Source organism: Rhyacophila brunnea, unplaced genomic scaffold (genome assembly GCF_057557595.1).
Source record: "Rhyacophila brunnea isolate RB1 unplaced genomic scaffold, BYU_Rbru_1.0 scaffold_13, whole genome shotgun sequence".
Taxonomy (NCBI): domain Eukaryota; kingdom Metazoa; phylum Arthropoda; class Insecta; order Trichoptera; family Rhyacophilidae; genus Rhyacophila; species Rhyacophila brunnea.
In genome coordinates this window covers 12692719-12764807 of record NW_028232785.1, presented here as the reverse complement: position 1 = coordinate 12764807, position 72089 = coordinate 12692719, and the positions used below count along the sequence as shown (strand labels likewise).

Sequence of the window (72089 nt, the reverse complement as noted above, 5' to 3'; positions counted from 1 at the left end):
TGAAGTGCCCGTGAAAATGCACAGACGGCTAACATGGAGACCTTATGTGTTATGACACGATAACGGTTCCGTTAGTATGTTACTTACAATGGTGCGATCAAAACGCACTTTACTTAATTTATGGATGTTTATGCCTATGGGACAACACACACAAAAACTTAAGTAAATAAACATGTAAGTAAAATTAATTCAGACTTTGAGACATCAAGAAGATTCTCTCAGTAGGTGGAATAATATCCTAGCAACATTTGATGTGCGCTTGGAAATATTATTAAGGACTACTTGCACTGAAACGACGTGCAAATTTGCATTTGTTAGTGGTTAGTAGTGATGTACCTAGTGACACTACTAGATTTTCATGCTTCCTGCATGTGAAATCTGTGTTACGCTAGAAATGAGGAATAGACAAGTCTTTTTGAAACAATGAAGACCAAATCGATGCTTGTTTATGTAAGGTCTCACCAGTTGTGCTGCTGGCTGTCTGCTTTTAGCACACTTGACTGGCTCGAGAAGACGAGTGGACAAAGTCAGCGACAAGTTAACGGGAATGTGTAATCATTAATTGCACATCCTGAACATTGTGTTTCGCGACGAGTGTAAACTTGAATGAGAAGTATTGGACTTGGGACTCGCATTGTCAATTACCATAAATGTTAAATCGATCCATGGTGAATTGACCCGAGTTACGTAAGTAAGAAGAAAGATATTGAATTGCGCACTGTGACTTTGGTGATGTTCGCGCACACCGTAGGCAGGCACAAAGTGACGCAAGTCGAAACCACAAGTTGTATATATGCGACTGGTCCTCTGCAGCAAACAGAGAGCAGTAATACACCCCTTCAACACATTACGTCCCTTGGAATGTGATGGTGACCATGGAGCAAAAGATGAAGAATGAAAACTGCGTTTAGTGAGATTTCCGTTTTCATCGAAATCTCACACAATTCCGCACCCTCACTTGAGCGAAAATTTGCTCACCTATCGAATTCCTTCCAACACAAACAACCACTACTTTGATTCTCCCTGTGAACGCAATGGTCAATGTAGTTGGACCAAGGTTTCACTGTACTTAACTTAACGACAAAGTCTTATGTTGGAAGACTTATGTCAAATTATACTAGACTTATGTATATGACAAGGCACAATATGAAGTAATATATCTAACGATGATGTTGGACGAGACAATTATTAACTAATATTTGGCGATGTCCTTTATATGAAATCGACCTAACGGCTTACCATTCAGATCACCTAATTCATAAACCAACGGAGAGATCTTAGTTAAAACTATATTTTCCACGTACCGTTGCGCGAGCTTGGTACTGAAATAATTTGCCGCATCTGAGATTCTAAAGTTCTTACGCCAGACCCTCTGGCCTATGACAAGTTCAGCATCTTTCCTTCGGAGATTATACCTTTTAGCGTTCGATTGAAAATTTTCCAAAAGCTGAGCTTGGACGATTTCAAAGACGAACGGCAAGTTCTGTATGCGATCAGCATACTGCGCACAGTCTGCTGCCGCGGGGAGAACTGAGTCTTTGGCCTTGAGATAGTCTTTTGGAAGATGAAAACGACCATCCAAGATTATCTCTCGACCATGCATGAGGAAAAAGGGGGAGTACTTGGTTGCTAAGTTTACAGATGCGTTTATCGCAGTCTGCACGCTTTGAAGATATTGCGACCAGAGTCTCTGATCCTTTCCTACTAGGATTGCCAGTGAGGTACCCACTGTCTGGTTATATCTCTCAACTGTGTTGCTTTGCGGAGAGTACACCGCATTAAGGAACAATTTGGGGATAGAATACTTCTTAATGAACGCCTTGAATTCTTTAGATATGAATTGACGACCATTGTCCGTTAGAATACTGTTGGGTACTCCATGTTTAAGAAAGATCTCCTGTTCAATGAATTTTATGATAGGTGTTGCTGTAGCTTTTCTAAGTGGGTGTAACCACACATATTTAGAAAAGACGTCGACAACTGAGAGAATATGCATGTATCCCTCCTTCGATTTTGGTAGAGGCCCTATCAAGTCAATCGACAATGATTGCATCGGGCGGTCGACTTCCTTCGGATTCGACATAAGTCCCGCCGGTGCATTAGTTGTGTGTTTATATGCTTTGCATATAGCACAACCCTTAATGAATAACTTCACATCTCTGTAAATCCCTGGCCAATAGAACAGTGAGGAAATGCGCTTGAAAGTTTTGAATGTGCCAAAATGCACAGAAGTGTTTCCACTATGAAACTCTGAGATCAGTTTTGTTCTATCCGCGCCCTTGACGCACTCTTTCCAATTAGAGTCATCAAGGGGCAGATCTCCTGCCTTGGACCTGAGTAATTTATCTCCCTCAAATTTGAATCTCGGGAATTTTTCTGGGTGAGACTTCACGTGATTGACTAAGTTCTCGAACCAAAGGTCCGGTGGGTCTGCAGTGTTGCTAGCACTAACAGATGAAATCACGACTGGATTTCTTGATAATACATCAGGGACGGTGTTAAGCCTTCCTGGACGATGTTTTATTGAGAAGTCATATTGTGAAAGTCTCGCTGCCCAGCGAGCGAGCCTACCCTGTGGGCTTTCAAGCGTCGTTAACCATTTTAAGCTGGCGTGATCAGTGATTACCGTAAACTTATTTCCCTCTAGGTATCTCCTAAAATGAAATATACTGTCCAAAATAGCCAGCAGCTCGAGCTCAGTGGTCGTGTAGTTGCGTTGAGGCTTTGTTAAGGTGCGAGAGTAAAATGCAATCGGGTGCTCGCCATCAGAAAATTCCTGCGTGAGGACCGATCCTAGCCCTAGGTTAGAAGCATCACAATGTAAAGTGAACGGACGAGCGAAATCAGGACATGCCAAGACTGGGGCTGAGGTCAGTGCGAGTTTGAGTGCCTCAAACGACGCCTGAGCCTCATCTGACCAAGTGAACGCGGAAGCTCCCTTGCGCACACTTGTCAAGCCTGTCAAAGGACTCGCTACCTTGGCAAAGTTGTCTATAAACCTCCTATAATATGAACACAGTCCTAAAAACGATTTCACGTCCCGAGAATTCTTGGGAACGGGAAAGTTCCTGACGCTGTCAAGTTTCACTGGATCACAGTGTAATCCCTACTCATTTACTACATAACCTAGGTATTTTAGTTCTTTTCTGCAAAATTCTGATTTAGAGAAATTTATAGTCATGCCTGATTGTTTAAACTTTTCAAAAACGCGATCTAGTAACTTCATGTGGCTATCAAAGTCTTCAGATACCACTATCACGTCGTCAATATAACAGAAAACCTTGGCCTCGAATTCCGGGCCGAACAAACTGTCAGACAATCTTTGTAACTCCGCGCTCAAGTTTTAGGTACCAAAAGGCACCTTGAGAAGCTCAAACAAACCTCCGCGTGGAACCACAAAATTTTTGACGTCGTTAACGTTTGACCATACCATTTCGAGAAAGTAACATAAAACTAGCCAAGTCTTATATACTAAATGGAAAATGATGCGGATGTCTACATCCACACCATAAATTAATTGCTAGCTGTGTACTAGCTATCACATATCTTTTTACGGAATATGAGTATTATTTGTTGCTATACTAAAACGTAAATGCACCAAGCCACAACGAACAACCACCGACCTATACACTGATCGAAACTGAGTAAACAAACTGGCACACAATTTACAGAGAAATACGACAATGAATATCCTAAAATAATCTCACTTTAAAATTATTTTAATTATACTAAGACGTAAGTACAATTGGATCACTATATTCTTAACGGAATGTTCCGGAATGATTTTGCATTATAACAAAACACGGTACGGCACTGTGAAGTTTTGTGAAAAAGAAAAAAAACTTCACACAACTTACAGAGAAATACAATAATAATTATCCTGAAATAATTTCATTGTAAAATTATTCTAATCCTACCTATGACTAAACATAGCATGACGTAACTACAATGACATCACACAATTCTTAACCGAATATTCTGGAATGACGCGCACTACAAATATTGAAACACTCGAAATTAATTACGGCACGGCGCAAAGGAAAAAATCCTACGCGAGTCGGTGTGACTTCTGCCCTTTTCTGGCAAGAGGTGAGCGCTCGTGAATTTTGTAACAAAAAGTTGTTACGAAATTACGATCTCCACTGAAATTGTTATTTGGATCGAACCAAAAAATAAATTTTACCATTAATCTGAGGACGCACAAGATATGCTATGTGACCAAATGGAAACAATAGTCTGACTATCTTGTAAGTTTTCATTCAAGCTAATCTTTTTATAGACGAGAATTCATTTAAGTAATTGCAGGAAGACTTAGCTTTGATTGAGAACGTCGAACATCGTCGTGAACTGGAAGGCCACGTGACTTCTACGTCTTATCCAACATCCTTCAGAAGCGACTTCACGTTCCTCCAACGTGAAAAATCCTAGAGTGCCTCCTGGGTGTATGGCAGGGAATGAAAATAAAAACGTCCTCTCCGTCGTCTTTCACCATTAGTCTCAAGTTTCCTGACTTGATTATGATGATTGATATCCACGAACATGTGCTTTTCAATAAATTCTATAACAGTATATTGGAAGGCACAACATGTTAATTATACACAGCGCGTTAAATGATTAACGCAAAAGTTATAAGTGTGCATGGATTGCACAGATAAACGTGGATGTAATTCGGATGTTGGATTCTAACCAACCATCCTTGCGCGTAGAAAGCGGAAATGCTCCCTCAAAAACTTCACACTCGTTCACAAAATCACGTGTCGTCACTTATTTGATCGTGTCAAATAAATAAAAATTAATTTCCACAATGCAGAAACATTTTCAAAACCACACTAATGTTACTATTATCAATACTAAAACTGAGTAAAGTTAACTAAGTTACTATGGCAGAGCGCAAGTAATGTGCGTCCTGCTATTGTGAATCTTCAACTAGAAGTCCCCGCATCTTTTTCAAGAATGCGCGCAGTCGCTCACTTCTGGTATACCCAACCACAAATGTTCCGTAATTATAGAACATTCCAGAATCGCTCGGCTAACTAGACAAAATGCACTACGGAAGAAATACATACAAATATAACATATAATATGATTGAATGCTGGTGACAAAAACTCTCGCAAGGCACAGGAAACATGAAACCAACTTCACCGTCCAAATCGCGTTGGAGGCGCAAATGTAACGTACAAACAAAAGACTGAAAGTTCTTTTGTTTATTATTACTTACATAATGTAGGAAAGATTTGTCACATGAATGTAACATAATGAGTAATTTGAGCTTTACCTACATCAGACTTATACTTCTGAAGCCGCTCGTTCCGACCTCGCTCTCTCGTCCACCTAACTTTGCCACCTTCTGGTGTAGAACATGAGAATTTCTTATCAAAAGGAGTGGATCCGACCGCTATTTGGAGCAGCTAAACCCACGCCGGGAAGCAACTCCCTTGGCGTGGATTCCCAGACTCACCAGGAGTCTGGAGTTAGGCTTGCACGTTTCCTTCAACCTTTGAGGTACCCCCGTCCAACAGGGTTGGACGCCAGCTAGCTTTTCTTTGGGAGGGAAACAGCTGCGAAAGACCATGTGTTTACTGGGACTCTAGGTTGATAAGTGAAAGAGGTTTCAAAGTATATCGCTGAAATGCGGTTACATTTAATGAGAGATTATTTCAGCGAAGGTTTACAAAAGATTATATATAAAAGAAGTGGGACGGAGGTTCTCACAGGAGCGTCTCCGTCACCAGCAAATGGCACTAACCTAGACACAATTTATAATTACATATTTACATGCATCGAGCCCTCCTCAACGTCCTTCCATTTCCAAGTCCAAGGGGTGTATTCCCGGGTGAAGATGACACTAGCACTTTACCCTTCGACACGGGTATGGAAATATGCCATCCATTGTTGAAGCGTGTGCTCCTAACACGACCGCGTTGCGCGGCACGAGCGCGTCCGCCCCGTAGAACGTTTCGAACCAGAAGAAGGAAGTTGCCTCCCACGCACTCGTGTTCTCCCCCCGCCGCTACGTCCCCCCCACCTTGTCTGCTCCGGCCGTTGATTATTTGCAGCCAGCATGAGTTTGGTGTTGCCAGTTAAGAAAGTATATTTATGGTTTCTTTAGGTGACAAGTTCATCGCGTTACAAGAATCAGGCTAAAGAGGCCTTTATCCAGCAGTGGATGGGTTCAGGTCGTTGATGATAAGGACGACAGAAATAGGTATAATATCACAAATTCGTTAAACCGATCGGAGTAGAATCAGGTTGCGGAACCCTTCATCCAGCAGTGGATTGATCCTGGTTGACGATGATGGTGATGATGACGATATGAATATGTAAATAAGTAGGTACGCTTTGGCTATCAAAATTAATAGCAGCGTAAACGGAATGAATGTTGAAACGTACCTTACAGGCGGTTATAGCGACGCAGAAAAAGGCATACCCATCCAAAAAGGCTATGCAAGGTATGTGCCAAAAATAAAAGAGGGGTCAGACACGGTACATGTGTAAAGAGTGTGATGCTCCTCTTCACAAAAGCATCTGCTGGCAGAAATATCACACTATTCGTAATTATTTTTGATTGTTCCTGAAAGTTTTATTTAAATATTCCCATAAATAAGCCAATAAACCAAGATTACATTACCTGTTACCCCCACGGTGAAGCTATGGGACCTAGAATACGCCGATGACGCTGTCCTATTCGACAACTCAATCGAGGGCATTCAAGAGACAATCGACAGGTTGCATAATAACTCCTCTCGCGTTGGTTTGAAAATCAACGCGAAGAAAACCAATGTCTTGTGTAATAGCACCTGTCCTGATCCAGATTTCCCTCTGATTAGCGACGGACAAAACATCGAGAGCGTCGACAGCTTCACGTACCTGGGGGTACACATCACGGGAGATGGCATTTTGCAGAAAGAGCTCGCTATCCGAATGGGAATGGCTGGAGCAACATTCAACTCGATGCGGAATGTCTGGGACTCACGATTGTACTCGGTCAAAACCAAATGCCGCCTATTCGACGCTTGCATTCTGACGGTGCTGCTTTACGGTAGCGAATCATGGCACCTTACGAAGGCTCAGAGCAACCGTATACTGAGCTTCGAAAACAGATGTTTGCGACGAATACTGGGTGTGCGGTGGTATGACTGAATGCCGGCGCTCCATTGGCATGCAAGTCAGACGATTTACAGTCTTCGGACTTTTTTTTCGCGTGGAGCACCCCAGGTCTGCGGACTTTTTAATCCGCAGACCAGGCTCGTTGGATTTCAAACATGTTTGATATTTTACTCGCCGAGCCGCTGAAATTCGTACGTTCACCACGCTTTACCGTCACATTATTTATATCTATGCCGACGGACGACAGCGCCATATATTAGTCTATGAGCGCCATCATTATTTTACTGTCATTCAAAGTGTTCGGACATCGAAAACAACAATGGTAGATCTACGAGTGCATTCGAAAAGTTTCTAGGAAGATTTTATTAGTTGTTTTAAAGACAACCCGTCGTTGTGGAAGACGACAAGAATCGTGATGCCAAGTCCTTGGCGTATGCGGAACTTTTGGAAATATTAATCAAGGTGGAGCCGCAGGCAACGGTCAACGATGTCAAAAAGAAAATACAGACATTGAGGTCGGGTTACAGAAAGGAGAGAAATAAAGTAAGGACATCATATCGAAGCGGAGCCGGCACAGACGCAGTATATCTACCCAAACTGTGGTACTATAAAAATTTGGAGTTCTTGAACGACCAAATGGAAGGTACGTGGGAATGCTTTAAAGCTATTTATTATTCACGTGCAGATTATGAAATTGTCGTAGCTCTGAAAGTGACATCGCATTAGATTAGCTACTATTAAGCAATTAAAACATACAGCTATGAATCATTTCTAGTCACAATAAAATTACTTATTCTTTGCTGAGGTAGGTAATAAATAATAATAATATATAGGTACGAGGGAATGCTTTAAAGCTATTTATTATACACGTGCAGACTATGACATTGTCGTAGCTCTGAAAGTGACATCGCATTAGATTAGCTACTATTAAGCAATTAAAACATACAGCTATGAATCATTTCTAGTCACAATAAAATTATTTATTCTTTGCTGAGGTAGGTAAGAAATAATAATATATAGGTACGATCATGGCGGTGGAAGCGCGGCTTATTGAGTCGTGGTCGGGTCCCAGGTTCAAATCCTGGGTCTGACAAGTACACATTGAATTTCAATTTGTGTATGAGTCAGAGTATGGACCTAATATGTTGAGCAAGTGGCTGACATCCATTTCTCGTAAAAACAAAATCTGTCAATACAAACCTCCACTCCGTGGAGGTCCATATTATGATCGGACATGGTCGAAAGAAGAAGAAAAGAAATGATCATGTAATCAAAAATCGCTCGAGTTAGGTTCCTTCAGAGACAATCAATAAATCGTCAATCATCAATCAAAATTAATGGTACAGTTTGGTTATGAGGAATACAGCGGAAAACACATTTTGAAAATACCTGATATACTGGATTACACCAATTATACCAATATAAATAATCATATCAATATTAACCGTATGAAGGAATGGGTACTTAGGGGAGAGATAATAAAAAACAAGTTTGAGTATTATGTTGTATTTTAACAATTTACATTTTGTTTTACAGAATCGAGCTCAATATCCAGCATGGCGGACGATTTGGAAAACATGTCTCCTGATGAGAGTTACTCCAACTCGTTAAACAACGAAGATTGTATTGAGGTAAAACATTTTAACTAAACTGTTACATTGGTTTAATTTATCTATTGCTTATCATACTTTCTTGCCATGTGACAGCCCCGGTAGTATTAAAATATTTTTCAAAATCTCCTCGCGCTTTCTTAGCATTGGCAGTCGAGTTCCGATTAGTCGTTGCTTCCAAAGGCGCTAAGGTGTCCTGTAACCTCAGTCCGAGCTCTATTAAACCTGTCTCAGGATTTTCCCTATCAAGGTCATGAGAAGGAGTATAAGAATGTGTTGATTTGCGACGAAGAAAGTTGTGCAGCACACAGCAAGCTAATACAACTGTATTGATATTTTCAATTTTCATGTTTATTGGAGCTTGAAAAATGCGGAATCTAGCAGCTAAAATGCCAAAAACATTTTCTATAATTCGCCTGGGTCTGCATGTCCGATAATTATATATTCTTTTACTGTGATTTAATTGCCTTTGTGAATACGGCTTTATGAAATCGTTACGTAATGCAAAGGCTTCATCGCCAATATAAACAAATGGCAGTGCATCAGAATTAGCAGTAGGTTTTTTTGGTGCAGGTATTTTTAATCTGCCTTCGTCTAAACGTTTGAAAAAATCAGATTTTCTCAGTACGCCTCCATCAGAAATACGTCCATTTGTTCCAACATCAACATAAATAAATTCATAATTAGCATTTGCAATCGCCATCAAAACAATGCTGTGGAAATGTTTGTAATTATAAAAGTGGGAGCCGGCGCCTGCAGGTGGCACGATTGCAATGTGTTTCCCATCAACTGCGCCCAGGCAATTTGGAAATTGCCATTTACTATTAAATTCTTCTGCAATCGTCTCCATTTCTTCGTGCGTATCAGGGAACTGCAACAAAAAATAATCAACATTTTATTTACAGATAGAATATTCGCCTTCAACATCCACGTTGTCGACTACTCCAAGGTCGAATCTCAATAGAGCACCAGAACCCCCATCGTTCAAACGAAAAAAATCGATTGATAGCGCCAACAAAGTGTTAGAATTAATCACCGACAAACTAAGCAAGACTGAAGATGAATTTGATGTTTTTGGCAAAATGATGGCCATGAAACTACGATCGATGTCACAGGGACAAAGATTGCTGGCCGAGAAGCTGATGCATGAAGTTGCCTTTATGGGACAAAGTGACAAAATAACGCCAGCAACTACTGTTCATACTCAACCAGTTTATCGTATATTAAGCAAAAATGTACAAAAGCCGGTATAATAAATTAATGTTTTTTGTATGAATAAATATCTTGTAAAAATATTTGTTTTTTTGTTTGTTTTTATGCCTATAAACCTTAGTTTAAGCGATACAACAAATGGTAAGTATTTGAGCTATGTTAGCAAACCTATATTATTATGTGGCCTCATTTAGAAATCAAATTCCATGCTTGCTTTTCGAAGAATATGACTAGTATTACAATACATTCAACAGGAATAATTAAGCAGCTTGCTTACAGCCTATATGGAGAGTCCTGGCTAGGTACAGCATTCTAATGGTCTATTGAATATTTAGCATGTCAACGATGGCCTTATTTGTGACTATATATATACCTATCTCAAATGCATCTTGTCTGCCATTCTTATGATGTTGCCGTCTATGATTTATATAGGTAAAACAATCCACTAAACGTTCACTTTATAAGACCAACCAATGTCTACTTGTTAATGATATATTTGTAAATTTGCCCAACTTTATTAGATGACATATAATATAATACACACCTTGAAATATTCTCCTTTCAAAACGTCAATGATGACTTGGCAAGTTTCGGGAATTATCTTGCCCAGAGTTTGTCTTCCAATCGCAGTTCTATAATGCAAGTCAGTGAATGTTCCGCCGGCAGCCAAAAATCGCAGGGTTGCACATAATCTATCATGAGGAGAAATAGCTTCCCTCATCATAGTATTTTTTTTTTTAATAAATGGGGAGACCAAATTATACAGTTCTGTGTATACATCCTCCGACATTCGCAAATAATTGCGGAAATCGCTCGGTTGCAAACGCAATTCTCGTATTAAATTTGTGTGGGATAATGTCGTTCGTTTCCTTATCCAATGTTTCACCCAGTATTTGTGTACCCTTTGCTTCGTTATTACATTATCTGCCACCCAATAACCCAAAAAACATAAAACGTCGGTATCATTTAACGCCATCACGATTTAACTGTCAGATATACGTATATTATCTATGCTGTCAAAGTCGACTGTTTTACTCGTCAAATTAATTATATACTCGTTTCGTTGAACGTCTGTTGGCCAGTGGCAGAACGTAGAAAAATCTGAAGACTTATTGTCGTCGGACTTTTGGCTCGCCAATGGAGCGCTGGCATTAGGAGCAACGAGGAGATAAGAGAACGCACCAAGGAGCCTCTCATCATGCTGAAAGTGAAGAGGCGACGTTGGACCTGGCTCGGCCACGTGCTGAGGATGCCAGAAGAGAACTTCAACCTGGCTTGCCTGTTCTTCAAGCCGACCGGATTTCGGCGTCCTGGAAGGCCGCTAAATACAATCTACAGAGTATATACGGCGGAGCTACGGGATGCTGGTTTGACCTGGAACGAAGCAAGAAGACTGGCGAGCGACAGGGATTCTTGGAGGCGCCGCGTGGTGTCCATATGCTCCAGTTAAGGGGCGGATATGGCAAAAGAAGAAAAAGAAGAAGACATTCATTTACTAGGAAAAACCAATTTCACTCAAATTTGTCCGGGAATAGGGGTAAAACTTATAAAAACCTGCCGGGTTGGAAGTGTTAAAAACCATTTTTTCTGCCAGGTCATCAACGCCATGTCCAGCATCATAAGCGCTTCCTCATGTATAGTATTTCATCATCAAGGCGGAGTTAGACGAAAGTTGCCTTGCCTTTGAGTAGCACCAAAGATGCGTCTTGTATATGTACATGCAGATCGAGAGGAAGATATGGCGCCCGTACTGCGCACTGTGCTGCTTACTAAAAGGGATCCACAGATTTTTTATTACGAGAAATGGATGTTAGCCACATGCTCAAGCTATGAGATCCATACTCCGGTCACACACATTAAAAAATAACATATGAATTTGCCAGGCTTGGTCCCCACGACATTATAAACCGACGCGGTAACCGCTCGGTCATCGTAGAACAGTGTTTCCCCAAGTGTGGTACGCGTGCCCCCTGGGGTACCTACGGGAAGAGTTTGGTGCGGGCATGCGCTGCACCACGCTTTGGCTGTGACTGGTACAACAAGCACTAATACGACATCCGTGTTAGAAGGTTTATCGCATGCGGAAGAAGAGCAATTGTTGGAATTAGCTTCAGACGGATTCTTGAAAAATAAATATAAGGAGTGTACTTTAACATCATTCTGATTGCAAATGCAACACGTGTATCTAGTTTTAACAGAGAAAATCCTGAATTACATCTTGCCTTTTCAAACTTCATATCTATGTAAAGTTGCCTTTTCAGCATTTGTGGACATAAATTCAAAAAAAGGAACTGGCTTTTGGAAGTGGAACCGCATCTCAGATTAAACTAATTAACCAGGGAATCAAATCATGTACATCTGTCTCAACATAAACAATTTTATCCTTCTCATTGATTATCATGGATGTTGTTTAAAACATAACTTTTATTTATATTTTATTATGATTGAATTTATTTGTTGTTTGTTATTATTTAGTTTATGTTGGTACTAAAAAAGCAAAAAATAATTACATTTTGATTGTTATAATAGTAAGTATATGAATTTTTTTGATGAGGGGTACTCAGCGTTGCGAAAATTATTTAAGGAGTACACAGATATCGAAAGTTTGGGAAACACTGAGACTGGACGATTATAAAAAGAATATAATATGAAGCGCCTAGTTTCGAAAGCCTCCAAAACGGTTTTTGATTTTTTTTAGTATGTATTTAGATGGATATTTTTGTTACCTATATGGTGGCCAATGATTGAACTTTAAGTACGCCAGAAACCGTAAATTTAATATGTATGATCAAAAATTAGGGTGCATTTCAAAACCCGCTAAAATGGTTGGATGTGCTTTTCAAATACCTCTAAAATGGATAGCCAAAATACTCTTTAGAATGTAACGAATTAAAAAATAAATACATTAAGTTCACAGATTTAATAAATATGATTTTTTTTCATTTTTCTCAGAACTATCTAAAATCGTTTTAGGGGCTTTTAAAACTAGGCGCTTCTAATACGTATATACCACATCCAACGTCATTAGACGTATTGTTTGGTTTCTTATGGATATTTTTTCAGTCAATGTCTGGAGGTAGAACGCAAGACTTACCACCGCAAATCCAGACGAACAGCCAAAAACAATAATAACGTACAACAATATTAATACAGGTCCCGTGGTTGAAGGACAAGACCGCTGTGATTGGGGATGACCAGGAGGTGTAGATGGAGAGTCGTCAGGAGACATGAGAAGTCGAGATTTGATGGTTGTCCAGATGGATGGAGGAGCGAGTTTTATTTACAGCGTAAGCAGTCGGTACAAGAGTATGTTACAAGAGCGTTATGTTACAATACTTATGATAATGTTCCGAGGTCCGATCTCTGTAGAATGAGGTGCTGGGCGGAGGGATTCAGAGACTAATATACTAACAGACCGGGGACTTAAATTCGAGTGACATGTCCGACATGATGTACCTACTTGCAATCAAAATAATAGGTTGAACAGAATATTTAGGAAATACTTATTGTAATTGAGTCAGCTACTATATGGAGTTTGCGTCATCGGATATAGCTATGTGGAAAAATGGATATCGCGGAAACAATCAGCAGTAAGCTATTTACTGAGTTTACAATAATTTGACACTACGGGAAATGGATATTATTAGAGAATGTGTAATTCCGGTAATATATTTAATATCGCCAAGTTGTTTATCACCATAAAGTGAATAGTTCATGTCATGTCAAAGCGTCGTTGATGTAAAAAAAACTTACGAGTGGGTCTAAAGAAAATAGTTCTATAAAAAATATTTTTTTATTTCGTCATTAATATGTTACATTGTTTTGTGTTTGTTATATATATTACACTACGTCATCTTTCATTTACTCTGGATCAGAACAAGTTATATGTTACTTCGGATTACACGATCACAAAATATAACTAATCTAATGGATTAAGTTTTTTACTATTCTATTTGAGTCGTTTTTTGAGATCCGGGTTTCGCCTTTCGGCATCTTCAGGCACTATGTACACTCACCAAAAGGCAAATACACACTGACAACGAATACAATTAGCTCTAACGTATATAAATCTATGAAATAAAGTAAGTAAAAACTTTATCACCTACCTATTAAGTTGAGGATCACAATAAAAAATATGTAACAAACAAATCATGAATATAAATTCTAATGGATTCAAGCTCTGTACTATTCCATTTAAATCGTTTTTTGCGACCCGGGTTTCGCCTTTCGGCATTTGTGACCTCTGACTAGATAGGTAGATAATGGAGTTTTATCTACTTTATTGTATTGATTTACTATATAAGGTAGAGTTAAGAGTATTCTTTGTCAGTGTGTGTTTACGTTTGGTGAGTGTACACGACGCCTGAAGATGCCGAAAAGCGAGACCCGGGTAGCAAAAAACGACTTAAATGGAATAATACAGAGCTTGAATCCATTAGAATTTAAATTCAAATTCCATCAAGTACCTTCGGTCGATAGTATTAATATTAAATTATGAATAGTTGAAGTGTTTGTAAAAAACCCCTACATTATCAATAATAATACACTCGATAAACATACCTATATAAATCGTCAAAACCTAATAATAGATCATTAGTAATTATAAACAATAAAAAGAATACACTAAAGAGGTGTAAAATCATCCATTCTGGAACAATGGTAACGTAACCATTGTCCCCATCCATTTGCCTTTTGGTGAGTGTACACAGTGCCTGAAGATGTCGAAAGGCGAAACCCGGGTCGCAACAAACGACTCAAATGGATTAGTTCAAAACTTAAATCCGTTAGAATTTAAATTCAATTTCCATTAAGTACCTTCGGTCGATAGTATTAAAACTCTTGTTATGTTCTTCATTAAACATGGAGTTACAGTTGTGATATATTACGTTCATACATTTTAATAGCTTTTCTCTTGAATGAGATTGTGATAGTGTAAACTCATGATACAGTACACTCTCAGTAATCCGCCGAATCAAGCTTTATAATTCGCCAGTATTCGATTGTCAAATTCAGTAGTCCACCGCGTACATGTAGGTATACAACGCAGATGAGACGGGTTTACTTTGGAAACTTCTCCTTCGTAAAATATACGTTCATCGCGCTGAAAGTAATCTACCAGGGAGGAAAGGGCCCAAGTACCGCATCACAATTATTATGCCGTTCTCCAATCCAACCGAAACACAAACTGAAGCTTTTGGTCATAGGGAAAGCAACGAATCCTAAGCCATTCAAGAATATCTGCCTCACTGCACAACTGGTTGTGTCAAGTGATTTACTGTTTAATATTTAGTTAATAAACTCAGTCTATAAATATGTATAATTTAGTAAATACTTGATTTTGATTATAAATTTTTCAAAAAAACTATTTTCACGAAATACCTGTTTTAATTTTTACCGTATTTTGTATGTATCGTCACTGTTCTGGCACAAGACACTAATTCGAAAAAATGACATATTGAGTTAGTTATACCAACATGTTTTTTATTTCAAACTTTACCGTCTGGAAACCTTCTTAATAAATAAACAGTCTTTATTTTAAAGTCATCCTTCTTACGATTACTTAATAAACTCACATGATAGACCATTTCAAACATTTTAACAACTTCAAAGTCAAATTACTCAAAACTAGTATTCTCCAGTTAGTGTGTTCTGCCAGAACAGAGACGGTATGCACTATAATCCGCCGCTATCACTAATTGCACACTTGTCTGGTTTTTGGGGTGGCGGATTACTAAAAGAGTACTGTAACATGTCACAAAAGAGAAATTCTACACACATTTAAATCGTTTTTCAACAGAATGAGACTAGATGTGAGATATGAGTAATTGATTAAATACATTTTAATGGTTTTTGCTCGGAATGAGTCAGTTTGTGTACTTTCAGCCTACTGGAAGTTATACATGAGTAATTACACTGATCACATGTAAATGGCCTTTCACCAGAATGTTTCATTTTGTGTAATTTCATCTGACTAGATGTTTTACAAGAATATTTACATTGGCCACATTTAAATGGCTTTTCTCCGGTATGTTTTAATTTATGTAATTTCATGTAACTAGTTTTTTTACATGTGTACTTGCATATCTCACACTTGAATGGTTTATCGTCAGAATGAATGAGTTTATGAGATTTCAACTCACGGGATGTAAAGCATGAATAATTACATTCACTACATTTAAGTGGCTTTTCACCGGAATGAGTGATTTTATGTCTTTTCATGTATAAAGAATTTATACATGAGTAATTGCATTCTTCACAAGTAAATAACTTTCCACCATGAGTCAATTTGTGTGTCTTTAGGTTACGGGATAATATACAAGAGTAATTACACATATCACATTTAAATGGCTTTTCACCAGAATGCGTCATTTTGTGTGATTTCATCTGACAACGTGTTCTACTGGAATAATCACATTCATTACATTTAAACGGCTTTTCTGCAGAATGAGTCTTTTTATGTCTATTTATGTTACTAGATGTTATACATGAGTAACTACATTCGTCACATTTAAAAGGCATTTCACCAGCGTGGGTCATTTTGTGTACTTTCATCTGAACAGGTGTTTTACAAGAATAATCGCATTGCTCACATTTAAATGGCTTTTCTCCAGAATGAGTCATTTTATGTCTCTTTATGTTACTAGATCGTATACACGAATAATCACATTCATCGCATTTATATGGCTTTTCACCAGAATGAGTCATTTTATGAAATTTCATTTCACGAAATATTACACATGCGTAATCACATTGATCACATTTAAATGGTTTTTCTCCAGAATGAGACAGTTCGTGCAATTTCATGTTATGAGATTTTATACACGAGTAATTACATTTATCACATTTAAATGGCTTTTCACCAGAATGGGTCATTTTGTGTAATCTCATGCGACTAGACGTTTTACAGGAGTGATTACATTCACTACATTTAAACGGGTTTTCACCAGAATGAATCATTTTGTCCAATTTCATGTCACGAAATGTTAAACATGAGTAATCGCACTGATCACATTTAAATGGTTTTTCTCCTGAATGAGACAGTTTGTGTAATTTTAAGTCTTCAGATCTTCTGCAGGAGTAATTACACTCATCACATTTAAATGGCTTTTCACTAAAATGAGTTGTCAAATGTCTTTTCATGCGAGTAGATGTTATACAAGAGTAATTACACTTATCGCATTGAATTGTATTTTTAGTAAAATAAGATTTTATTCTACTAGGTGTTGGACATGAGTTAGAATTTTTGCTTTCAAATGACTTGTCACCATCAGACAAAATGCTTTTAGTGCATTCTGCAGCCATGTTAGTGGTCGCGTTGGTTGATTTTGTATGCAACGCTTTGTGAACGTCGAGTAAGTCCAATGATGCAAAAGAATTGAAGCAAATACTGCACGCAAACTTACTTTTATGAAATATTTTTTTTTCCAAGTCTATTACAGCTTCTAATTCTGGGTAACATTTAGAAACATTTCGTTCAATACTACCGAATATTTCTGGAAAGCTTTTGTTATGTTCCTCGGGTTCCTTTTTAATGTCTTCTGCATTAGTGTGTATGTCGTCGTCAGTTTCCTCTACTTCTGACATACACTGAGTCGATTTGAGATTTCCTGCGTTGGGTACTATGGTGGTAGCAGCGATAACCTAAAAAACAAACATAATAAACAGCAATTTTCTATGAGCAATATAAATGTAAGCAAATCAGAAGCCAATTAGATAAAATATACATTATAGCGCGCGGCCTCCGAATACTTTCTCGCTCGCACATCGGACGTCACCTACACTCAGCGCGGGCGTCCCCCACCGAAGCGCACCGGTGTTATCAGCTGGACAGCGAGGAAGGGGCCGCCTAGTTCGCTATATAAAGCGATGCTTGGCCTTGAACTATCAGTTAGCATTGTGCTGGACAGCTTAGCATAGTAGTCTTCCTTGCTCTGACAACGGTATACACGGTTAGCCGTGACCCTATCAGAGTACAGTGAGCCAGGCACAAGCTCAGGTTTCGCCATAGTTCTACTTTCAAAATTACATCGAACCTATTTTACATTTATAAAGGAAATCCACGAAAGTACCCTTTATAACATTTAATATGCATACACAACAGAAATTGTGCCACAAAAAAGCTTTTGACAGAGACATTAAATTTAATAACAAGAAACATAAAAACGCAATCAAATTGCTAACTACATTTATTACTTTACCATTAAAATGTCCGTAAAAAACATACGAGGGGGGTTTTGATAGTTTCATGGGAAACTGATACAGACTACTGTAAGGGCAGGGCTCGAAATGGACCGGAGCGCTGTTCCTGTCCGTGAAATCGGTAAAATTATCGCTCCGTCTCGTGGAATAAATAATTTGACCGTCTGAGTAGGCCATATAATAGAAAATCTAACACACTTTTTAATGAAAAAACACATAGACTTTGATAACTTTACTATGTAAAAATCTTCAGAAAACTGTCGAGCGCTCCGGTTCGTAAATTTTTCCATTTCGAGCGCTGTGTAGGGGACGGCAAAAGCTTGAACAAAACCTTGTATCGACTGGCAATAGGGGAAGACCTGTTTTGAAGAGCTGGGATCATCTCTGAATAGTGTGATAGAATTTTACAATGGTCTCTATAATGACTGACAGAAATTGCAACGAAGTCAGATCCTCAGAGGAAGGAAAATGACTAAGCCTGCCTCCTGAGATAACTACTTCTAGAGCGTAAGAGTAGATGTAGAGCATTCGATAACATATATGAAAAGTGGGAAAGCTCCAGGAGAAGATGGACTAACAATAGATCTTCTCACTGAGGTGCTTGTAGGAGTGTTCACAGCCTGTCTTCACGGAGAGAATATCCCAGAGGCTTGGAAAATTTACCTATCAACCCTAAAAATTTGAAAAATTACCGGCCGGTCAGTCTGTTGCCAATTTTGTACAAAGCCTTCGCAAAAATATACTCCAACCGCCTAGAACTTGTGTTAGATAAGTACCAACCGTGAGAGCAAGACGGATTCAGAAAAAGCTGCACCACAGGAACGACAACAAGAATATAGACTACCACGCTACCTGGGTTTCATTGATTATGAAAAGGAATTTGAATCTATCCAAATCCTCAATAATTATAGACGCTGTGTACAACCAAGGAATCTCTAGGCGCTAAATAAACATCCTGAATGACCGAAAGAATGATGTAAAAGAAATCATAAAGCTTCACAAGCCTTCTTTCGTGTTTCCTATTCACAAGGGTGTCCGACAAGGTGACACGATCTCACCAAAAACTATTCACTGCTACTCTGAATGATCTATTCAGGCAACTTGGAGGAATCGCCATTAACGGCGAATACCTGTCACCTTTTCTGCGCTTTCAGACGACATTGTTGTCTTTGGAAACTATTCGTTCAGAAAAGGTTGTAGGAGATTATAAAAGCAAGCCGCAAAGTATGTTTAAAGAGATATGTCTTGAATGAAATACTAATGATAAACTGCTTTGCTGAACGAAAGGGAATTTGCATCAATGGAACTCAAATCGAGCAGGTTAAAAACTTGGTCTATCTCTGGAAAAAAATATAATTTGACAGCGAACACATATAACTAACCATGTCCAGAAAATTGTACGTATGCAGTTCGCTGTATCACACTTTACCGCAAAATTTTCTATCAGAAATATATGGTCGTATATTAAAGACCGTTCAACCTCTTTTTACTGAGATAAAATTCATGCCTAAATAAAATACGTAATAAAAACTACCGAAATACAAGAGAAAGACAATAGATAATAGGTATATAATTAATAATAGGTATATAAAAAAAATCATGAATTCACTAATGAAAACCTAATCTAACCTAACCCAACAAATAATTCAGTATATCAGCTATTTTCACAAAAGTTTGCTGCTGGATTCCGACAAGAACCATGATTTATGTAGACATGAATTTTATGCCAGTACTATAAGATCCAAAGAGGATCCTATATATTTACAATAGAACATTTCACGGTAAAGAGTGATACGGCGAACTGCATTTCAATATTATCTAACAGACGACATTCATAACTCAATTTCACAAATTTTGCAAGCCTACAATGTGTATCAGTTTTGTAGGACACTCACACATTCAAAACTCCGCTTCAAAATGTAGTGTATTGGGATATAACATATTTGAATTATATTTATAAATCTGTTCTGGGTTCCAGACCTACAAAAGCATCAAATTCTTTTCAACATCCTTGGAGTATCAGTAGGTATACTTAAACATCAATTTTATACAATATGTACATATTTATACCTATATTAAACAGTAGGTACTTAGTTAGTACTTACAGTCCCACGATGGCCACGCAGCTTAAGCGTCGACCTATAGCGTCGTGGGTCCTAGATTCAAATCCTAGATCTGGCAAGTACATATATTGTGTTTCAATTGGTGTATGAATCAGCGTATGGACCTAATCGTTTGAGCAAGTGGCTGACATACAAATCTCCACTCTGTGGAAGCCTATAATGATCTCATTAGATCATACATGGTCAAAAATAACTTAGTTCAAATAAATGTATTACCTGTTTTACTGGTAGATATTCCGAATAGGAGCAGCTTGGTTGATGATCTTCATAATTGAATGGAGTCATTGTGTCTTCAATAAACTCTTTCTTGATGTCCACTCGCTGAAATTCGGGTTCCGATTTTATTTTTACCATGTCTATTGCTTGTAGGTTCTAAAAAAACAATATATATTATATAATCAAACGTATTTTAAGGAAATGTCTTATAAACAGTAGAAAGTTGTATTTTAATAACAATGTCCCTGCTTTTTCGTACAAGGTGGTTGTTAGTAATTTTGAACGATCACAAACACCCAGACTTTTGAATAAGTAACATAAATATTGTGTCCGCAGTGGGATCAAAACCCAGAGCTCCCGGATGGAAGGCCAGAACCTTACGCACTGCACCATGAGAGCCGTCTATTTTGGTATATTATACAGCTGCAATAATTCTGACCAAATGGTTGATAACTGATAAATTTCGGCTCATGTCGACTGCTTTAAAGGCATTATTAGTGTTCCTAGAAGTCCTTTTTACCGGGACAAGTCCTCTTTTTTATATCAATGTCCGTGTCCAGTATCTTTTTTCATTTTTATCGAATAATGCGTAATATGTCCTCTTTTTACGCTATGCACATTTTATACTAATCGATTAACAATATAATTTTAGTTTGTTATGTTAATAAATAAGATTAAGTATGTATGAGAATACATGATTGTAAAAGAAAATTATTATGTTTCGGGGTAAATTATCGAGATTTAGCAGTATAGAAATACTTAGAATTGATAAAATTACATGTATGTATTGTAAAATCACCGGGATTGAACCCGGAGACCCCGTACGCCATTTTGAAATATTTCCTTTTTTATCAGAGTCAAATATGGGAACTTTAGGCATAAACTATAGAGGAAGATACATAGTACCTAACATATCTGTACTTAAAATACTAAAATATTCATGTAATTACCTGTTTTACAGGCATATACTCCGTATACGAGCAACTTGGTTGATCATCATCGTATTTGATGTCATCACGCTGAAATTCGGTCTCTGATTTTACACTTGCCAAGTTTATTATTTGAAGGTTCTATAATATAATACAATATCATTTTACAAAATCAATCATATTTAAGTGAATATCATAATATAAACCTCAAAGTAATAATATAAAAAGAGTGGGTATTGTTCGGCAAAATGAAGCCGTGTTTCTTGCGTATAATTTCATTATAATCTTCAATTTTATTATTATTAACCTAACTATAAAACGTTATACCATCATGTTACAAAATACCAAATTTAAACACAACATAGCTAACTATATTTTATACTAAATTAATTAAAAACAATAATTACTCATAATCAATATTTACCGGCGACGTGTACAAGTAATATTTAATTCAGCCGTAGAAATTCTATCTTACTCTACCGCATATTGCGGAGATATAAGCATGCCGAATTCTTTTTCACTCGCATTTATGGTTAGTTTTTGCTCACGCCTTGATATATAAACAGTTGAAAATTGTATTTTGGTATATTCATTGCGGAAATATTCTTTCCCAGCAGCAATAATGTTGACTAAATGGTTGAAAACTGACAAACATCGGTTCTTGTTGACTGCCTTATAGGTATTGATTACCTATAGACTAGAGCAGGGTTTCCCAAACTTTTTCTGCAATGGAACACTTCGCAAACCCGAAAATTTTAACGAAACACTTAGTTTATGTCGTAGGTTATTTATTAGCGCAGCTAACCATTCTGCCAATTTTGGCAACTGTCGTTAAACTGACAAGACTTGTCAGCCGGTCAGTTAAAAACAATATACCCCATCTTTTTCATGCGCACGGTGTGAGAAAAGATCGTCCTACGTCAGTACCTAGATCATGGCCCGCACATCCCGAAGCGGGCCCTCTACTTATCGCTATGGTTAAAGGAAAGGGAATGTGAAGATCTACAGTTGCATATTCCAAATGGTGTTCGAGGTAAAATTAAGGGTATTTTTAGCGATTTTTTGTATTTTTAATACACCGACTTTTATGTTGATATGCACAATTATGAAAATGTCAAATATCGACAATAATCAAAAATTGTAAGCATGGCAAAACCACGTATTATTAAATGTTAGTATGCTCGAAGTGAAACAGCGCCGCAGGCGACATTTTGTTACTATTAGTGCATGTTTGTGATGTGTGTTTATCTCACTTGAGTGGTCGATCTCTCACGCCGCCCTCCCCGTAAGCCCAGGTCCCCACGCCAGAGCCCTGTCAGCCCTCCCCCCCTTGTGGGAGCCATGACCTATCTAGATACTTGACGTCATAAACATCAGTCGAGATTGATCATCACACGCCTTTCAACATGAAGTAGATTCTTTAATTATTTTGGTTTTACTTATTTTACTTCTACGTAGTAGAAGATCTTTAAATGTGTTGCAGTGTATAAACCTTTCCAAATGGTCGCGGAACGCCTTTTCAGGTTCGCCGGAACACTGGTGTTCCGCAACATAATTTGAGAAACCCTGGACTAGAGGAATATATATATTATCATATCAGTACCTACTTGCAATACTAAAATGTTCAAACAAGTAACTTGTATAAGACGTTTAATATACGCGTGTTTTTGAAACGTTTACAATATGCCAGTTTAATGACAGCATGTCCGCAAAGAACGCCAATTAATAGTATTAATAGACATAAGCGCGACCCACATTGAGGTGCATGTTACGGTGCTTGTCGCCTACTGTCACGGGCTGCCGCTACGGGGTAAAAAGTATGTAATGTCGATGTTCTTGGTGCTTAAAATATTATCAGACTGATGCTCCCATCCCTTAGCATATTTTGAACCTTTAAAAGAACATTGTCAATTGGCAAAATCTGCCGTAATCACTAAAACAACAATGAGGGCACTTCACGTTTAACTGTAGGTACTGCATCGGCACCTGCATGACGTTTTGAATGTTTTTATCATATTTCACATGACTACACTTTTCGAATGTCATGTCAAAATCACGTTGTTTTGTTTTTAGCGGTTGGAACTATGTATTTTCTATGAGAATGTTGTCTATTATCTATGGTCTGCAAGTTGGGTTCTATTAAAAATATTATTTATGGATGTCATGTCAAACATAATTTTAACGTACGCACACGTAGAAACTGAATTAATTGAAATTTGCATGAATAATTAATAATAATTCGAATTACTAATACATTATAGTAGGCACTCGCCACTCTTCATCGGTGTCATTCTTCATTGAATTTACGGAGACCATCTCCGTTCAAAATATTCTGCAAAACGACGAAACCAGACTAAATTTTCGCCGCAACGGCGTGACAGTAGGCGACATGCACCGTGATACGCACCTCAATGTGGGTTGCGCGATAATGCGTGGTTACTCTTGCATTTAGTCACTGTTCTGGCAGAAGACACTAATTCGAAAAGATGACATTGAGTTAGTTATACCAAAATGTTCCTTATTTCAAACTTTACCGTCTGGAAACCTTCTTAATAAATAAACAGTCTTTAATTTAAAATCATCCTTTTTACGATTACTTAATAAACTCACATGATAGACCATTTCAAACATTTAAACAACTTCAAAGTCAAATTACTCATAACTAGTATTCTCCAATTAGTGTGTTCTGCCAGAACAGAGACGATTTTATTGTTATAGACGCGACAATACATACTACTACCTTTAAATCCATGCACATGTAAACGGGATATATAGCTTAAAAAAACTAACCTCAAAAGCGCAACTAGAATCGTCGATAATCTCTTGCTTTATATACGTATTGGTCTCCTCGTCATTTCGATGGTAAAGGGGCACCTGCCATTCTGAATCAGATTCGTATTCATCCGGTTCCCGTTTCACATCCATTTTTACGAATTGAAAGCGTTCGTCCGTCAAAGATTATCGTAGAGATGCAAAAACGTGTAGACGTGCAATTGACAATCATAGACAATATACGTAAAACAGTGCTGCCATCTTTTTAACACCGGTTTGTAAAAAAAACTGTAATTCGAATTTTTATTCTCTTGTAATTATCTTTTTTGTTATCACAAAAAGGAAACGGGGAAATTTGAGAAATTCAATTCATATTATTGTATTTCGATCAAAAATAATTACCGGCGAATCTGAGAAAATCTGTTTTGTTTCAACGACTTATTTTTTACCTCATAAACAACTTGTTTTTCTTGGCAAGCCAAATGTTCCTCTGATATGAAATAAAATTATTGTACTTCACACTAAATAATTTTACGGTAAGGAAATATCGAAATTATGGTAGTTTTGGTGTAATATTTGCACGGTCAGAAATAAAAGTATTTTTCAATCATTCCTGTACTCGTCACTGGCACGTAGGTACGGTCATGCGCAATATGATACCCGCCCCGCATACATATTATTAATATCGTCACTATTCTGGCAGAATAGAAGACACTAATTCGAAAAAATTACATATTGATTAGTTAGAATTATACTAAAATGTTCCTTATTTCAAACTTTACCGTCTGGAAACCTTCTTAATAAATAAACAGTCTTTATTTTAAAGTCATCCTTTTTACGATTACTCGATAAACTCACATGATAGATCTTTTCAAACATTTTAACAACTTCAAAGTCAAATTAGGTACTCAAAACTAGTATTCTCCAGTCAGTGTGTTCTGCCAGAACTGAGACGATATGTGTCGTTGAGTTTCAAAACCCGCTATAACACTTTTTCATTATGTTGAGAAAATCAATAAAAACTTTTTGAACTAAAAAGGTTTTTGAATGTTTCAGTAGTGTTATAGCGGTATTTGATAGACACATTGATTTTGTTTCATAAATGACAGTTAATCGTAGTGGCTTTTGAATGAGGCGATAAAATTTTCATGTAGAGATTTTAATAACGAATCCAACGATATAATATATATCCTAAGTATTTCAAAAAAGTGCTATAACGGGTTTTGAAATTTAGCGACACAAGGTAAATTATTATGTACCTTTCTCAATTATTAGATTTATTCATTATACCTTTATTCGACCTTGTTTAGGAAAAAAGGCGTAACCTCACAGAACAAATTTTACAGTAGGGTCAAAAAACGTTTCTTGAATAATTTTAGATTAATATTTTTTTTAAATAGGCACAGACATTGGGTGCATTATGATTGATGATTTGGTGTAATATATTTTCGATCTAATAATAATTAAAGAAGTTATTACAGAAAAATCATTAAAACTGAGGGTAAATTTTTTATTCCTTAAATTAAAACTTAATTAATCCCAATCAAAACATGAATTTAGATAATAATTCGGCATTTGCGGCTTACTTCCTTTTTACAAAACGTGTTTTTAGTTGTAAGTATACATTGTTAATATCTAATAAAAGCACTTTTCGAAAAATCGAGGGTTAAGTACGCCTTTTTTTCTAAACAAAGTTGAATATTATCGATATCTTACTTTTAAAATATGTATTTATCTAAATACCATAAGAATAATATAAGTACCGTTTTCCCGATCATACTAAAAGTCGTACGTATACATAAGTACTTAAGGGCGATCATTTTTAACTTAACTAGAGATCCCTGTACTTCATAATTTTCCGGGAATATAGGAAAACGTTCCGCTCTTCTATGATTGGTCCGAAGGTTTTGCCTTTTATTTATCTAGTGGAAGAACAATTCTATTTTGTCTTTTATTCGTGGAAAGGGATAGAAATGATCCCATTGGTCGCCGCTTGGGCGCGAGAAAGTCATGTACATTATTTTCCACATTTTCCTAGACTACTTTAGAATCTTGTAATATTTATTTCATACGAATGGTGACCATAGCCGCTACCTGCCTTTAGTATTTTTCTATTAGGAATCTTGGATAATGATGCTCGGACGGAGTCTTTCATTATGGGTTTTGAGTAGAAAGAAACTGTCTATATACACCCTTGCCCAAAATAAATAAAACACACCTTGAAACTTAATTCTCCGAACGGACTTAAAAATAATATTGTTTTATTAAAACACAAAAACATTGGGAATGTTTATATAGCGCTGAGAATAGTTATTATTATGTTATTACAATGAATGTTACATTTTTTTTGACCAGGTCATATTATCGTGTGCATACAATATTATCGTGTACGGAAAATTATACGTACCATTGCAGTTCATCGTATCACACTTCACCGTGAAAATATGTTGTATGTGAAATACCTATATTATGGTACTATATTAAAGACCGTCCAACCTCTTTGGGTCGAATAGAAATGAGATAAAATTCATGCCTAAATAAAACACGAAACCAGCAGCAAACAAGTTTTGAAAACAGCCAATATACTGGATTACCTATTAATTGTTAGGGTCGGTTAGGTTAGGTTTTCATTCTTGAAGGGACATTATTGTCTGCAATGCTCCACGAACGTGTTTTTTTTTCATCTCTTTCCTATAAGAACGCTCACGGCGAACTGCGCTACGGCGAAAATGTTATAGGTACGTACAATTTACATGTACCTAATCAATATTATAGGCCCCACACAGAGTGGAGGTTTGTATTAACAGATTTTTTTACTAGAAATATATATTAACGACCAGTGACGTCCCTAGACAAAATTCCGCCCCTAGGCAGTGCCAAAATGTAGCCCCATTTTTTATACATTGTTTTTTTATCATCCTTTCCTGACTCCAATATCTTACTTTTAATCATAAATACACTATTAATTAATAGTCTATTAACACTCAACCATTAAAATAAAAAAATAAAACAAATCTAATTTAAATGCCATCTCTGCTTCAATAGACGATATTACGAGTCCACAGTATCACTTGGTTATCTGTATAAAAAGGAAAATGTGAAATTTAGAATGCTAATTATAATATGTAACTAGCAGTAGCGCACCCAGAGGGGGGGGGCAAGGGGTCCTGGCAACCCCCAAACATGAAAATTATCAGAATGATTTTAAACATTGAAATTGAAAGCCAATAAATTATACCTTGGGCTTAGACAAATAACACGGCAAAAAAATATTTGTAATTCTCCAGCACCCTTTTTAGAAGAATTGGGGCGATGGGGGCGAATTGGGTGAGCGGCGGGTGCTCATGGTCTGGGATAGGAGGAGACTGAGAAATTTTCTTTTTCAAAAATTAAAATCTATCTTGAACACCATGTGAAATCTCAGAGGAAAATCCGTCAACCGGTCCTACTCAAGAGCCGGAGTAAAATCGCACACAGTAAATTCGTTCAAACCTACACTACAGATCTGTACCTACCCACAGATGAAATGCAAAGGAGCCCCATAATATAAGTATACCCAGGGTCAAAGTCAAGATTCCTTACAGGTCCTAACGGAGAATTTGAGAAAATCCTAGACCATTTTAATTTTCGTACGTCTTCCTACAAAAATACTTACAGATGAATTCAAGAAATTCCATTCTAAGCCAGTCAAGGTCTTTTTTTTACCTCTTTAAGCAACTTTACCCCTCTATCTTTTGCACAAGCATATTTCTTGAACAAAGTGGTCCCACTGTCCAGCTGCCAAAATCAGATCCCTGATAGCTCATTTGAAATAGGATTTTAAAATTCGTATTGTAGGAATATTTTTTTGTCTTGAATGAAACTGAAATCAATTCCATCATACATTTGGAAAAATATTCATAGCATTCTTTTATTATACTTACCATGTTTCTTATGTACACTGAAAAGGAATGGTTAATGTGAAATAATGCCGGTGTATCATAAAATATTTATTTTAAAATTGATTAATTTACACATTTTATTACATGTCCAAAACATATTTTATTTAATCGTGTTTCAAATAAGGTGAATTGTGTGATATTTGCGAAATGGCTTTTTATAAACATAACCTCAAACTGACGAATATAGCATTTATAATTTTACGTGAATTTCAAAGTCTCCGCCTACAATAATATTTATTGCTGACAAATGGTTATGACAATGACTGAAATTACGGTAAGTACCTACCAATCTTTAACTTATTTAAATAATTTCAGAATATTTATTTGACAATCAAATCTGCGCAATGTAATAGATTTATGAATAGCATTAAGATAAAATAATATTATTAGTAACATAGTACAAACTTGATAATAATATGTGTTCTGTTTATTATAATATTCATAACGTACTTGCAGTCGCAGTTAGCGTATATAGAGTTTAGTTAAGAATTGTAGTTTTGAACTGACAGTTATTTAGTTATACGGTTTGCATGAGTAATTGCATGTCTCACATTTAAATGGCTGTACCAGAATGGGTCATTTTATGCACTTTCATGTTACTAGACGTGATACATGAGTAATTGCATGTCTCACATTTAAATGGCTTTTCACCAGAATGTGACATTTTGTGCATTTTCATGCTACCAGACGTTATACATGAGTAATTGCAAGTCTCACATTTGAATGGCTTTTCATCGGAATGAGTCAATTTGTGCAATCTCATGTTATTAGACTGTATGCATGAGTAATTGCATGTCTCACATTTAAAGGGCTTTTCACCAGAATGAGTCATTTTGTGTGTTTTCATGGTACCAGACTGTCTACATGAGTAATCGCATGTCTCACATTTAAATGGCTTTTCACCAGAATGAGTCATGTTGTGTGTTTTCATGTCATTAGACCGTTTGCATGAGTAATTGCATGTCTCGCAATTAAATGGCTTTTCACCAGAATGAGTCATTTTATGTATTTTCATGGTACCAGACTGTATACACGAGTAATTGCATGTCTTACATTTAATTGGCTTTGCACTAGAATGAGTCAATTTGTGCAATTTCATGTTATTAGACTGTATGCATGAGTAATTGCATATCTCACATTTTAATGGCTTTTCACCAGAATGAGTCATTTTGTGTGTTTTCATGGAACCAGACTGTATACATGAGTAGTTGCATATCTCACATTTAAATGGCTTTTCGCCAGAATGAGACATTTTGTGTCTTTTCATGTCATTATACCGTTTGCATGAATAAATGCATGTCTCACATTCAAATGGCTTTGCAACAGAATGAGCTATTTTATGCAATTTCATGTTATTAGCCGTTGTACATGAGTAATTGCATTTATCACATTCAAATGGCTTTTCACCAGAATGCGTCATTTTGTGTAATTTCATCTCAGTAGACCGTTTGCACGAGTAATTGCATATCTCACATTTAATTGGATTTGCACCAGAATGAGTCATTTTGTGCAATTTCATGTTATTAGACTGTATGCATGAGTAATTGCAAGTCTCACATTTAAACGGGTAATTACGAGAATGAGTCATTTTGTGTGTTTTCATGGCACTAGACTGTATGCATGAGTAATTACATGTCTCACATTTGAATGGCTTTGCACCAGAATGAGTCATTTTGTGTGTCTTCATGGCTCCAGACTGTATGCAAGAGTAATTGCATGTTTCACATTTAAATGGCTTTGCACCAGAATGAGTTATTTTATGCAATTTCATAGTACTAAACTTTATACATGAGTAATTGCATGTCTCACATTCAAATGGCTTTTCACCAGAATGAGTCATTTTGTGACATTTCATGTCATTGGACCGTTTGCACGAGTAATCGCATATCTCACAATTAAATAGCTTTTCACCAATGTGAGTCATTTTGTGTGTTTTCATGGTACCAGATTGTTGGCATGCGTTCACTAATAATTCAGGGTCTGCCGCATTCGAAGGAATAATATCACGTTTAGCAGTGCTACAAATAACGTTAACATTTTTAAAGCTCTCAATATATTTTCTGAGTTCTTTTTTAATGTCATGTTCGGCTATCTGAAGGTCTGCGTAAGAAGGTTTTATATCATCAGTTATCTCGTTTGACATTTTAACACTCCCAATGTTGGCCGGTACGGAGCTTCCACCGATAAACTGAAAATACATTTAAAAGTATTAATAAATTATGACATTTTTAAAGGATGGGAAATAATCGTACATTATTCACAGTCAAAATTCACATTTAGAAAATAGTTTTCACGTAAGCCAAATCGAGTGCTTAAAGTCAGACAACGTTATCTACAAAAAAGTGTTTTTTTTTTTTTTTTGAGATAACGTTATTTTACATTTATGGCTACATGATAGTCAAACAACGTTATGCCAATCTTTTCTAATTTCTTATTAAATCGTCAGTAAATTTTAACGCTTACTACATAAGTAACCCTTGTTTTCATATTTTTTTATAACTATCCCTATAAATTTTAACATCATCATAAGCAAGATAAATGTACAATACACAATAAATTATAAAATATTAACATTAGGTTTTAAATAAACATTTCCCTTGTTGAGTTACAAGAATCTAAAATAACGATTTTTGGCTCTCCTGTAAAGTTGCACTTTTGTAGATAGTGTTGTTTGACACTAAGACCTCGAAATGATACCAAACAAAAGTAACGTATCACATTTTAAAAATATAAGTAAACTTAGTTTTGACAACTAGTCTCATTCTAGTGAAATTAATCTTTACTCGTGGCTATGGTCACGTCATTACGCGAGACGTCATTATTTTTCCAGAGCTGTCAAATAAATTACGATATTACCGTAGATATTCTCGAATACGAATCGATGACATATTTATGAAGACGTACAAAATACCATTTTGTACTCTCTTCCCTGTTTTCTCTTTTATGATATAAAAATCAACGCGTGGGTCATTTAAAAAGCCTGCGTGGGTCAGTGTCTGACACACGGGTCATAGATTTGCCACCCCTGGTCTATACTCTATAGCATAGGGTCTATACCAAGGATGGCAAATAGGATTTGATCGGCGTGCCAAAATAAGCCGATTTTTTTTTAATTCGTGGCAATCAATCAATTTTAATATTGTTAGATCGAAAAGATATTACAACAAATCATCATGCACCCAATGTATGTGCCTATTTTTAAAAAAATATTAAACCAAAATAATTCAAAAAAACGTTTTTTGCCCCTCTTGTAAATTTGTTCTGTGAAGGTTACGCCCTTTTTCCTAAACACGGTTGACATGAATGAAAGAAAATATAATTCTAAAAAAAATATAAATTCCCGATGCTTTTTGTCGGTCTGCCGAATGGTTCGGTTCGAACGGGTTCGCTCAAATGAATATTGACACTAGAAACACTCTTCTAACGCCATTACAATAAAGGTGATATTGCTATAAATTCCCGATGCGTGATATCGCATAATGGAAATTGCGTGACGTCTACCTATACATGTGCGAATGTCGCTATGTGCGAATTTACTTGCTAGCTACTGTATTGAGTGCGTTGTCTATTAACAATGTCATTGTTTCATATGCAACCGATTGTAGAGAAGATAGAGTCAATATTGACAGAATTCTTCTGTATAATGTCCTTATCCCTTAATTGATTATTTGAATTGAGGTTTGATTATATTTCCGTTACCTATGAAAATATGCTTAAAACAATCTGAGATCTATTCGGGATCGGAAACCAAAAATGCTTTCAAATCTGTCAAAATGTCACCAACCAGCGATAAAAGATGTCAATATATTATTGTCTAAAACGAGTATTTTACAATAATTCGAGTGCTTAAAGTCAGACAACGTTATCTACAAAAAAGTGTTTTTTTTTTTTTTTTGAGATAACGATATTTTACATTTACGGCTACATGATAGTCAAACAACGTTATGTCAATCTTTTCTAATTTCTTATTAAATCGTCGGTAAAGTTTAACGCTAACTACATAAGTTACCCTTGTTTTCATATTTTTTTAAAACTATCCCTATAAATTTTAACGTCATCATAAGCAAGATAAATGTACAATACAAAATTATAAAATATTAACATTAGGTTTTAAATAAACATTTCCCTTGTTAAGTTACAAGATTCTAAAATAACGTTTTTTGGCTCTCCTGTAAAGTTGCACTTTTGTAGATAGTGTTGTTTGACACTAAACCCTCGAATAATTAATACTAGCAAACCAGCACAGTCCAGTTACAGACAGCCACGAATGAAATGAGAATGGATAGAGTTTATTGCCTTTAATTTATTTGGTAATTGTGCCGCAGAGGTGGCCATGAGCATTCCACATTCCTGTTATTCATCAGCTGTCAAAGTCAGACTAGTCCTTCACCGGTGGTAATATTGATTTCCAAGAAATATGTAGCATTGATCTATGCATTACATTTTTAGAAGGTGTATTATTTATTATTGAACTCATCTATAAGTGAACACGATAGATGCGTCAGTATGAGCACTCGAAGGCAATGACAGGTCATCCATAGACAACGGGAGAGGCGGAAATGTAGGACTAGTCGTGAATGTATCAGCTTTCTCTTCAGTCGGCAATGGTTTGGTTTTAAAAAAAAGTTGTAAAATCTCATGGCTACCTCTGCGGCACATTTGCCCAATTTTTATCTATACACGCACAAACGTCTTGCTCGACCTGATCTAAGCAATTATAATTATTTAGAATTGTGGTTACTAGAAATTGACTAACTTGACGAATTGACTAACTGTTCGTAAGCATGTGAAAAATGTGTACTACCTAATGAATAAGACTATACGATCGAGCTGGGATGAAATAACTCACCTAGTTTGATGCATTTGTCACACTTAAACACTAGTCGTTAGTACGAGGGTGGGTCAATAAGTCCTTAGAAAAGCCGACAGGTGGCGCGACTAGTACTGTAAGCGGTTTGTTTTCATGCAGCGGCACTACCGATTCAGTATGCTGCGAAGTTTCAATCAGATTGGTCGGGTTGTTGTTTTTTATTTTCGTACATTTAAAAAAAAAAATTGCTTGTTTACAAAAATGGAGAAAATTGAGTTTAGAGCTGTTATTAAACATTTTAATATAAAAGGGTTAACAGCAAAGGAAATAAAAAATGAGTTGGATTTAGTTCACGGCATATCTGCTCCTTCACTTGCAACTATTTATAACTGGTTAAATGAATTTAAACGTGGTCGTACATCAACAAAGGATAAACCACGCTCAGGACGTCCTGTAGAGGTGACTACACCAGAAATGATCAATAAAATCCACGAAATGGTGTTAAGTGACCGAAGATTAAAGTTGAGTGAGATAATTGAGGTTACAGGGATCTCAAAAGGTAGCGTCATTTCTATTTTACATGACAAATTGGGCATGAAAAAAGTTTCTGCAAGATGGGTGCCGCGTTTGCTCACAGTCGACAATAAACGCAATAGGGTGGTGGCCTCTAAAGCCCTGTTGTCGCTCATGCAACGCAATCCGGATGATTTTTTTCGTCGCTTTGTGACTGTAGATGAAACATGGATACACCACTATACTCCCGAGACGAAAGAACAGTCAAAGCAGTGGATTGCGAAAGGCGAACCATGTCCAAAGAAGGCGAAAACCGTAAAATCAGCTGGTAAGGTTATGGCTACTGTATTTTGGGATGCACGTGGAATTATTTTCGTTGACTATTTGGAAAAAGGAAAAACAATAACAGGGGATTATTATGCATCTTTATTGGACCAGCTAAAAAACGAAATTGAAGAAAAACGGCCTCATTTAAACAGGAAAAAAATCCTCTTTCATCAGGACAATGCCCGTGTTCACACATGTTTACGATCAATGGCTAAAATTGAAGAATTGAAGTTCGAATTGGTCGACCACCCACCGTATTCGCCAGATTTAGCCCCCAGTGACTTTTTCCTTTTCCCAAACTTAAAAAAATGGCTAAGTGGACAACGTTTTTTTTCAAATGAAGAAGTCATCGATCGGACAAATGCTTATTTTGAGGACCTTCCGAAAACTTATTTTTCTGACGGTTTAAAAAAAATTGAGAAACGTCTAACCAAGTGTATTGAGCTCCAAGGAGATTATGTTGAGAAATAAAAAAAAAATACAAAAATAAAAACTGTTTTAATGCTTTTTTCTAAGGAATTATTGACCCACCCTCGTATATTAACAATTAAATAATATTGACCGACAAGACGCATTGTTTTGAATCGTTAATTCCGTCAAAATAAACTGAACATCATAATAGAATTTTAAAATCTAACCTCAAAATTGCGACCGTCATCTTCGGGCTCTTGCTTTATTGATTGCATGTCGGAGTCCTGACAGTGCAGGCCTTTTGCGTCTGATTCGAAATCGTTTGGTTCTTGTTTCACGTCCATTTTTTATGTAATTGGCAAATAAATTGAGTAATATGTTTATACAAGACCTGCGGTGTGTTTATTCGCTTTATTCGACATTAAGTGTTGCCATCTTTATCAAACATGTTTGATATTTTACTCTCCGAGTTGCCAGACTTCGTCCGTCGATCATTACGCAAATTCGGTTAATACGCAATCATTCGGACCGAAAAAAAATCTGTAATTGTTTTAAACATTTTCATTGATTAATTTGTTCATTTAAACATTAGAAAATGAGAGATTTACCAATTATATTTTTATTTGTATTTATGAAATTCATAAAAGAAAACGTAAAACTTATATTGTTGTCACTGCTATATTATTATGTTATGCAAGTCTACGTATAAATAACCCAAAATTATACGATCATCGGAATACATTACGATAATCGCAACTTTTGACTTTTCACAGCTCGACTTTTTTATTCGTTATAAATTTCCAAGTTTAAAACGACTATCAATGTGCATTACATCAGCATTTGGGACTACACATCGCTACGAATAGTTCTTTTCGAAAGTAAATTGTAGTAAAATTAATGAAGTTCTTACCTATCGCAGCAGGTTGCTCGATGAAAACACGACCAATCAACTAAGATGCGCGTCGGTTAAATTACCAGTCAATATGAAAAAGATATCAAACAATATACAAGAACAAAGTGTCACGTTAATAATTATTATGAGGTAATATAATATTTTGAATAAGTTCTTTGTTTTATTTTTTTTATATGTGTGGCCCACCTAAGCTCAGTACCTAATATTTTTTTTGGCCCATCAAACGATTTGGGTTGGGTACCCCTGTCTTACATAGTACGCGGACAAAAATGATAGTATAATACTAAAAAAATTATAGTACTGTTGGCAGCACTGTCTGGATGATTGGTCGATGCAAAAGCTTTTATCTTTTATCGCCAGAGTCTGCGACAATTATTAATTGTTGTTATAACGTGACTAATATTTGTAATAAAATATAATAATTGTATATCTAGGTACCAGCGGTGATGGGTGGATGTAGGCTGGATCCACCATAAATAGTGCAAACTAAGCTTTGTCGGTCATACATATTTTATCAATTTACAGATAGTGTTGGTTAGTTTTTAAAATTCAATTAAACCCTGCGAAACAAAGCCATAATAGATAATATAGTCAAAAAATACTCATCTATCGATAAAATAGGTATCTAAAAATATGCAATTAAATTATACATAACTTTGGATGTTTGTAGATAGAATAATATTTTTTATCTATTATAGTTTGGATAGGCAGGGCTTAAGGCCATGCATTAGTTGAGGCACGGTCTAAAAAGATCGTCGCTAGGCGATGCGCGGATTGCGGGTGGCGGGTGAAAATGACGCCTGTCAAACGAAATATTAATTGTCATATAAATCCAACATACGTCCATTTTATGTTCAGTTTATTGTTCTATTAGTAACAATAATAATATATTCATTGACATGTTTTCTTTTTAAAGTAAATGGGTAACGTTTTTAGTCATCTTTACACGATTTTAGAATTAATTGACCCGTCGCCATCACGCAGCAAAGTGACGCGTTCCCGGGTCAACATTCTCTCAATGAATAGCAGCGAGTCCAAAATTTCGTCGCGCGTACAGTTGAAAATTATTTGGCGTTTCACTGATGCGTCACCTTAATGAATTTGAACGTAAATAAATAAGTATGAATGAAAAAGTGTGCACAATTTTGTCATATCGCCTGAAGTATACCAAAACTGTTATGGTTTGCTTGGGCAGGGTTTAATCAATTTTTTAAAACTAACAAACACCATCTGTAAATGTGTAGTCTTAGTTCAATAAAAACAAAAAACGACGGATTTTAACAGCCTACCTCCACCATTCGCGACTGCTAAGTACCTACTTAATGAAAATATTATGTAATAATTGACCAAGTTTTTAAAAAATAGCATTTCATCAATAACAGTAACCTAATCTTATCCACCCACGGTGGCCGTGCGGCTTAAGCGTTGGACTATAAAGCCGTGGGTCCCAGGTTCGAATCCTGGGTCTGGCAAGTACACATATTGTTTTTCAATTTGTATGTGTTAGGGTATGGACCTAATAGGTTGAGCAAGTGGCTGACATCCATTTCTCGTAAAAAACAAAATCTGTCAATACAAACCTCCACTCTGTGGAGGCCCATATGATCCTATAAGGATCGGACATGGTCGGAAAAAAAAAAATTTTATCTCTAAAAAATATTTCTAAATGTAAAATTAAAATAATATTACGTTAAGTACATACCTGCCTGGAAAGTAAATTCATCGAATCGCCAGCCCATTCATTCAGCCCAATATTGAAGCTGAATTCGATATAAATAATAAGGATTTCACGTTATACCTACACATTTGTTTATGGCAAAATCAGTTGTTTTTAAATTTGAAAAATACATTGAAAATTATTAATAAATGACATCTACGAGATTCGAGAGAATAATCATTTATCAAATATATATCATCATAATGATATTTTAATGATAAATAAGAGAACGCTCCAAGCAGCCTCTCATCACGATGAGAGTGAAAAAGCGATGTTGGACCTGGCTCGGCCACGTGCTGCAGATGCCAGAAGAGAACCTCAACCGACTTGCCTGTTCTTCAAGCCGACCGGATACCGGCGTCCTGGAAGGCCGCTAAATACTATCTATAGAGTGTATATGCGGAGCTACGGGATGCTGGTTTGACCTGGAAGAAAGCAAGAAGACTGGCGAGCGACAGAGATTCTTGCCAACTAAGGGGCGGATATGGCCGAAGAAGAAACAAAACCAACAAATTAATATGATGCAATGATAACAATAATATGAATTCGCACATTTTATATCATAAACTTCCGTGGTGCAGTGCATAAGGCGCTGGCCTTTCCTCCAGGAGCTCCAGTCTCGACCCGGTTAGGACAAAATATGGTATTGTGATTATTTCAAAGCCTGGGTGTTTGTAATTGTTTCACTTCTATTACTAAAATATAGGTAGTTACTACTGTTTCACTACACTACTGTCATCACAAATTATCACAATAACCTCTTTTTGGATGTTAAGTGATATATTGTTAGAATAGGCTTGTAGGTGACTTTTGACAAAGTGTCTTTTCACGATCGGCCTTAGAATCTGCCAATGTAATGTGGGCTTTAGAACCAAATGGAGTTTTTATCATTCAAAACTTTTAGTTCAGTTATAGTAGGAAAACAATCCCTTGACCCACGGTTCAGATATCGAATAGGCAGCCCTCAGTATGGACAATTTTACAAACCGGAACGATCGATAATTTTCTGAAAATAATTGCATTTTATGAATATTTTATAAAAATAAGTGTCGGATTTTTTGTTATATGACCTACCAAGATTAGACAGTCGAATTACTTTTTCCACGAGACGCAGGCGATAATCTCGGGAACATCATGAACCCTGCGAATAGGACGGCGTCATCGGCGTACTCCAGGTCGCACAGGTTGACAGTTATGCCTCCATCAGGTGGTATCAATAAATTCACTTTCGTAGTATGAATTTTTTCGATGATGAAGAGATATTATCGTCTCTGTTCTGGCAGAACACACTAACTGGAGAATATTAGTTTTGAGTAATTTGACTTTGAAGTTGTTAAAATGTTTGAAATAATGGTCTATCATGTGAGTTTATTAAGTAATCGTAAAAAGGATGACTTTAAAATAAAGACTGTTTATTTAATACGGTTTCCAGACAGTAAAGTTTGAAATAAGGAACATTTTGGTACCTACTAACTCAATATGTAATTTTTTTGAATTAGTGTGTTCTGCCAGAACAGTGACGAAATATATTTTTGTATTCACAATTATACAACAAATGTTATATTGTCTGTTATCTCAATCAACAATAATACAAAACTTAAAAACTGCGTTACCTGTAAGCGAAATTATTCTTCAATTACCGGTCCGCATGTGTAAAAAGGTTGGGAAGCACTGGAAAGGACAATCAAGTCGATACACCAGTTTAATAGGGGAACAACTCATAAAACCGTGTTCCAAGATAATGGCGTTTGAATTTTTTGCAGTAATTCTCATTTTAATTTTAAAGCCTTGATTTCGATGAAAAGTGTAAGTTTTTTATATTTAATTTAGTGGAATTCATCAATACACAATGGAATTGTACATTTTAATAACGAATTAACAAATAAATTCGATTATATAACGGAATTAATGATTAATCTTAGAAAGGATTATTCGATTTTATGACAAATTGAAGAAATTTTTGATTATTTTTTTTGCTGAATTATAAAGAGAAGACCTTCCTACATGAAATGGCATTCTTAACTCAAAACCTTTAAATTTTGAGTTGTTCTCCTATTGAACTGGTGTATCGAAGTAATCTTTTAAAATTGGTATTTTTTAAACAATACCAAATGTCTGACAGTCTCCAATGGGTTGCATAATAAAACAAGGGTACTATTAGATTTAGAATTATTTAATTTTTTTGACGTAATATTAACATTTTCCTATAAAATGTAGGTGTAAAATCTAAATAAAAAAATATATAGAATCTATTACTTATATTAATATAATTATTGTATAATATCACCGCCTTGGTGGCATAAAGCATTAAGTCAGACAACCTTTTTTTCGGATAATTGACTTTTTCGAAAATCAAGAGAACCTCACTATGTATTTTTACAAAATCTTAAGCTCGGTTCAGTAATAACGGATTGTGTGCGGATGCAAACTGTGCATCCTGATCTACGCAGAGCCAATATGCACTAGCATCTAAATATACTTATCCACAGCAACAATGATTTATGGAACAATAAAAAATAAGTATATTTTACCACAATTTTTTTTCTTACATATTTAATTAATGACATGTAACATCGAGAGTGTCGACAGCTTTAAAAACAAGGATGTACAGTCTGCTACTGAGATGGTACATCGCAAAGAAAGCTCTTTATCTGCATGGTAATGGCTGGAGCGACATTCGACTCAATGCGGAACGTCTGGGACTGACGACTAGAGTTGGGTTTTGGGAATTTTCGAGATTTTCCAACCCGAATCTCGAGAATTGAAATTTTAAACATTTTGGTAAATCCCGGATCTCGGGATTTGGGATTTCTTTATTATCAAATAATAATTGAAAAAACGATTTTCTTTATGAAAAAGTGGACAAAAAACACAAAACGTTCAAAGACTGATCGGGGCATTAAACACAATGTAACAATCTACATTATAAACAATTATTGTCTCTGGTACGATAGTTTCCATACTAGCAACAATTATCGGTTGACGACAGAACTTACGTTGGAATTTTGGTGGAACTGCGAAGCGAGTAGAGCGGTAGGAAGGAGGGGGGCGTGCCAAACGACGATGAGCGGGAAGCGTCTCCCCCCGTCTCTAATGGTAGCAACGAAGGAGGAAGGACGCGTCTTTTGCGAGTGCTCCGCTCGTCGGGCACGCACCGCATGTCATGAATATTTTATAAAGTCCAAGTGATAGCGTGGAAGATGCAATCGTAATCGAGCATGTAAATATGTTTTGTATCTGTGTATTCATGTAACTTCTTTTCCGTTAAGATTGTAGCATTTGATACGCGAAGGTTGGTTTTAGAATATAAATTTCCCTTTAGCATTATTGTTAATCTTCACTGTATTCTATTGTATATGTGACTTGTTTTTCTTTAATACAGTGAGTTTGTCAAGCTTTGGACTTTCATTTCTTTCATTTTGTATCCCAATCTTTGATATCGTCCTTTTGCAGTTATTCCGCGTCAGTGAAAAACTTGCTGGCGCTCAACAAATGTTCTAAGGCTGGCCCAGGAGTTAGTAACTCACACAGGCACTCATTCTGGACTCATATTGAGTCCGGGAGCTCACTCTTTGGTAATCAGTTCCAGGGGTGGGTTTCCCTGTGCTGAGCAGCGCACATACTCACTACGCTGGGAAAGTAGTCTCAGCACTTTACCATATTGCATCATGCCGAATGTAGGTAACTTGTGGTACAATATGGTTGTTACGGGTAGATGTTTGAAGTGGTTTCAAATCTATTTATGACAACAATTAAGTCAACGTTGACTCAAAATGAGCGCAATTTTTGCAACATCAGGGAATTTTGTGTCTCAAAAGCATACGCGATTGTCAGACGCAGAGATTGACAGTTTGTGATTTTGAAATTCCATTTTAAGAAGTAATGTTTTGAATTATTTTTGTTTTCCTACTTCTATTTTGTTTGTTTTCTTACATAAATAAAAAAAAAACATATTTTTTTGGAATTTGCCTATTTTTACACTGATTTTAGGAATTTTACAGGTTTTTTTTAATTCACCCGATATCTCGAGAATTCTTTTTTGGCTATCCCGAATCTCGAGAATTCAAAATATGATCATTTCGAGAAATCCCAAGTCTCGAGATTGAGATTTTCTCGGGAAATACCCAACTCTACTCACGACTACTCGGTTAAAACCGATCACTGCCTGTTCGACAGTGTTGTTTTATGGTAGTCATGGCATTTTGTGATGGCTCAGAGCAACAACGACAAATGTTTGCGGCAGATACTCCAGTGGTATAGCTTAAGGAAAAACGAGGAGATAATACAGCGGACCAAGCAAGAGCCTCTCATCACGTTGAGAGTAAAGAAATTGCTTTGGACCTGGTTGAGCTATGTGTTGCGGATGCGTCGAGGGTATTTTAACCTTTCCGCTAAATGCAACCTGCAGAGTACCTATATACGGGATGCTGGCATGACTTTGGATGATGCAAAGAGTCTGGGGAGCGATGATGTGTAAGACAGGTTAAGAAAAGAAGTTAATTTGGCAAGAGAAACGCTTAAATTGTTTCTCTAAAAATAATGCAAATGGCGTTATAGGTAATCAAAGATCTTTTTGTTGATGTTGCATAGAAAAATGGCACTTATGAATTATGAAAAATTGAAACTTGCTTCAGCAGTTTAGATAGGGAAACCGTGAAAGGCTCCATCTAGTAGAAAGGTTTCTTCAACATCAGAAAAGTACAATTCGTTCCATACAAAGTGTTCGATATTTATATTTGTTTTTATGTCTGTGTACATGAAATGGGCAAAATTTTGCCTTATTCATGAATTAGATAAATTATCTGCCGAGTGTGTGAATTCGCCAGAGTATGGAATTCTTAAACTGTCAACATGACAGTAGAAAATGAAAATTTAATACAGATGGTTTTATTACTTATAATTGGAAATAATATAATATTATTAGGTTAGGTTAGGTTAGGTTTTGTAATTCTGAATTAAACTGAATGTCCATTTTGAGGTTAGCTAACAAGTGTCAACAAACTATCAAATCATACTATCACAAACAAACAATCGACCATTGCACGATTGATACCCAAGCACGAATCAAATCGCGAAAATACCTTTTAATAAAAATTTTCTGTTATCATATTATAGTTCTAGATTTTTTTTTGGCATAATAAATGGCTATGAACGTCATTTTAGTTATTGATTGGTATATTTTTATATAATCAATGACATTTGACACATTTGGTTAGTTTGATTAGTTGCAAAAAACACCACCGGAGCACGACCATCTATTTTGATCAATGCATGAGCATTTGACACATTTGGTTTAGTTGCAAAAAACACCACCGTAGCGCTACCATCTAATTTTCCCGATGCGTGCACTAGGCAGAAAAATTACTGCCGTATTCACGCACTTGGCAGATATTTTGCCTAATTCATGAATAAGGCAATGGGCTTCCATTTTTCATGATTTAGGCAAAATTTTGCCCATTTCATGTAATAGTCAATTTTGCACATTCGGCGTAACATCTGCATTATTACTTTTTAGTCAAAAGTGACTTCATATTCTTTCCACATTGCAGTGAACCATGTGTACGTCAGCAGCAATATCTGAAACATGAGAAATCACGATGAGTTATTGAAATTGGACTGCGTCATGTGTTACCAGATCAAGTGACATGTCTTTAAGCTTTAAATAATATGTACCACGGACTTGGCGCTTTTTGTAATAAATCGAGACTTACAATATTTCTTTATTGCCAAATTTGGCAGAGCTGATGAAGAACGCATTCTATTTATAGTTCAAACTAACTCGCGTGGCGACCATGAAACATTTTTTAATTTCCAATAGCAATATTGTTCAACCTAATTTCTCCATCGTATGGCAAAATTTACTGATCGCCAGCCACACTCCAATGAATTAGTTTACTAATATTGCCAGATTTACCTGTCCAAGTGCCATTGACCCCAAAATGTAGCGGACCACTATACACTCGTGCTTTTTGCTGGCTACAAAAGCAGGCAGGCAACCTTGTGGAAATGCATTCTGAGGAGAGCAGCTAAGCTGGTCAGAGCAACAGAACGCGGGGATGGTTTTATTGCCAATTTCATACCAATCCTCGGCCACAGTCACACCGCAACACTCGAGCTGAAAACAGAATTTCAAAGTTACTCATTAACACAAAGAGAAGTATACCCTGCACCTCTTCCAAGAGGCGGTGTTAGACATACTTTAACAAAGATATTGTATCAAATTTAATATTTAAAAATTTAAAAAATATTTTACAAAATTTAAGCTTAAAAAATGGACAAAGAATGTGTGTTGGATTGTTTATTTATATTTCTAGTCTTCTATATCTATGTTTGTAATCTGGGTAGCGATTATTAAATACATCATGTATGTAATATAACATTTCATATCTAGGTAGAAAGAGTCTTTTAGGAAGGCAGTTTGATTTTTTAGTCAATTGATTTTCGGTAACAAGTTCATTATTTCCTCGTCCATTGGTAGCCCTATAAACAAAATGGCGGAGTGCGATCTGTTTTGACCTGTTGGTTTATTTAAATAACCTAGATATGTACACAGTTTCCGGTGTTTTCATCTTAAAAATAATGTGCAATATATTGCTTTTGGCTGATATCTGCATTGATATGGGAATATGTGTTTTTGAGACTGAATTCTAATTTAATTATACATACACTAGTAAATAGCCGATACTGTGAATAATTTTAGTATCCAAGGCTTATTTTGACAACATCTGCACATAAGGTATTACATATCGTCACTGTTCTGGCAGAAGACACTAATTCGAAAAAATGACATATTGAGTTAGTTATACTTACCAAAATGTTCCTTATTTCAAACTTTACCGTCTGGAAACCTTCTTAATAAATAAACAGTCTTTATTTTAAAGTCATCCTTTTTGCAATTACTTAATAAACTCACATGATAGACCATTTCAAACATTTTAACAACTTCAAAGTCAAATTACTCAAAACTAGTATTCTCCAGTTAGTGTATTCTGCCAGAACAGAGACGATATTATGCAGAATCATGTATGATATTAACCAATCGGGTGATTCCAAATTCTATTGGAATGTCATAGTAAATGTGTGAAGTTCTCTTGAAATGAACTCGCATTGCAAAATTACTTACGGCTAACTAGTCAGTAGATCAGTGCATCTATTCAGGGTCTAGGAGGATTTGGCACCGGGACAACTGGACGCCACGGAATTCGAAAATAAATAGACGTTAGGTACTTATAGGTCGCTTATCGCCCACGGTGGCCGCGCGGCATAAGCGTTGGACTATCATGCCGTGGGGCCCAGGTTCGAATCCTGGGTCTGGCAAGTACACATATTGTTTTTCAATATGTGTGTGAGTCAGGGTATGGACCTAATAGGTTGAGCAAGTGGCTGACATCCATTTCTCGTAAAAATAAAATCTGTTAATACAAACCTCTACTCTGTGGAGGCCCATATGATCCTATTAGGATCGGACATGGTCGAAGAAGACTTATAGGTACTTTAAAAATGAAGATTCAATATTATTATTTACATTTAAATGATTATAATATTATGATTTAATAGTTGGTGAGAATGTAAATATGCAGACGTAAACAATAATTTAATCGTGCATATGTTTAAGTTCCAACGAAAAAAGAGTTGTTTATTTAATATAAAGCCTTAGGCATGGTAATTCTCAATCCGCAAAAAGAATACATTATATTAAGAGTAAAATGAATTAAAACTACCAAGTAGTAGATAGAAACTGATTAAAATACCTCGCCTACGTTCTGTATACATGTCTACGACAGTGCGGTGTCCAATTGTCCGGAGTCCAATCGACCCATTATCACTATTCAATATAATAGTTTATCATGGTTGTATTGAGATATAATAATTGTTACAATAAGTTAGCCGTCTAAACTGACAAAACTATCTATCTAACTTTTAAAGTTAGCACAGCCAAGAGAGGTGCTGTTGAAACATAGACATGAAATACAAAATACATACAAAAATATGAAAAACTACCCTTGATAGCGGCGAATAGCAGTCTTGTGTATAGAATAGATGCGCAGAGATCCTATATTTGTGTGATGGCATATTATTGGGGCTTCGGTAATTACCTTTTGTTGCATTGCATTCCAACAATTTTGATATTCCATCACACTCGGGTAACTCTGGAATGTCTGATTAAACATTGCTTCTGTATTTTTCATATTTTTTATAGCGTCTTGAAAACCGACCATGTAGTTAATCTCGGTAGCGAGCAAAGCCAATGATAATATAGAATACTGAAAAAAAAATTCAATCATTAGTTGTTACTCTCATGACGGGTAAAGGTTTAATTGAAGGGTATATATAATACTCGTAGGTAACAGTGGCGAAGGGTGGAGGTAGGCTGTTGAGATCAAAGATAAATAGCGCACATTAAACCTTGTCAGTCAAACGTATTTGTTATCATTGAACTGAGACTACAATATGTAGATAGTGTTTTGTTAGTTTTTAAAATTCAATTAAACTGCGTAATCCAGGCCATAGTAGATTATAGTTAAAAAATAATCTTCGAAAACAAATAAGTACTAAAAAAGTGTGCATTATTTTTGTCGGATCGCCCATAGCATACCTAAAATACGATGGTTTGGTTTAACCAGGGTTTAATTGAATTTTAAAAACTAACCGGCACCATCTGCAAATTATATTCTTAGTTCAATAAAAACAAAAAAACTATGACTGACTAATTTTAGTGTGCACTATTTATGTCAAATCTTAACAGCCTACCTCCACCCCTTACCGCTGGTAGATAATAGGTATTCTTACAATTACATGAGACTAATTCATATCGACTGTGTTTAGGAAAAGGGCGTAACCCTCAATTTTTCGAAAAGCGCTTTTATTAGACATTTACAATGTATGCAACTAAATACATGTTCTGTAAAAAGGAAGTAAGCCGCAAATGCCAAATTATTATCTAAATTCAGGTTTTAATTGAGCTTTAATTAAGTTTTGATTTAGGGAAAAAAGCATTTACCCTCAATTTTAATGATTTTTATGTAATAATTTGTTTAATTATCATTAGATCGAAAAGATATTACACCAAATCATCAATCATCTTGCACCCAATGTCTGTGCCTATTTTTTTTTTTTAATATTGAACCAATATCATTCGATAAACGTTTTTTGCCTCTCCTGTAATATTTGTTTGATAATGAATGGATCGCACGACGGAATAATAGAAAATTTTCCACTTTCGTCCCGATCGCTCACGATCCTTGAAAACCATAGAGAAAACCATAGAGAATAGTTTGACAGTCGTGGCAGACGATCGGGCCAGACGCAATCTGCCAATGGAATTTGGGCTTTATACTCGTTTAATTCTCAGCACCTCATTTTTATATGCATAATGACAAGGTAATAAATATTAAATAAAATTTGGATAATACCGTGATGTACGTGAAACGGTTCTTGAAACATACAATGAATGATCCTGCAAATATCAGCAATATCGATAAGAGGCTGTATACACACAATTGACTATATCCACTTAGATTGAAATCTTCAATAACAAAGGCATCCTCATAGATGTGCACAGTACGGAGAGCAAATCCCACAAAGAATAATATTACGGCCGACAACTGAAAAAAAAAAGATAATTAGTTTTTTTAACCATGTCTGATCCTATAAAGATCATATCGCACCGTGAGTGTAAAACAAAGGCATCTGCAAAAAACATACTTTGGATATATTAGGGTTTGAAATCTCCGTTTTGTTAGGACAAATAGAGTTTCTAAAAAAAAAACATAATATTTGGTTTATATCTACATTATATTGCATGTTCTATCAGTTACTTCACTTTTACATTATCAAGTTCACGACTTTGGCAGTTGTTTTGCATTCAATCTCGAAATTGAAAAATTTGCAGATGCCTTGGTTTTACACTCACCGTGCGATATGGACCTCCACAGAGTGGGCGTAATAACAAATTTTAGTCTTTTCGAGCAATGGATGTTAGCCATTTGCTCAACCTATAAGGTCCATACTCTGACTCCAAACACACATTGAAAAACAACATGTGTATTTGCCAGATCCGGGATTCGAAGCCGGGACCCTCGACATTATAAGCGGACACGTTATCTGCTCAATTAATTATATCAAAGGGTTTGACATAAACAAATCTTGTGCAGGTAGCAAATTTAATCGACATTTTGTAAGTAACATTTAGGTGTACCTACCTATTAATTATTATAAGATGTATAATATAATTGTAAATGTCTTGATTTATCTATCTGCAACGCAGCACGATAAACGCATACTCTATTTCTCTCTGCGCATTGAACACTTACAAGAATGTTGATAGGTGCCACTACCACCTGGTGTTTTTTCCTACTAAGATATAAAGTAGGTACATAAGACCACCATGTTGATTTTTCAAGCAAATCTGGTTTAAAATTCCACCTATATTATGAGACTTTTAAAATGTTGGCGTTGTCGAGAAACGCTAGATTTAACTCCAGATGGCAATTTTGCAAGCTATAATTATGCCTATTCAAAAATGGAGTTTAGTTCCTTTTTATAACAGAAATTTAGACGTTTAGAATATTTTGTCTGTTGTACAAAAAGAAAATAAGTAATGTAAAATAGTGTAAAATGTAAATAAACTTAAACAAATTATTGTCGGTTTACAAGAAGTCAGCGGCAAAAAAATTTTGAAAATAGCCAATATATTGGATTATTAATTGTTAGGTTAAGTTACGTTTTCATTCTTGAATTCATGAATTGTGCAAAAATCGGCAATGAAAATTGGCGCGGTTCCCACCTGGCTTCCTGTAAGCCATCTTGTTAGTTCCAATTACATAACTCAAAGTAGGTACCTACAACGTTAGTTGGGTTCTTTATGTTTACCAAATTTAATATAGGTGAATAGATACTTACGATGTACAGTACGTTCCAAATTAACAACACGTTGTCAAACATTCTGACGATCAAAAAACAATACGAAATAGGGATGGTTGTGTAATATTTATTACAGAATGATAAGCTGATTAAAATGTATTCCCTTTTTGCATTTAAAGCTCTATAGTCCTATAACGGCCGGATTTAGTACCTACGGATTTATCTACGATCGTAACTGTCAGCTTAGTTGGATGAACGGGTCTGATCGATACACAAATATACACTTCGATCAATCACAAAGCTAATTACCACTAATATACTATTTTATGACAATATTTATGTCGATGAGATCGGACATGGATTGTTGGGACGGTGCATAAACAGTCAAAGCCTAATACCCGCGCATCATCCGCGCATGTCCTTGCTCATCGAACATGTTGTGCTGTCAAACTTCAATAGTAAATAGTAAAATAATATTAGTCTATGGTACAATGCAATTTCATATTGTCTTTGACGCATTGTCAGATGCAGTGCTGCCATCTTTTCAAAGTGGTATTTATAGTATTTGGGAAAAATATAGTACGCATTGTCATCAGAATCAATTGAAAATGTATCGGTTTTTTGTTTCTCAGAAAAAAATAACAGAATTTAAGAAATTTGAATCCCCTTTTTTATTTAAGTAGGTATCTACCTCTTCCAACCAAAAATGCCTAGCGGCAAATTCAAAAACTCTATTTTAAATCAAAATCAATGACCTCTTTTACCTCTTTTGAACAACTTTTTTCCTCGGCTCACCAAATTTTATGAAATTATAGTACTTTGCACCAATTTATATTTTACGGAAATTTTGGTATTTTTTAATGGATGGGAATTAATCGCACATTGCAATAATCAAAATTCACAAAAAAAATAACTTCAACATTTGGAAAGTAGTTTTCACAATATAATATATTAAATGATTTCACAAATAAATAAATAAAAATAAATCACATAAAATAGTTTGTTTCACAAAACAAAAACCAATCATCACTCATTGTAAATATAAGTTTACTAAATTTTGACAACTGCACACATTGGTAAACTCGTTTTCACCGATAAATAAAAATATATCGCACAAAGAAATGTTAGAAAATCACAAATCGTTACCATACCTACTTTGAAAAGGTTCTAACTGACATTTTGGCCTAAAATGACTTTTTGATGTGAAAAGGTTCCATTAACCATATTCTATCATATACTTTCATTTCTAAAATATGGGAATTAGCAGTATGCCGCAGTTCTATCTACATGTCTTTTATATTGAAAATATGACCATTCCAAATTTCAAACGCTCATAGCTCAAAACATGGTTAAAAGTGCAATTAGAACCTTTTCAAAGTAAGGTAACGAAATTTCAAAGTTGTAATTGTAGCGGCAATACCATTATTATTAGAAGGCAATATTATAATAATATGACTAGGGTCAAAGAAAATATATGTAAACTAGGGTTCATTTGGTTTTAAACAATATTATTTATTAATATTTTGATATTTTAATCCTCGGGCCGCCGAAATTCGTCCGTTAATCATTATATCTAGGTAAATCATTCTACAGTGGCACCATGGATATGGAAAAAGCGACTTGCAGTTGTAGTGGTATTGTTTGTTAGGATGAAATCAGGAATTGCAACAAACAATTAATTCCAATACTTACGCGAAACGCCTATGGTGCCACTGTAGAATAATTTACGTATACCTACCGTGAGCTTGAACTATGTAGGTAGGTACCTACCCTTAGATTATGTACCTACAGTGACGTCCCGTTGGGGGAATGGGACGACTGGCCTCCGGACAATTGGACGCCGCACTGTCGTAGACACGTGTAGACGAGGTATTTTAATCAGTTTCTATCTACTACTTAGTAGTTTGAATTCATTTTACTCTTAACATAATGTATTCCAGGGCTCGAAATGGAAAAGTTTACGAACCGGAGCGCTCGACAAATTTTCTGAAGATATTTACATAGTCATCAAATCGTATGTGTATTTTATAAAAATTAGTGTGTCAGATTTACTATTCTATGGCCTATCTAGCTCAGATGGTCAACATATTTTTTCCACGAGACGGAGCGATAATTTTAGAAATTTCACGAGCCGGAACGGCGCTCCGGTGCGTTCCGTTCCATTTCGAGCCCTGATGTATTCTTTATCGCCGATTGAGAATTACCATGCCTAAGGCTTTATATAACATAAAAAACTCTTTTTTCGTTGGAACTTAAACATATGCACGATTAAATAATTGTTTACGTCTGCAAATTTACATTCTTACCAACTATTAAATCATAATATAATCATTGAAGTATAAATAATAATATTGAATATTTTTTTTAAGTATCTATAAGTACCTAACGTCTATTTATTTTCGAATTCCGTGGCGTCCAGTTGTCCGGTGCCAAATCGTCCTAGACCCCCCGTGGGGGTAGGCTGATTGAGCGTCGCTTGAGGGCGGCAGTTACCCGAAAGGCGGCAAATCGAGGAGAATCATTTCGAATACATAGAAATAGCTACCTAAACTTAGTAATAACGAAAACACCTTTCCATTAAAAAATTCAGCTCACTGGTTTTGTCGGGTTCGCGATATCTAGTTTACTTCCGTTGCCCTTCGGCATCCTTGGTAACTAGAAACGACACATGCAGATTTCCGAATAATTACAGTCTGATATTTTTTTAGTAATGTATCCATCAGTGGCACACCCAAGGGGCGGGGCAGGGGGCCCTGGCACCCCCTAAAATATTAAAATCATCAGAATGATTTTACCCATTGAAATTTAAAGCCAATAAACAATACCTTGGGCTAAGACAAATAACACGGCAAAAAAATGATTTGAAATTTTATTCTCCAGCACCCTTTTTAGAAAAATTTCTTAGATTTTAATTTCTAACACGAAAATTTCGAAACACTAATATTGCGTTTTTTCAGAAACCCGTTCCCTAATGAACTGTCAAAAAATTCTCCGTGCCCACCCGAATTCCAGAGTGGTGTGGGTCATGGGTGGGGAGGACTGACAGGGCTCTAGCCTGGGGGCCCGGGCTGTGGGGGGCCCGGCGTGTCGCGTTGAAAAGATAAGTGAGGTAAACACACATCATAAATTAGCTTTAATAGTAAAAAAAGTCGCCTGTGGCGCTATTATACTTCATGACCATGAACATTTTAAATTATATAATTGTCCAATATATTTTCTGATTATTATGTGTCGACACTCGATAGCTCCAATAGATGCTTAAAGTAGATGTATTGAAAATCGCCAATAATTCACTGTATTAGTACCCTCAATTTGAACTAAAACACAATTTGAAAAACTTTAATGTAGTGTTTCATACTGCTATAATCTAAGCGGTGGATAAGGGGCCCGTCAAATACCCTAGCCTGAGGGCCTGTTTCAGGATGTGGGGGCCATGGTGTAGGTACACCGAGTGCAATAGACAAAAGACCGATAAACGAGATATTAGGCTGTGTTGTGTTGAGTAGGTTGTGTATAAGTTAAATGCAATAATACTTTTTTTTGTCCATTTTCAATTAATATTTTCGAACCTCAATATTACAAAACTAAAAATCTACGATAAACATTCGGCGAAAAGAACGACTACACCCACTACAGTCAGTGGTGGTGTAAATCAAAAGAATATTTTTTCGGTGGAATTCGGCATAAATATTGTAGCTCTCTAGACCAGTTTTCCCCAAACTTTCGACATCTGTGTACCCCTTCTATAATTATCTTAACACTGAGTACCCCTCGTCAAAGAAAAATGCATATAAGTACTTTAATAATAATCAAAATATATTTATATTTTCCTTTTGTAGTACATAAACAAAATAATAATAAACGAAAAATAAATTCATTCATAATAAAATATAAATAAAAGTTATATTATAAAAAATAACATTCACTATAATCAACGAGAAGGATGAAATTGTTTATGTTAAACGACAGATCATCGTAATTTGGTTCCCTGGTTATTAATTTCAATCTGAGATGCTATTCCACACCCAAAAGGCTGTGCCCTTTTTTGACTTAATGTCTAACAAATGCTGAAAAAGCAACTTCGCATAGATATGAAGTAGGAAAAGGCAAGATGTATTTCAGGAATTTCTCTGTTAAAACTGGATACACATGTTGCATTTGCAACCTAAATGATGTTTAAGTACACTCCTTATATTTATTTTGCAAGAATCCGTCTGAAGTTAATAATTTCAACAATTGCTCTTTTTCCGCATGCGATAAACCTTCTAGCATGGATGTTGTATTAATGCTTGTTGCACTAGGCGCAGCCATAGTCCGGTGCAGCGCGTACCCCCACCAAACTCTTCCTGTACCCAAGAGGGTACGCGTACCACACTTTGGGAAATACTGCTCTAGACCAAGCGGGTAGCACAGCCGATATTATTTGAGTAATGTTTTAACATATTAGGTGCACAAGTCCAGCATGGTCGCTGTTAGTTACTTCCAATCCGCCAGTCGCTGATGACACGCTCAACGGTTACCGCCACTATGCCTCCAAATTAATAAAAACTAGGAGAAACTGTACAAATATATCGCCATGTATTGTGAAAATATGTAAAAATAATTATATGAAGAAGAAAAAGAGCCTATGGGACTAATTTACATTCTCCTCCTTGCCCCCCCCCCCAATATAAAATCCTGGGTGCGCCACTGACCGACCTACCTATGAATATTTTTGAGAAATGCAATATGTTTTATGCAATGATATTTTCTTAATAAGGTAATATTGGAATGACATTTATATATATATTGATACCGCCTAAACCATGGCATCCTCAGAGGATCCAAGGCCATGAGGCCTGAATCATCATTGGGCTGATTCATGCAAACATGAACAGATCGACTGCGAAACAAATTTCTAGCCCGTAAGCTTAGATGTATGAAAATTTATAGTCATCCTTTTTGCAACTTCAACAAATGAAGTCATTCTAGCCCTTAACGTATGTAAAATCCTGCATTTTCTTTATACCTACATTAATTCTAGAAGCAAGCAAAGTAAAACCTAGCGTCGTTATAAATTTTATACTTATTCAAATTTAAACATACAAGCAAGCTGTAATTTTAGTGCAGTAATGATAATCCCAGCAAATGCAGTCCCTTTCAAAGCATGCACCTGGAAAAGGTCTGGTTGAATATTTCTGTGGTTAGCAAAAATTCTCAGAAGTATGAGACCTGAGGTACCTACCTACAAGCCAGGTACATATGCCAGAGGCTGTTTTTGTCATTTTTCAGAGACAGAATAATTGTGAATTGTTTGTTGTGGATTATTTACTACCTACTCTGCCCTACCAGCGCCCAATAGTCATTCGGCTTTGGGATTCTCGAGCGAGAGGGCCGCAGCGCCGCGCTCGCGCGCGTCACCACCATTTAAAATTTAATTATTTCTTTAAAAAATATTTTTTGTTAAATATTTTCTACGCTGTACTTTTTTTTACTGTAACCGTATTCCGACAAATAAACGCCCTGTTTTCGCCTATAATTCCGCGTTGTCAATCAACAAAAGCATGTCCCCGAAAGAAGCCAGCAGACGATATCACCGTGACCATTCATCATCAGGGGGGGGTCCAGCGCATTGTCCTACACCCCCCCCCCTTTCAGAGGTGACAATATATTTTTTAAATAATATAGGTAGCTACACAAATTAATGAATATTGGTGGGAAATCTCTTCCAAAACGTCATCCTAATTGCAGGCATTACGCTTCCTAATATTTGAATTATGAATTTCTTCTTTTTCTCTGTTACCTACTCCAGATGGTGCAACGTATGCTTGAAGTTTTGGTAGGTATATTAGGAGAGAAGTTTTAGTACAAAACTTCATATTATTATCATTCTTTTGAGAAACGATATCAAATGAAGTTCAATGGTCAATGTTATTGATACTAAATTTATATATGAGGATTTAGTATGTATAAGTGTGTAAGTATATAGATAATAATATAATGTTTTTAGGTATTAGGTGAGTTTACATGTAGGTATATTAAAAAAATACAAAAATATAATAAATGTATGTAAGAGAATGTGTGGATGAGGATTTAGCTATGTATAGGTGCGTTTATATGTATATTTAAAATAAATAATGTTTTAAAAAAAGTAGGTACCATGCATTGGTGCACCCAGGGAGGGGGGGAGGGGCAAGGGGCCTTGGCACCCCCCAAACATGAAAATTATCAGAATGATTTTAAACATTGAAATTGAAAGGCAATAAACTATACCTTGTCGGGTTTTTTTAGAAACCCAATCCCTAATGGAACTGTCAAAAAATTCTCGAAGTCCGCCCGAATTACGGAGTGGTGTAGGTCATGGCTGTGGAGGGCTGACAGAGCTCTAGCCTGGGGGCCCGGCATGTCGGGTTAACCAGATAAGTGAGATAAAGATACATCATAAATTAGCTTTAATAGTAAAAAAAGTCGCCTGCGGCGCTATTATAATTCATGGCCATGAACATTTTTAAATTATATAATTTTCTAATATATTTTCTGGTTATTATGTGTCGACAACTTCATTATTAAAGTAGGTGTATTAAAAATCGCCAATAATTCACTGTGTAAGTAGATACATACCTACCCTTAATTTGAGCTAAAACACAATTTGAAAAACGTTAATGTAGGGTTTCACACTGCCTTTAATCTAAGCGGTAGGTAGGGGGCCCGCCAAATATCCTAGCCCAGCGCTCGAAATGGAATATTTTACGAACCGGAGCGCTCGATAATTTTACGAAATTATTAACATAATTATCTAATTGCATGTTTATTTTATAAAAATTAAGTGTTCGATTTTTACAATATGGCAAATCTAGCTCTGACGGTCAAATTAATATGTCCACGAGACGGAGCGATAATTCTGGGGATTTTACAAACCGGAACGGCGCTCCGGTGCGTTCCGGTTCATTTCGAGCCCTGTCCTAGCCTGAGTGTCCGTTTCAGGATGTGGGGGCCATGGTGAAGGTACACCGAGTGCAATAGACAAAATACCGATAAATGAGAAATTAGGCTGTGTTGTGTTGAGTAGGTTTGTGTATGAGTTAAATGTACTAATACTTTTTTATCCATTTTTATCCTTTTTTGTCCATTAATATTTTGGAACCTCAATAAAAAAAAATCAAAAATTGACGATAAACATTCGGCGAAAAGAACGACTACACCCACTACAGTCGGTGGTGGTGTAAATCAATAGAACATTTTTTTTCAGTGGAATTCGGCATAAATATTGTAGTTCTCTAGACCAAGCGGGTAGCACAGCCGATATTATTTGAGTAATGTTTAAGCATACTAGGCGCATGTCCAGCATGGTGGCTGTTAGTCACTTCCAATTCGCCAGTCGCTGATGACACCCTCAACGGTTACCGCCGTTATGCCTCCAATTTAATAAAAACTAGGAGAAACTTCACAAATATACCGCCGTGTATTGTGAAAATATGTAAAAATAATTATATTAAGAAGAAAAAGGGCCTATGGGACTAATTTATATTCTCCTTCTTGCCCCCCCCCCCCCCAATATTAAATCCTGAGTGCGCCACTGGCACCATGTAAAGCCTCAATTACATTGAGCTTCTTTACGAGCTGTTTGTTGGCGAATTTATAATCTGCCTGTAAAGCCGCCCAGTGTAATCATCGAACATGTTAGGTTGTTCGATGATTACACTGGGCGCTTTACAGGCAGATTATAAATTCGCCAACAAACGGCTCGTAAAGAAGCTCAATGTAATTGACGCATAAGAGTATTATTGAGTGTTGGTTGTGAGATGACCGGGGTTCCAGCGGCTAGCTCAGGTGTCCATCGAACCCCGGATTCACAAAAAAGATATTTTTTTTAAAATGAGGAGAAATTAAATGAAACCACAGCTGTCTCGTGCGTAACTTGGTATTACCTTATATTTTAAATTTTCTTTACAGGTTTATATATTTTGTTTTTACAATAAGTTTCGCAGGTCCGTACATGTTGGAAAAGGGACGCTTACTAACTTTCTTTTTTTTCTTTTTTTTTTTAAATCTTCCGTACCCACGCCGACTAGTAAAAGGGACTCGTGATTGGCCAAATCTCATCGCATGGTCTTTGATTCGGCGAACCACGAGCTTGACCCTGGCGCCGGCGCGCGAGAATTTCACAGTTGCGCAAAATTTATTATATTTGAATGCTTATATTTAGCCTTAAAATTATATCTTTCATCCATCACATTTACACTTTTTAAATTAAATTAAATTTATTATAATTACACCTCCGCCCAATATGTGATTTTCACACACCGGACGAAGGCCTTTACTTATGAATAAAAAAATACTTACGTGGTTGAGCAAGGAATTAGATTAGAGGTCAGGGTTACGTTTCGACTTATAGCTAATAAATGATTATTTTACACCGGGAGAAGCCCGCCTGTAACAGGGGTGTATCAGTTGTTTAATTAATAACTAATTCCATTAATTCGCTAGATAGTAAATGCGAAGTATTCATAAAATCATTTAGAAAAAAATAAGTTGAGCAAGTCGCTAACATCTATTCCTCGTAAAAAAATCTGTAAATACAAACCTTCACTCTGTGGAAGCTCATAATATTGATTACAAGTAAATTGTACCTACCTATTACATTTCGCCATTAGCTTTCTTATCGGAATCGATAGCACCGAGATGAAAAAAATACACATAATAATGTTCCTTCAAGAATGAAAACCTAACCTAACCGACCCTAACAATTATTAATAATCCAGTATATCAGCTATTTTCAAAATGTATTTGCCGTTGGCTTCCTGTAAACCAGCGGTGCTCAAACTTTTTTAAAATTTCCTGCGTGGCGGACCCTTTAAAAATTTCGATGGCTCGCGGACCCTTTATTTAAAAAAATCTATATTATTTTAAAGAAATTGGGGGCGCCAAATACTTTGCACAAGGGTGCCACAAACCTACGGCTCGGCACTGCTTATAGGCTGTTGTGAATAAAACATTTTTTTACAAACAGTTTATTAGGTATGTTTTCAGAAAATATTACATATTGTTATGTAGTCATTAAATTTAACTAACAATTTTAATGGGATAGCTGCATCTGCTTTGCCTGAACCAGTTCTTCTATGTTTGGCTTTGTTTTGATCAGTGCAACTCTCATGTCATTTGTCGCATATAATCTATTTTGAGTTGTTATCTTGATAGTAAGTAAGTGCCTAGTAAGTGTGGGGAAAGCGGTCTCACACTCATAGGTGGTTGCGAATGGAATCACCACTCTTAGAGCTATATTTTCAACATCAGTATAGGACTGTGCCATTTCGATCCAAAAATCACTACAACACGTTTCACGGAAAACATGTTTTGCACCCCCATCATTTATCAAAACAACAAAATGTTCCTGAATAAAATATTGTCCTCTGAAGGCAGATCACTAATGGAGAGTTTCCATAAATGGGATAAATCCAAATACAAAACTCAAGAAATGTTACATGCTATAATTATAAAAATATAAATAGTATCAAAAATATGCGTTCGTTTTTCGCGGTCCTACCGAAACCACTTCGCGTTCCTCCAGGGGACCGCAGACCCCAGTTTGAGAACCGCTGCCGTAAACCGATAATAACCGTGTTTTATTTAGGCATTAATTTTATCTTAGTACTATACGACCAGTGACGTCCTTAGATGAAATGCCGCCCCTAGGCAGCGCCAAAATGCCGCACTATTTTTTATACAGTATTTTTATTATCCTTTCATCAGTCCATTCCAAATGATTTTCATCGATTTGCCGCCCTCCGAGTAACTGCCGCCCCCAAGCGTAACTGCCGCCCCCAAGCGACGCTCAATCTGCCTACCCATACGGGACGTCCCTGTATACGACCCAAAGAGGTTGGACGGTCTTTAATATACGACCATAATATAATATTTCCGATACAACAAATTTTCACGGTGAAGTGTGATATAGCGAACTGGATACATAGGTATAAATTTCAGGGCACGATAATATTAAGTATGTCCTTATGATTTGACCTGGTCAAAAAAATGTACATTCATGTAAATAACATAGTAAATATTCACATATTATCTTATTAGGTTATATAAACATTCCCAATGTTTTTTGTGTTTTAATAATACATTGTATTACTAACTCCGGTCAGAATTTTAAGTTTGTTTGTTTGCTGTTTTTTATTTTTTACTGAAAAAGAAGCATGTCAAGGACATATATAGTCAGTTTCTTTCCACTCAAAACCCATAATCAAGGACTACTTCTTAGCATCCTCATCCAAGATTCCACCAGGAGGATAACATGATGTACCGACGGAAGCGGCTGTGTCCGCAGGTGGCTGACTTCCACAATCACTTTACCTACTACTTATAGCTTCCCGTCGTTTCACCAGCGGAATACGGCACTTTTCCAGATACTTTCTCAATAGCCACACACTCAGCACTTGTCTATTCTCGCATCCAAGTTATTATGTAAGTGGTTATCAAATGTGAGTGGTTTAACCTTCATAAATTATTAGAATCGTTATTATCCGTTTGTTTTGTCTTGTATATTATATACCTTATCTGAATATAAAAGCTAACATTGGATGCCCAAGATAGTTCAATGAATTTATGATTGCAATAATAATTAATTAGTCTTACAATGGTACAAAAGGAGTGGCACCTACCTGTTCATAGGCTGTTTGACAGCCAAATCCGACTTACGATCCTCAGTCATGAAGTCCTATACACAATACTGCTTTTCGGCCTCTACGGCAGCTACCTAGGGTAGGTTTATAATATACTTTCGATATTATCAAAGTATTAGCCCTTATTGTGTCAATTATTACAATAAATTTGTTATAATGTTTACAATAAGTGCTATGTTTTAATAGCACCTTTTGGCTGTGTTAACTTTAGAGCGAGATATACAGTTTTGACTGTTTAGACCAGGGTTTCCCAAACTATGTTCCGCGGAATCTACCTCCACCCTTCGCGACTGCTAAGTACCTACTTAATGAAAATATTAAATTATAATTAAAAATAGCATTTCATCAATAGCAGTAACCTAATCTTATCTCTAAAAAATATTTCTAAATGTAAAATTAAAATAATATTGATTATGTTAAGTACATTCCTACCTAGAAAGTAAATTCATCGAATGGCCAGCCCATTCATTCAGCCCAATACTGTAGCTGAATTCGATACAAATAATAAGGATTTCACGTTGATACCAGATGGAAGTCTCCCACAGGAGACTACCTCAAAGGGCGGACCGAACCATCAACTTTCCCAGAATACCCCTCAGCCTACGTCCACTCTTCGCGGTTCTCGCAACCCTCGGCCGAGCGAAGCCCGCCTCAAAGAATCGGAAATTCAAATTCGTCAGCGCTCCCGCCAAAACAGACGCGGTCTGTCAAAAAAGGCCGCTCGCGCCGCCACTAGTCAATCCGTCGGTAAAACAGGGAGGATCCCGACCGACGGACAAACATGACGCTGCCTGACAGTTGGACGCGCGCGAAAAATCTCGCTCTCTTTCCCGTGACGCCGAACGAACAGCATCGCCGCCAAAGCTCTCTTCAATTGGACGCCGGGCAGCTAACATCTAACATCGCCTCTGCTCGCCTCGGACGCGGAGCAACAAGCATCCTAAGCTACAAGCATCAGCAGCCCAGCCGCGACACCACGTCTGCAGCCCGCCAAATCGCCATGACCAACCCACCGCCAACGACAATAACCTGTATCTACTTAAAATAAACCAGCCTCGACACCATACACCGTGCGTTTCTGTCTCCCACCCCCGCCTTGGCCTTGATGTTATCACGGTCTGCTATCTCCGCTTAAGAGCGCGCAGAAGGCCGGTGATAACGTTATACCTACACATTTGTTTATGGCAAAATCAGGTGTTTTTAAATTTGAAAAATACATTGAAAATAATTAATAAATGACATCTACGAGATTCGAGAGAATAATCATTTATCAAATATTACTATAATAATATTGTAATGATAAATAAGAGAACGCAACAAGCAGCCTCTCATCACGATGAGAGTGAAAAGTGATGTTGGACCCGGCTCGGCCACGTGCTGCGGATGCCAGAAGAGAACCTCAACCGACTTGCCTGTTCTTCAAGCCGACCGGATTCCGACGTCCTGGAAGGCCGCTTAATACTACCTATAGAGTGTATATGCGGAGCTACGGGATGCTGGTTTGACCTGGAACGAAGCAAGAAGACTGGCGAGCGACAGAGATTCTTGCCAACTAAGGCGCGGATATGGCCGAAGAAGAAGAAGAAGAAACAAAACCAACAAATTAATATGATGTAATGATAACAATAATATGAATTCGCACATTTTATAACATAAACTTCCGTGGCGCAGCTTCCGGGAGCTCCAGTCTCGACCCGGTTAGGACACAATATGGTTATGTGATTATCTCAAAGCCTGGGTGTTTGTATTTGTTTCACTTCTATTACTAAAATATAGGTAGGTACTACTGTTTCACTACACTACTCTCATTATCACAATAATCTCTTTTTGGATGTTAAGTGATATATTGTTAGAATAGGCTTGTAGGTGACTTTTGACAAAGTGTCTTTTCACGATCGGCCTTAGAATCTGCCAATGTAATGTGGGCTTTAGAACCAAATGTTATAGTAGGAAAATAGTCCCTTGCCCCACGGTTCAGATATCGAATAGGCAGCCCTCAATATGGACAATTTTACAAACCGGAGCGATCGATAATTTTCAGAAAATAGTTGCATTTTATGAATATTTTATAAGAATAAGTGTCGGATTTTTTGTTATAAATGACCTATCTAGATTAGACAGTCGAATTACTTTTTCCGCGAAACGCAGGTGATAATCTCGGGAACGGCATGAACCCTGCGAATAGGACAGCGTCATCGGCGTACTCCAGGTCGCGCAGGTTGACTGTGGGGATGACAGTTATGCCCCGATCAGGTGGTATCAATAAATTGACTTTCGTAGTATGAATTTTTTCGATGATGATTTCGAAAAGTTTACTCTTTAGGATACCAGGATTGGAAACCATCCCTCGCGATAACAGGCAAAATTGGCATTGAAGAAATTTCTTCTGGACGTGCTCTATCATGCAATATATATTTTTTTTTTATTCACAATATACAACAAATGTTATATTGCCTGTTATCTCAATCAACTATAATACAAAACTTAAAAACTGCGTAATTGAGCGTAGTTATGCACAAAGCAGCCGAGCCACACAAACTTCAAACAGAGATAGAAGCACTTTTATGTAAATTGTGTTTCTTTAAATCAGCAAAAGCCTCTGTATACTGTTTATACTTATTGAATGATAGATATTAAATATATATATATATATGATTTTTTATAACTTTTGAAGAGATAAAAGCATATAATCTATGAAATTTTGGTGTTTTAGCAGTCAAGGGTGTTTTGTGTAAAAAGATTTTTTTAGAATGTTCATTCTGCAGAATGCAGCCATCACTTATTTTTGTAAGAAAAGTCTTTATTTTTGAATATTTTCTTTAAAAATAGCCTTCTAAATTACTAGGTACATTATTATGGGAATTTCAAAATTATGAAAATAATTCGAAAAACTTGTAAATTATACATCAATATTTAGCTGCCTGGCACTATTTTTTATATGAAAAATATGTATATTATAATATATATGTTACGCTAAATGTGCGAAATTGACTATTACATGAAATGGGCTAAATTTTGGCAAATTCATGTAATAGTCAAGCCTGTTGCCTTATTCATGAATTAGGTAAATTTTCTGCCGAGTACATGAATTCGCCAGGGCATGGAATTCTTAAACTGTCAACATGACAGTAGAAAAAGTAAATTTAATACGGATGGTTTTATTAGTTATAATTGGACATAATATAATGTTATTATTATTAGGTTAGGTTGTGTTAAGGTTAGGTTAGGTTAGGTTTTTAAATTCTGAATTATTCAACTGAATGTCCATTTTGAGGTTAGCTAACAAGTGTCAACAAACTTTCAAAAACATACAATCGACCATTGCACGATCGATACCCAAGCACGAATCAAATCGCGAAAATACCTTTTAATAAAATTCATCCGTTATTATATTATAGTTCTAGTTTTTTTGCGCATAGTAAATGGATATGAACGTCATTGTAGTTAGTGATTGGTATATTTTTATATTATAATCAATGACATTTGACACATTTCGTTAGTTTGATCAGTTGCAAAAAACACCACCGTAGCGCGACCATCTATTTTGACCATAGATAATATACGTACATTTTGACCAATCCACGAGCATTTCACACATGTAGTTTAGTTGCAAAAAATACCACCGTAGCGCTACTATCTAATTTGTCCAATGCATGAACAAGGCAGAAAAATGACTGCCGAATTCACGCACTCACCAGATATTTTGTCTAATTCATGAATAAGGCAACGGGCTTGCATTTTTCATGATTTAGGCAAAATTTTGCCCATAATTTCATGTAATAGTCAATTTCGCACATTCGGCGTAACATATATAATAAAATGAAAAACATATAAGGTAAACGTACCAGTAGTTGACCAAAAATAACGATTAACGTTTAGCATTACACCGAATGTTGGCAAAGCAAGTCTACTCATAATGGATTAAATGTCTTAATTAATATGACAAGACAAAAATTAAGAAAAGGTCTGTTACAAAAAAATTGTGTTCAATTTTTCAAGACCATGTCGTCGGTGTTTTGTAAAAAGGGCGAATCAACCATTTTGGCGAAATCGAGATTTTAATGAAAATACAATATGTACTCCACTAACTTTGTTGTGTAAAAACGACAAATTTTTATCTCCACAGGAAAGTACTTAAAAACGATAATCGACTAAAATTAAATTAATTAAAATTACGAAATAAAAAGCAAATGTGACATATTAGGCCTTTTAAAATATTATATAATAATACCTATTATGACGACAATATTTTTTCTAAGCTTTATTATAAACTTGTTAGATGTTTATAAACATCTACAGGTAAAAAACAAATAAATGTTAAAAGTTAAAAATCCTCCTCCTGTAAAGTAGCATTTTGGTTAATTCGCCCTTTTTACAAAACACCGACGATGTTTTTGTTCCAGTAGTTGACCATCCAAAAAATTGAAAGTTCCAGTAGTTGACCACTATATGTTTTAATAGTTGACCATGTCTAATCTGGGGTACCAGTAGTTGACCACTATATTTTTCAGTAGTTGACCATGTCTAATCAGAAGGCTTTATGGCAGAGTTGCCTCAGGGCTTCCTGTCAGACCACTCTAGCCCATAACTACTTGAATCAACTTGGTAGCAATGGGCGGTTCAGTAACAAGTTACATAGGAGAGGATTTTGTTTGACAGCCAATCATCAGCTTCGGGTAACAAAAGGTGCAAAATTAGTTACTTCAAACTAAAAATTCAAAAATATATTTATTTTAGCAACTAAGTACATACATACTACATAGTAACGCATAGGCTCAGTACTTACCAAAATAAAACTTAACATAAAAATCCTTAGATATTCCAAATAAAGTCCAATTATTCCGGAACTAAATAAACATTACGAGTTTTGCTTACTTGTGTCGGATCATTTATGTGGGATACTACCACCTTCCATTCATAGCTAAGTACATCGGGTCGCTCTGGCCATTTCCATAATCTCCCGCACTTTTGCATCGATCAAATAGTAGCTTTTACTTTAGAAATATGGACAATTTTCCCCGGGAAGTATTACAATATAATGTTCATTAATGACTTTCATAACGGGCAGCCATCGAGTTTTAGGCTTAAAGCTTTCATCACTAGACTTATGCCATTCACTCTCCGCTGAGTCTGAAATGTCAACACTTGGGTTAGAAGACTCGGAAGAAAAACGCATTTTCTTCTTGACTGCTTTCAATTCCCCCATTTTTTTTCTTCCTTTGCATGCTCATTTAGTTCTTTCTTTCTTTGCCTCTCTGCAGCTCGTTCTTTTTTCAACCGTTCCATTTCTTCTTTCTTCCACTTTTTGTTTAGGAAATACTCCTGGCAAGGTTTACCAGAAACACTGGTGGGGGTTTTTTTCGCTTTTTTGCTTTCTTCATGAATTTTTCTTCCCCTTCACCGGGGAAGAAAAAATGTCTCTTGAATGGACTACGAATATTTGATGGACCAGCCACGGGTTCACTGGCGATTGGAGACGAAGTATCATTACAAATCCTTATACCAGCCTTAGGTGCACTGGCGATTGGAGACGAATCACCATCACACGTCGTTAGACCAGCCACAGGTGCCCTAGCGATTGGAGATGAAACATCTGATCTGATCATAATAATTCATAGTATTCATCATCATATACATATACATCATATCATCGGATTCCTCTTCTTGCAATGCCTCATCAATGAGTCTGACCGGGTCAGGTGGAGTGATATTTTCCAACTCATTTTTTTACTTTTCGTCACAGTGCGAACAGTGACTTGTCATCTTGATCAAGTTCGTTGTTTTTGCGGAATGATTCAAGATTTTCCTCATCAATGTTTTTACTCAGGATCTCTCTCTAAATACCGCTTGGGATCCTCTGATGAAACCATTGAAGGCACACTTTACGATTCTCCTGGTGCTGTTACAGTTTAAGGGCTCCATGGACAAAGTCCACATTTTCGGAAATTTCTTGAGGAATTCTTTTGTACTTGTAGAGGACTGTCGTTGGTGTGACAGCCCCACCGACACTCCCTGTTACTATGACGGTTATGCATTCTTTATCGTCGGCATTTACCTGCTGGTACACTGTCTCGATTCCTTTTTTGGCTAAGACCCTGCTCCCTTAGGGGCGGCAGGTTATATGAAAGTATGGTGAAGCAGGCAGGTTATATAAAAAGTATGGTGAGGTAGGCTGATAAACAATTTGCGGCAAAACTAACGTTAACATTATTAATTATATGGGTACGTTATAATGACCAAAGTAAATCCTGCGTGATGCCCTGCATTTTTTTATCGCGTCGCTATTTCTCGTAAGTTGTCGGCTATTGTTCGCTTGCTTCATTCAGTTGCTATATATTCAGGGCTATAATTCAAGAAATTTTTGTTTTCCGAAGAAAAAATACACAAACCCGTTGCTTAAAAAATAAAAATTTGACACCTAGGTCATCTACTGGACAGAACCACCCTAGACACTTCTAATTAATAAATAATCATCGTTCCATACTTATGAATGTAAAAATTGTTCAAAGCTAAGTGAAATAATTTTATTTAATTTATCTAGTAGTTGACCACCCTGGCCAACTACTGAAAAAGTATTAAAAAAAGTTTGAGTAGTTGACCCCCCCACAAACTTGCTTCCTTGTAAATATAACTTAAAACTTACAAATGATATCGATACTTCAATATTATGACTGCCCGTAATACATTAACTTGATATTATGAAGTCAAAAACATTAAATTGCCATAATATGGCCATATTATGCTTACATCCACTGATATCCTTAACAATTTACTTAAGAAATTAAAAATAAAATGCTTACGGCGTGATGTGTTGTTTTCAAATAGCTGCTATGACGCTCCTATGACATATGGTGATGTGTTAGTTCCTCAATCCGACCACAGATGGCTTCACTTGTCTCAACTTTACAATTTAGAGCAATCCCGTGTCTACGTTTCTTATTTTGGGCATTTTATTGAAAAAAGGTCAACTACTGGTACATTTACCTTAATGTAATTGAGAAAATAATGTTTATTAATTGAATGTAGAAAAGCACACCTTACAGTCACGATTTTAAAAGATAGGTAAGTACATAATATTATCATTTGGCTGCTTTTTGCAGAACGAATATGGCACATTTTTAGAACGCATTTATATGACATCTTTGTATGACAACAGCTTGGTTGCTTTATGCAAATCGAAAATGTCATATTCTGCGATTTGCAAAATGTTTAAAACGCATTTATATGAGATTTTTGTATGACAGCAGCTTGGCTGATTTGTACAGAACGTAAAACAAGCGTGTGAGATTATGGAAATCACAATAACTCATTTTTTTCAAAATTGTGGCTTGGCTGCTTTGTGCATAACTACGCTCAATTATTCTTCAATTACCGGTCCGCATGTGTAAAAAGGTTGGGAAGCACTGGAAAGGACAATCAAGTAATCTTTTAAAACTGGTATTTTTTAAACACTGACAGTCTCCAATGGGTTGCATAATAAAACAAGGGTACCATTAGATAGAAAAATTATTTAATTTTTTTGACATAATATTAACATATTTCTATAATAGTAGATGTAAAATCTAAATAAAAAGTATATAGAATCTATTATTTATATTAATTATTATAAGACATAACATATAATTATTATATAATATCACCGCTATAGTGGCAGGAAACGTTACGTCAGAAAACCTTTATTTGGGATAATTGACTTTTTCAAAAATCAAGAGATTTAAACCTCTCTATTTATACAATATCTTAAGCTCGGTTCAGACATGACGAATTGTGTGCGGATGCAAACTGTTGCATTCTGATCCACGCGGACCCAATATGCACTAGCATCTAAATCTAAATATTCGTTTACACTAATTATGATTTATGGTCAAACAATAAAAATTGAGTATATTTGATTACAATTTTTTTTCTTACATATTTAATTAATGACATGTAACATCGAGCGTCGACAGCTTTAAAAACCATGATGAACAGTCTGCTACTGGTGCTGTTTTACGGTAGTGAATCATGGCACTTTACGAAGGCTCAGAGCAACAACGACAGATGTTTGCAGCAGATACTCCGGTGGTATAACTTTAGAAGTAACAAGGAGATAATACACCGGACCCAAGAGCCTCTCATCACGTTGAGACTAAAGAAGTTACTTTCGACCTGGCTGAATATGTGTTGCGGATGCTTCGAGAGAATTTTAAGCTTTCCGGTAAATGCCACCTGCGGAGCACCTATATACAAGATGCTGGCATGACCTTGGATGATGCAAAGTTAAAAAAAGAAGCTACTTTGGCAAGAAAAACGCTAAAATTGTTTCTCTAAAAATAATGCAAATAGCGTATGTAATAGGTAATCAAAGATGTTTTCGTTGATTTTGCATAGAAAAATAGCAATAATCCATATTATGAAAAGTTGAAACTTGCTTCAGCAATTTTGATAGGGAAACCGCGAAAGGCTCCATCTACTAAAATAGTTTCTTCAACATCTTTGGTTATAATCAAGTCATTGATCCAACAGAAAAGTACAATTCGTTTGTTTTGTGTTAAGTGTTCGATATTTAAATTTGTTACTGTTGTTATGTAAAATTATTACTTTTTAGTCAGAAAGGGCTACATAATATCTTCTCCGCATCGCAGTGAACGCAGTGAAACATATGTACATCAGCAGCAATACCTGAAACGTAAGAAATAACGATGAGTTATTGAAACTTTGAGGAAAATCTTGTACACACTTGCCCCCTTAAACATGTTCCATGTGTTAGTGCAGGGTTTCCTAAACTATGTTCCGCGGAACACCAGTGTTCCGCCAAACCTGAATAGGTGTTCCGAGACCATTTGGAAAGGTTTTATACACTGCAACACATTTAAAGATCTTCTACTATGTAGAAGTAAAATAAGTAAAACTAAAGTAATTAAAGAATCGACTTCATATTGAAAGGCGAGTGATGATCAATCTCCACTGATGTTTATGTTTATGTGAGAGATCGACCAACCAAGTGAGATAAACACACATCACAAATATGCCTACGGCGCTGTTTCACTTCAAGCATACTAAAATTTAATAACATGTGGTTTTGCCATACTTACTCATTCTATTTATAATCCAAAGTAACGCGCGTGGCGACCATGCAACATTTTTTAATTTCCAATAGCAATATTGTTCAACCTAATTTCTCCATCGTATGGCAAAATTTACTAACCGCAAGCCACACTCTAATGAATTAGTTTACTATCAGTATCACCTGTCCAAATGCCATTGACCCGAAAATGCAGCAGACCACAATATACTGGTGCTTTTTGCTGGCTACAAAAGCAGGCAGGCAACCTTGTCGAAATACATTCAGAGGATAGCAGCTGAGCAATGTCTTCTCGAGCCCGATGACCTCGTCCGAGCAACAGGAGGTGGGGATGGTTTTATTGCCAATTTCATACCAATCCTCGGCCGCAGTCACACCGCAACACTCGAGCTGAAAACAGAATTTCAAAGTTACTCATTAACACAGAGAGAAGTATATACCCTGCACCTCTTCAAAGAGGCGGCATGAGACATACTTTGATAAAGATATTGTATCAAATTTAATGTTTTATGAGCATTCTTTTATAAAACACCAAGGCAAATGCATGAAATTTTACGTCAGGCAGGATTACTATATCCGCCATGTTCTATCGCATGCATTTAACATATTTTATCAACGAATTCTTTTTTCTTTATTTCCAATTTTTTTTATTTACTTCAAAAATTATCGTTTTTAGTGTTAAAATCACTGGAATTAATGAATACCTTAAAAATTATATGTGTGTGTTTGTGGGGGGGGGGGGGGGTGTAAATTTACCCCACCGGGTCATTTCGCTACTGCTCAGATGCGTTGATGATCCGCACACACAATATAAAAATTAGAGGGAACGTTGCACAAGACTGCTATCTGCGGTTATCGAGGGTAATTTACCATAATGTTTGCATTGATGTATTATAAATGTTACAATAAGTTAGCCGTCAAACAGTCAAAACTGTTTATCTCGCTCTTTTGTTGTAGTTGGCAAAGCCAAGAGAGGTGCTGTTGAAACATAGCACCTATTGTAAAAATTATAATACTTCAATACAAAATTATGAAAAACTACCCTCTATAGCGGCCGATAGCAGTCTTGTGTATAGAATAGATGCGCAGAGATCCTATATTTGTGTGATGGCATATTATTGTGGCTTCAGTAATTACCTTTTGCTGCATTTCATTCCAACTATTTTGATATTTTATCACACTCGGGTAACCCTGGAACGTCTGATTGAACGTTGCCTCTGTATCGTTCATATTTTTTAGATGGTTTTGAAAACCGACCATGCAGTCAATTTCGATAGTGAGCAAAGCCAATAAAAATATGGAATACTGAAAAAAAGGCCAATCATTAGTTGATACTCTCATGACGTGTAAATGCTTAAAGGGTAGGTACCGTAGGTAATAAGTATTTCTACAATGACATGAGACAAACTCATATAGTTTACAGTAGATACGAGTACCTATATCAAAACCTTGGACTACTGCCCACTGGAGCACGGTATAAATTTAAAGTAAATAAATATTCAATATACACAATTTGAAAACACCTCAGTGATATATACGTAAGAACCTAATAGAAAAATTCTTTTTTCCTGTAGTTATATATCTGAGGGTTTTCAAATTCGTATAATATAATAATGTACCTACATAGAATGTTGCATTACTCAAAATGGTTTATTAAATAAATATTCATTGATGTTCAGAGGGGTGGGCAGACCGAATTTTATTGTGAGCTGTACAACACTTTGTAGGGTTCGATCTGGAAAACCTTGTAAAAGATGGCATTAATTTTCTCGCATGTTCAATTAATATAATTATAAAACCTTTTACATAAATTTTTCAGAAAATTACTGTATTAGGTTTTTTTTGCAGGCCAGAGCCCAAAATTGTCTCAGAGAGTTGTAGTTCTTCACCTGTTTGAGCTAATGTTGTATTTGATGTGCTGAAGATTGAACAAATACAAGTACACCGTTGACCAAATTGAATAAATCGACTTCATAGTTAAATACGATTGTAAAATCTACGTACTTAACCGTTTTCAATATTCTGTAAATAGGGTCTGTTCTCTATTATTAACTTTTTTTTTATTCAATTTTAAAAACTAACCAGTACAGTCTGCAATTTGTGCGTAACAAAATTTAGTGTATAATATTTATGACATATCTCAACAGCCTACCTCCACCCTCGATCCTACAGAAGATTTTTTTTCAACATCATTTTTTCATTATATTATGTCACTTATACTCGTTTAATTTTCAGCACATTTTAATATGTATAATAACAAAGTAATGAATTTTAAATAAAATTTGGATAATACCATGATGTATGTGCAACGGTTCGTGAAACGTTCCATGTATGATACTGCCAATATCAAAACCATTGAAATGAGGCTGACTACAAGTAACTGATTACATGCCATTAGATAGAAATTTTCAACAAACACATCCTCATAGTTGTACGCATAATGGAGAGCGCATGCCACAACCCATAATATTATGGTAAGCAACTGAAAAAAAAAAACAAATAATAAATTTTTTTAACCATGTCTGATCATAAGGCTGGCCGCACACTAGGCTGCCAGGCTACGGAAGGCTGACTGCGGCAGCAAATTCTTGAAGCTAGTTGTAGCAGCCAGCAGCCAATGTCACCAGTTCGCACTGATCGCTGCCTCGAGATGGACATAGAAGATGCAGTTATTATTTTTATCTCTTGAACCAAAGGGGGGAAAAAAGAAACGTTATTGGATTCACCACGGCACTCAAAAGGTGTATTTGAAAGTTACATTAAAGATTTAAATAAACACCTGGAAACTTTTAAAACTATTATGCAAAAATTACAGTGCAGTAATTTTACGAGCTGTTGGATAATCAATCATGGGTACTAATACTCGAATACGAGCTTGTATAACCCCCGAAAAAAAATTGTTCGTCACACCTATGTACATAAAATAAAATGGTGTAATGTTAGAATTTTTTTAATCATTTTACAAATTGTATTAGTGCGCGGCTAGCTTGAAAAGTTCATATGGGCCTCTACAGAGTGTAAGTGTGTAATAACAGCTTTTTGTCTTTACGAGAAATGGATGTTAGCTATTTGCTCAACCTGTTAGGTCCATATTCCGACTCCAAGCACACATTGTAAAACATCATGTATATTTGCCAGATCCTGCATTCGAACCCGGGCCCCACAACATCATAAGCCGACGCGTTATCTGCTCATTACATAGGTATATCAAAGGGTTTAACATAAACAAATCTTGTGCAAATTTAATCAAAATTTTGTTTGTAACATTATGATGTATATAATTATATTTGTCTTGATTTATCTGTCTGCAACGCAGCACACGGACGCACGCGCATACTCTATTTCCGTCTGCCCATTGAACACACTGAGCGCGTAGACAAGAATGTTGACAAGTGCCACTACCACCTGGTGTTTTTTCCTACCAAGATATTATAAAGTACGTAAGACCAGCATGTTGATTTTTAAAGCAAATCTGGTGTAATATTCCAGCTATATTATGGGGCTTTTAAGCTGTTTGCGTTGTTGAAAAATGCTAGATTTAACACTATACGCCAGATGGAAATTTTGTAGGCTAGATGCCCATTCAGAAATGCTAGATCTGGCAAGAAAATGCAATTGGTATCTTTTTATAAAAGAAATTTAGATGTTTAGAATATTGGTCTGTCGAACAAAAAAAAAATAATGTAGGTAATTAAATAAAATGGGAACTATACCGATTTTACTTTGGATCTCTTTAGTGAATTGAAATATGGGTTCTTGTCGGTTTACAAGAAGCCAGCGGCAAACAAATTGTGAAAATAGCCGATATATTGGAGTATTTGTTAGGTTAAGTTAGGTTAGGTTGTCATTCTTGAATTCATGAATTTTGCCAAAATCGGCTATGAGAATTGGCGCAGTTCCCGCCTGGTTTCCTGGAAACCAACTTGTACCGAAATTTGAAATATATTTGACTAGTTGCAATTACATAATTCAGAATAGGTACAATGTTAGTTGGGTACTTTATGTTTACCAAATTTAACTTAGGTAAATAGGTATGGTGAATGTGTCGCAGATGCCTGCATGAGTTTCTATAACTTTCTTTTTAGACCAAACATAACCTAACCTAACCTACCTCAACCTAATAATATAATATTATTGTGTGATAATGATGCATCGAAATGTATGAAAATTTCAAATTTTAAATCAACAGTTATTGGATTGAAAAGCATCTATCTGGGCCGACAGAAAAAAGTGTAATACTATTATTTTCCTAAGACAATTTTGAAAACGCACTAATTTCTCATTTAAATGACACTTTATTGGTATTTTAACATTTTCACTTCAATATGTGCGCTACCGAATTGTTTACCGTTTGAATTGAGACATTTCAAAATTGTTCTGATGATTTTATGATTTTAGAGAAATGTGACGTTTAAAATCCACATTTTCTTACATACCGTATACGATTCACCATATTATTACTATACACGTCAAAGAGTCAGAAGGTCTAAAATGAATTTCTATATTTATTAAAAATGCTAATATTTTTATTTATCTATATATTCATATCGTCATCATCAACAACCAGGATCAATCCACTGCTGAATGAAGGGTTCCGCAACCTGATTCTACTACTATCGGTTTAACGAATTTGTGATATTATACCAATTTCTATCGTCCTTATCATTATCGACCTGAACCAATCCACTGGTGGATAA

The 72089-nt window shown here is 36.1% G+C and overlaps 2 protein-coding genes and 1 long non-coding RNA gene across 3 annotated transcripts in view; all 3 read right to left on the bottom strand.

Moving 5' to 3' along the window:
* Window positions 1–13745: 13745 nt before the first annotated feature.
* LOC147076525 (uncharacterized) lies at window positions 13746–24353 on the bottom strand. The gene is made up of 4 exons (XR_015069635.1): window positions 24188–24353; window positions 21419–21538; window positions 20469–20624; window positions 13746–17571 (listed from the first exon to the last, which is right to left on the bottom strand). It is a non-coding gene; the product is annotated as an uncharacterized LOC147076525 (long non-coding RNA).
* Window positions 24354–39363: 15010 nt separating this feature from the next.
* On the bottom strand, window positions 39364–48105 carry LOC147076524 (uncharacterized). The gene is made up of 5 exons (XM_085940315.1): window positions 47704–48105; window positions 46215–46406; window positions 44898–45065; window positions 42716–42916; window positions 39364–42378 (listed from the first exon to the last, which is right to left on the bottom strand). Exons 1-5 carry the CDS (start codon window positions 47743–47745, stop codon window positions 42313–42315), a joined length of 669 nt encoding a protein of 222 aa, XP_085796441.1. The 5' UTR covers window positions 47746–48105; the 3' UTR covers window positions 39364–42312.
* A 17905-nt stretch (window positions 48106–66010) lies between these two features.
* The window catches only part of LOC147076523 (uncharacterized), a 7821-nt gene continuing 1742 nt past the window's right edge, over window positions 66011–72089 (bottom strand). Inside the window, exons 2-5 of the mRNA XM_085941278.1 lie at window positions 69686–69874; window positions 68530–68697; window positions 67558–67782; window positions 66011–66989 (exon numbers count right to left, since the gene is read on the bottom strand). Coding sequence (XP_085797404.1) covers window positions 66912–66989; window positions 67558–67782; window positions 68530–68697; window positions 69686–69874 — 660 coding nt within the window. The 3' untranslated portion in view covers window positions 66011–66911. The remainder of the gene's footprint in view (window positions 66990–67557; window positions 67783–68529; window positions 68698–69685; window positions 69875–72089) is intronic.

Excerpts from the sequence above, each read along its gene's own strand:
- LOC147076524 (XM_085940315.1), bottom strand. The coding sequence starts at position 47,745 with ATGTTTGACAACGTGTTGTTAATTTGGAACGTACTGTACATC. Across the intron at positions 46,407-47,703 it reads TTTGGAACGTACTGTACATC|TTGTCGGCCGTAATATTATT; the intron begins GTAAGTATCTAT and ends TTTTTTTTTCAG. Across the intron at positions 45,066-46,214 it reads ACCGTTTCACGTACATCACG|TATTCTATATTATCATTGGC; the intron begins GTATTATCCAAA and ends TTTTTTTTTCAG.